The sequence below is a fragment of the Salvia hispanica genome, chromosome 5 (genome assembly GCF_023119035.1).
Source record: "Salvia hispanica cultivar TCC Black 2014 chromosome 5, UniMelb_Shisp_WGS_1.0, whole genome shotgun sequence".
In the NCBI taxonomy this organism is placed as follows: domain Eukaryota; kingdom Viridiplantae; phylum Streptophyta; class Magnoliopsida; order Lamiales; family Lamiaceae; genus Salvia; species Salvia hispanica.
The window spans coordinates 29051531-29121994 of NC_062969.1; the positions used below are offsets into that span (position 1 = coordinate 29051531).

The 70464-nt window shown below is 36.9% G+C and overlaps 8 protein-coding genes and 2 long non-coding RNA genes across 10 annotated transcripts; 5 read left to right on the top strand and 5 right to left on the bottom strand.

Moving 5' to 3' along the window:
- The first annotated feature begins 3483 nt into the window (after nt 1-3483).
- On the top strand, nt 3484-7226 carry LOC125186684 (poly(ADP-ribose) glycohydrolase 1-like). The gene is made up of 5 exons (XM_048083098.1): nt 3484-3834; nt 4329-4511; nt 5032-5135; nt 5702-5906; nt 6161-7226. Exons 1-5 carry the CDS (start codon nt 3520-3522, stop codon nt 7058-7060), a joined length of 1707 nt encoding a protein of 568 aa, XP_047939055.1. The 5' UTR covers nt 3484-3519; the 3' UTR covers nt 7061-7226.
- Nucleotides 7227-9033: 1807 nt separating this feature from the next.
- LOC125188791 (thioredoxin-like fold domain-containing protein MRL7L, chloroplastic) lies at nt 9034-11780 on the top strand. The gene is made up of 7 exons (XM_048085846.1): nt 9034-9159; nt 9496-9532; nt 9681-9883; nt 9979-10505; nt 10805-10886; nt 10978-11089; nt 11167-11780. Exons 3-7 carry the CDS (start codon nt 9689-9691, stop codon nt 11301-11303), a joined length of 1053 nt encoding a protein of 350 aa, XP_047941803.1. The 5' UTR covers nt 9034-9159; nt 9496-9532; nt 9681-9688; the 3' UTR covers nt 11304-11780.
- Nucleotides 11781-11857: 77 nt separating this feature from the next.
- On the bottom strand, nt 11858-12983 carry LOC125188790. The gene is made up of 2 exons (XM_048085845.1): nt 12435-12983; nt 11858-12264 (listed from the first exon to the last, which is right to left on the bottom strand). The coding sequence occupies exons 1-2, from the start codon at nt 12755-12757 to the stop codon at nt 11931-11933; spliced, it is 657 nt and encodes a 218-aa protein (XP_047941802.1). The 5' UTR covers nt 12758-12983; the 3' UTR covers nt 11858-11930.
- Nucleotides 12984-13100: 117 nt separating this feature from the next.
- LOC125188792 lies at nt 13101-13710 on the bottom strand. Its single transcript, XM_048085847.1, has one exon. It carries the CDS (start codon nt 13602-13604, stop codon nt 13257-13259), a length of 348 nt encoding a protein of 115 aa, XP_047941804.1. The 5' UTR covers nt 13605-13710; the 3' UTR covers nt 13101-13256.
- A 2294-nt stretch (nt 13711-16004) lies between these two features.
- Nucleotides 16005-18697, bottom strand: LOC125186886. Its single transcript, XM_048083370.1, has 2 exons — nt 16833-18697; nt 16005-16302 (listed from the first exon to the last, which is right to left on the bottom strand). Exon 1 carries the CDS (start codon nt 18678-18680, stop codon nt 16845-16847), a length of 1836 nt encoding a protein of 611 aa, XP_047939327.1. The 5' UTR covers nt 18681-18697; the 3' UTR covers nt 16005-16302; nt 16833-16844.
- Nucleotides 18698-24547: 5850 nt separating this feature from the next.
- LOC125189778 (bidirectional sugar transporter NEC1-like) lies at nt 24548-25981 on the top strand. The gene is made up of 6 exons (XM_048087013.1): nt 24548-24596; nt 24718-24754; nt 24879-25089; nt 25173-25334; nt 25480-25599; nt 25691-25981. Exons 1-6 carry the CDS (start codon nt 24548-24550, stop codon nt 25979-25981), a joined length of 870 nt encoding a protein of 289 aa, XP_047942970.1.
- Nucleotides 25982-40499: 14518 nt separating this feature from the next.
- Nucleotides 40500-41645, top strand: LOC125189779 (polygalacturonase-like). The gene is made up of 3 exons (XM_048087014.1): nt 40500-40862; nt 41036-41325; nt 41408-41645. Exons 1-3 carry the CDS (start codon nt 40500-40502, stop codon nt 41643-41645), a joined length of 891 nt encoding a protein of 296 aa, XP_047942971.1.
- A 10031-nt stretch (nt 41646-51676) lies between these two features.
- Nucleotides 51677-53154, bottom strand: LOC125186029 (bidirectional sugar transporter NEC1-like). Its single transcript, XM_048082333.1, has 6 exons — nt 53045-53154; nt 52918-52954; nt 52611-52821; nt 52346-52507; nt 52124-52243; nt 51677-52036 (listed from the first exon to the last, which is right to left on the bottom strand). Exons 1-6 carry the CDS (start codon nt 53091-53093, stop codon nt 51866-51868), a joined length of 750 nt encoding a protein of 249 aa, XP_047938290.1. The 5' UTR covers nt 53094-53154; the 3' UTR covers nt 51677-51865.
- Nucleotides 53155-66840: 13686 nt separating this feature from the next.
- Nucleotides 66841-67572, bottom strand: LOC125187075. The gene is made up of 2 exons (XR_007170559.1): nt 67522-67572; nt 66841-67064 (listed from the first exon to the last, which is right to left on the bottom strand). It is a non-coding gene; the product is annotated as an uncharacterized LOC125187075 (long non-coding RNA).
- A 482-nt stretch (nt 67573-68054) lies between these two features.
- On the top strand, nt 68055-69914 carry LOC125190945. Its single transcript, XR_007171002.1, has 2 exons — nt 68055-69560; nt 69670-69914. It is a non-coding gene; the product is annotated as an uncharacterized LOC125190945 (long non-coding RNA).
- Nucleotides 69915-70464: the final 550 nt, after the last annotated feature.

A 70464-nucleotide genomic window follows, 5' to 3' on the forward strand; every position in this document is an offset into this window, starting at 1 on the left:
AAGTCAATAAGTTTGAGTTGAACATTTTTGGCTATGTGTCCTTATCGGGATGATCTGTTAGGAATTCAATAATTTCATGTTAGGTTTAGGTTAGGTCGGGTTGTGTTCAGATAACCTATTAAAAATAATATTATTATTTTAATTATTACTCCCTCCGTCCACGAAAAATAGGACACTTTGTGAATGACACGAGTTTTAATGTAGAATTGGTAAAGTAGGAGAGAAGAGAAAAAAAATAAGAGAGAAGTAGTATTAGTGGAATGTGGGGTCCATATTATTAGTATAAGAGATAGGAAAAAAAGTAGTAAAAGAGAAGTTGAAATATTTCTTTTTTTAAATGTGTCCTATTTTTCGTGGACAACTGAAAATGATAAGTGTGCCTTATTTTTCGTGGACGAAGGGAGTATTACAATTGTCTTAAGTCACTTGCAATGTATTCTATTTTGAGTTGTCCCAAACTACTTGTTCTATTTTCTTTTTTTGGCAAAGTTAAATATGGAGTACTAGTGGAGTATAATTTTTTTATATTTTGTGTATGTGATATTAATAATCATATGACACTATTTATAATTAAAAGACAACCAACTCTGAAAAACTAAAGAGGAATCAAAAGAGGCCATAGGCAAAATTTCATTTTTGGAGAATGAGTGACTAGAGTCATAGAGAAACATTTAATATTAGAAGTAATATGAAAAAACAATGTGGTTCAATTTCTTCTTCAACATAGCTACGACAATGGGGTGCATGCTGCCATATAGAGTTCAAAAGGAGGTTGCATAGACTTATAGCATCAATAGGGGGACCACTTCTAGATGGTGGAAGACAGCAAGAGAGAAAATGTAGAGGGATGGACCTCTAGTGATGAAAGTAAAGATTGAAGCATATAAGCAAAAAGACAGAGTTAGAAAAGGAAAGAAAATCTAGGAGTCCAAGAATACTTGGAGCACAAAAATACATGGGATATAAGAATACTTGCAGCACAAATCCTTCATATAACTTACTGCGAGCTACTCCGCTATGCCGCCGCCGCCGCCCAATCCTTCCCTAGATAAGATATACGACTCTATGTTGGATATGAGTATTACGTTGCGGATGGATCAGCTGACGGAGTTGACATCGAGAGATACCTCGACAATGATCGAATACCTTCGCGCACAAATGAAGAAGAAGTAGTTTTTTTAAATTTTTAGGATTTGTAATTTTCTTTTTCTAGGATTTGTGATTTTCTATTTTTCGATTGAACAATAAATTCTACGTGAAATGTACAAAGTATTAAGATATTACCTGTAGCCAGATGACAAGAGCCATATAAGGTTTGCAAGTTTAAAAGATTCATCACAAAAATGATTGTTCATGTAAGTTGTGTGCAAACCCCAATTTGAGAATGATGGAAAAATCATATTTGATGGCAAATAAAAGTTCAAACAAAAAATCAAAAAGTACACTTGAGATAAATGCAATTCAAGCAACAATCACAAAAGTGTGTGATAAAAAACCGCATAATCCAACATGTATGAGATTAAAAGCATATCATAACTACAAATATGCAATGCACATGAGCAAATTATACCAATAATTAAACTCAAATGACATCACGTTGTATACTGTCGACACGAAATAAACTATGCATATGAGATTTACGTGCCACATTGTCATTTTGGTGTTCAAATATTTTTGTTGCCTTGTTGAACACAAATGCCAAGTTTCGATACTTTGCATTTGGTAGCAAATGTTGGGATAATAAATACTAACTCAGTAATTATTTTCATAGAGTGAAATGCACAAATGGTCAAAGTTGAGGGACTGAAAGGAAATATCTATACATTGTTGTCTCCCATTATTTAGCTTCGCGATTTAATTTTTTGTAACTAATTGAAGATCATTGTTAGTTTTCCAAATTGAATTTATAATTGCGATCCTTGTCAAATAGTAGTGCTGATTTCCGTTCAAATCCCGTCATTTTCGCCGTTAAACTCTAATAATTCGCAGTCTTTGCCCGCTGGCGGTGGCGGAAGCTCTCAAATCGCTTTACTGGAGACCCAGTCTTCATTGCTAAGGCACACAATTCTATTGTATTTAATTCTCTCCATTCCTTCGCCTGTCTCGGATTCTCCACCGTACAACGTCTTCAACGATGTAAGTCGATCAATTTACTGTTTTTTGTTTTGTTAATTTGTATCGCTCATACAATTATAGTAAAGTTTGATTCTCGAAGCTAAGCACGAGATATAGTTTTCCTTCACGAATTTGAAGTGCTTCTTCCCTGAATTTGAGATTTGGCGTGCCGTGTAGAGTAGTATTATTGACTAATTCGTAATAGGCAATTACTTAAAAAAAATGCTATGCAGCTACATTACACAAGGGTATAATAATAATTTCAGCTTCTAAAACATTAAATATAATAAGTTTAATTGTGAGTGCTGTAATGTTTTTACTAAATAGCCCTTATGCATAAAAATTTTGTATTCGGTAGTTTTATGCATTTATTAACCAATCTCTATTGAATTACTACAAGACTTTATTCATTTATTCCAGCTTAATTCTTGTCGGAGAATCAAACAAAACGGTTTCTCCACTATGTATTCTCACATATCCTTCCATGTACCAAAAATTTGTTAAATTCCCACCTTTTATTCCTTTTCTCCTTTCTGCTAAATTTTAGTTCATCAAATTCTAAATTATCTCAATCAAATAAAGTTAATATTTAATTCACTATACAGTCATAAGAGAAATTAAAAAATAATAACCCGATGAAAGGAATTAGTGGAACTCTATTTTAATGTTAATGTCTATAACCGGTTAGAAACTAGGAGTAGTAATTAGATGTATAATTTCTTTTGCGAGTATTTATTTTACAAATAATAATAATTAAATGGAAAATGATATGCTACAGACATGAACACTACCTTCATTCGATGCACTTTTAACATTATTTATTTTATTTTATATATATAGTACGATTCTGATACATTAAAAAATATTATTAACATTTTTTATTTTATAGTAGTAAAATTTATAAAAGTTATGTTTATATTAGGTCACATTAAATATATATTCGATACTTAAAGTTTAACTGAAACAACATTTTTATAGTAACATTTTTTTATATAAATTACTACAATTTGATAACTTCTTGTGAAGGGATCGACCCAGATCTGGAAGAATGCATATAGGTCTATAGGCTAAGCAATTTATTAGTAATATCAAAATATGTGAGCAGTAAATAAATGTCAGTAAAAAGAGAGAGAGTATGGAGTAATGGAGTACATTAAATAAGGATAAATTCGTCCTAGAAAAATTGTTGATCGCAAGGTGAACCCAATCTAATTGAACCGGACTATTTAAAAAAAAAAAACCATTTTATAACTGGCCATAATATGGCCATTTAGCATCACTCATAATTAAAATGTCAAAATTGACTAGGAAAATGCTATTGATAGAAATGTATGTAAAATATTGATAGCATTATATTTTTTTTTTTCAATTTCTCCATTCATATTCAATTCTCAATATTTTACAATGTACTCATCGCTAAGCAGGGTCGAATTTTTATACAACTTAACTAGGCTTAAGTTGCCTGCAGTGCGATCCATGGAGAATCGTGATGATTTCCTGTCAATTTTGCCGTTTTTGCCTTTAATCCGTCGATCAACCGCTGTCTTCTGGCCGCCAACGGTGGTGGAAGCTCTCAAATCCCTATCCAAGGGACCGAGTCATAGTAATGTCAACTCCGGCCATCTCTTTTCCATTGCTGTTTCTGACCTCCGCAGTTCACTCGGGGAGTATACTCTCTCCCCGTCCGCCTCTCTCGGCTTTTCTGTCTTCTTCGACGATGTAAGTCAGAGAATTTTACTGCCTCATATTTTTTTCTTTTAAGATTTTATTGTTTTTAATTGTATTTTGGTTCAGATGAACTAACTGATGTGAGTTTGGAAGGATGGATGTGTGTTGTAGGCGCATTTTGTTTTCATTCTGTGACCTTGCAAATTTTATGCTACTATGATTATGTTATTAGTTGTTAATTTGGAGAAAATGATGATTGAATGTTTATGTGACATACTCAGAGGTAATAATACATCTACATCTTTTTTGATGTATAGCTTCATTCAGGTTTCTTTATTTTTAGGTATCCGGGATTCACTAGAAATTTGTACTTGTATATACTTGCTATATGATGTGGATATTGGGTAATTAAGCTGATACTCTCTTTAACTGAACTAGTGGCAAAACATTTTTGTCCATTCATGCATCTGTTACTATATATTGGCTTAAAAACATCTCCAGAATTGTTACTTTTTTTCTAAAAATAATCTTTTTTGCTTCTATAGTTGATGAGTAAGGATGAGGCTGGGAAGTGGTTTAAGGAAGTGCTTCCGCGACTTGCTGATTTGCTATTAAGGTTGCCAGAGTTGTTGGAGACCCACTATGACAATGCAGCTGGCTTCTGTGGAATGGAAACAGGTCTTAGATTGTTGGGATCACAACAACCAGGCATTGTACTGCTTAGTCAGGTGACTGGCTGTGTGTGTGAGAGAGAGAGAGTGAGAGAGAGTGTACAAATGCTAGTAAACATCTACTTACCTTTTCAGTTTCACACAAGAAATTTTCATTTCTTTTGTAATCCAAATATTTTGCCAATTTCCTGACTAAGTATATATTATTAACCTGTTGACACAAAAATTGTTCCTACTAGTTTGAACTTGAACCGTTCCTGTTGTAGACCTAATTATCTGAGGCTGCACTGAACTTAATGATTTTTGCTGACCCATACTTATACATGCTGTTACGATTATAGATGTAGTTGTTATATGAATGACTGTTATAATCAAGTAATTGAATATAATCTATTGAATCAGATATGCAACATATCCCCCAGAAAGGAAAGGAGTGTTAGTTGCAATATATATAACCATGTTTTCTTTGTTGCACTAGGAATCTATCTTCTAAAGTAGTGAAATGAGCTTAACTTCTTTTTACTTTAGCAGTATGGCTGTATTAATCTGTGATTTCTGAGTTTATGTTTACTTTCAGGAATTGATTGCTGCTCTTCTGGTCTGTGCTCTTTTTTGCTTGTTTCCAACCACTAATAGAGGCGCCGAACGTCTTCCACCCATCAACTTTGATTCTTTATTTGTGTATGGTTTCGCCTGTCCTTTATATATATAGTCTTGTATGGTATTTTTATGGTTTGTATTTACATGATGTCATGATTGCACATGTGGCAAAGAAAGAAGAAAACCTATGGCCTGCCTCACCTCAACTCTATAGAGCCTTTAGTGGAAAAGCACAGCTAAAAGAAGACCAGTAAGCATAAAGACCTTGAGTTATACAACATGGATATCGACGGATCTATAGATATGCAAATAAAAAATAACTTTGAGTGGTGGATATACATGTACTGTATATGGTCTTAATTGCTGAAGCCTTTGAACTTCTCCATCTATCTAGACGCCCTTTCCTCATTGATGGATCTTGTGCTTGGTCCTGTCCTAGTTTTCCCCAGTGTTTGAATATATTTATAGGCTTACCTATTTTATATCAGTGAGTTTTCTGTTATGAGGCTAGTAATGTTGGTTTTTCTTGAGGCAAACTCTCAGCATCTTGTGTTTCTCCATTCTGAAGTTTCCATCATTTTCCTTTCAGTAATGTTGGTTTTTCTTGAGGCTGGAATGTTGATCAGTATTTTTTTTCGTATCTTTAGGTGTCTATATGAGTTCTACGATTTGAACCAGGAGCATAAAATAAAGTGTCTTGTTCACTATTTTGAGAAGATATGCATGGATATGCCTTCTGGTAATGTATCTTTTGAGCGAAAAGTTCTCCCTCTGAAGAACAGCCAATCTCACATTGCTTACCCAGAGCCTGTTTTCTGGAGCAAGTCAACTGTTTCTCTCTGCCAATTCAAGGTAATGATCTGCAACTACCTGGTATAAAACCAAGGTTAAGACAGACAAACTTTTATCCTTATCAGTCATGCTAGTTTATTGATATCAGATAATTCGCACTCAGTAGAGTATATCATGAAACAGAAATGCTGTTGTCTCTCTTTCTTATGACATAAATAGCAAATTTTATTGCTTGCAACGCTCTTTTTATTGGAATAGCTGATATCTCAATTTCTGCTATTTCCAGTGATATTGTTTATTCATATCAACTGTAGGTACTCAGTTCTGGTTTAATTGAAGATCAATCAGTTGAAGCTCTTGAGGTAGATTTTGCAAATAAATATATTGGAGGTGGTGCTCTAAGTCGTGGCTGTGTACAAGAAGAGATCCGCTTCATGATCAATCCAGAATTGATCGTCAGCATACTTTTCTTACCTTCAATGGCAGATAATGAAGCTATTGAGATCGTTGGTGCACAAAGATTCTCAAATTACAGCGGCTATGCTAAATCGTTCCGTTTTTGTGGTCACCACGAAGATAATAGCAGCGTTGATACCATGGGAAGGCGCAAGACGAGGATAATTGCAATTGATGCTCTCTGCAGTCCTGGAAAAAGGCAGTACAAACTTGACTGTCTCCTACGTGAAACAAATAAAGCATTTTGTGGCTTTCTCGATCAACGGAAACACCAGCTGCATCAAAACCTATTTGATGAATCCAAAAATGGCATTTCCACTAGAGAAGATCCATCAGCTTCTTCTCAAGAAGACGAAGAAAGCAGGCAGCATCATCTGGAAACACAGAACATCAAGAGCCAGTCAGATCAGTGCCCGAATCACGAAGAAAGAATTGGCGTCGCAACAGGAAATTGGGGCTGTGGTGCTTTTGGAGGAGACCCCGAAATAAAAGCTGTCATCCAATGGCTGGCAGTGTCTCAAGCTCTTAGACCGTTCATCTGGTACTACACATTCAATTTAGAGCCGTTGCAGAAGCTTGAGCACGTAGTCCAATGGATTCTTGCCCACGAATGGAGTGTCGGCGAGCTATGGAGCATTTTGGTCGAGTACTCGGCTCAGAGAGTGAGTGGAAAAACCAGAGTTGGCTTTTTCAAATGGCTTCTTCCATCATTACACGCTGACGATCCAATGGTTCCGGATGAACTTGGTACCATGTGAAAATAATTATGTACCTTTGTATCTATTAAACTTTTAAAGAGCTGCAGAATGTAGTCTAGCAGATTTTATAATCTTTGAACATATGAATTCAGAGTCTATGCAATAGTAGGTACTCCTATTTGATTCTATATCAAATGATATGTGTGATGTGGTTAACATTTTTTCCCGTGGACAAGGATTGCTAACTTTTTTTGTTCACTCAAATCTCCAATCTAAGGACTCGTTTGATAAAAAAGATGAGATATGAGAAGATAAGTAAAATAAGATAAAAAATACGTGCTTTATGTCAAGATATGCAAAGATATAATTTATTTTGGTTGATGTTTGATTGAAAAGAAATTATCTATTTTTGTAAAGTATATTATATAACATGGCTTAACTTGATAAATTGGTAGGTTACATAAACATGGGTAAAGTTATAATTTTGGTAAGATTGGTTAGGGCCCTTGTCTTATATTGGGCTTTGAGTTAAGCTTATCTATGATATCAAACCATTAGAAATGTCTATATACAATTCTTTATCTTGGTATTACTAACTTATCAAACACGCCGAGTTGAGGAAGAAATGTTGTAGTAATTGAACTACACTTCGTTATCTCGAATCTCCAGTAGTTAAAATTGGGGAAGAAACGATTCTACTAACTGAACTCCTGTAGTGAGTTTGTCAACCTCTATGAATTATGTTGGATTTTGAAAAATCCTTAGTTCCAACGTGAAATAAGATATAACTTGTACGTTACAAAGATAGACTCTCTCCGTCCACGAAAAATAGTCGCATCTTTTCTTTATATCTCGTGACATGAGACTATTTTTGATGGACGAAGGGAGTATATAAATATTACTACCTCCATCCACTAAAAATAGACTAAGTTGTCAATGACACATTTTTAATGCATAATTGGTAAATCAAGAGAAAAACGATAAAAGATGGTGAACGACTGAATGTAGTGTTAGTGGATTATAGGTCCATATTTAATTAATTTAAAATTTAAAATTTAAAATTGGTCTTGGTGGACGATTTTATATAAGAGTATTTTTTTTAGAAGGAGGTAGCAGTGCTACGGAGTAGTATTTTTTCTTAAGAAAGATGTAAAATCTTTCAAATAAATAAACATAAAAAAGACGAGGTGATTCAATAGGATGGTTACCATTGTTAATTGTTACTTATTTCATTTTAAAACTGGGCTAACTAAGAGCGTCCACAGTGGGAGGGCCGCGAGCTCTCGGCCAGGCCGAGGCTCTTGGGCACGCGGCTCGGCCCGCCACTGCAAGGGCCGAGAGCCGCGGCCGGGGCCATGGTTTAAATGTGTTTTTTTTTTTTTTTTCCAGTTTTTGTGTTAATTTTAGGGTTTTGGAGAAGATGAAGTGAAGAAGATGAAGTGGAGAGAGAGAGAGAGGAATGTGACGAAAATTAGATGGTAAGTTTCAAAAAATTTTGCATTAATTTGGGAAACAAATCAATCTCAATCACTAAATCCCTATTAAATTGGTCAACTTTTTAATTAATGATTGTGATTTCAATTCACACCTAATTATGAAAACAATTAAAATTCAAATTTTCAATAAATATATTTACTTGTAATTGTCAAATTTTTTAAAATTAATTTAGATTTTTTATAATTATTATAGTCCAATAATTTTTATTCTAGTTAAATTAAAATATAACAAAAAATATAAGAAAATAATTGTAATTGGTGGCACGGAGGGCCACCATTGTAGTGGCCAAGTTTTGAAGGCAAGAGCCAAGTTTGATGGGCATGCCCAAGCATTGCCCAAGAGAGCCACCACGGTGGACACCCTAAGAGGCCATAAAAATTATCGGTATGCGGCGCATTACTTGCTCAGCTACTTGGGCCAAGCCCAAAACTAGGGCCCTGCAGAAAAGAAAACAAAGAAACCAAACATTTGGAAATTGCAATTTTAGGAGTTACGATGTATCGGAAATTGTAATTTAGAGCAAATAGCGGTTATAAATTGAGGCTGAAATAAAGAAAAAATTCTGTAAAAAGAAACCTCACATTATCCATTTCCTGTGTAAGGGGGTTTTGGGGGTTTTACTGAATTCATCACCACATTTCAGAAGCTCAACTGGGAAGAAGGTATCTGAGCAACGCCCAACATAGATCTCATACTTCACTGAATTATTCTCAACTTGTACGTACTCGCAATTGTTTTCTGTATTTTGTTGCTAATATTTGCCATTTCAATTTCAAGTGGGATTAAGTTTAGTATTCTTTGATGCCACTTATTTTACTCGCCTTTGTGATAATTCTGCAATTTATCTCCGTCTTGTTTTCTTTTGTTGTTTATATCTTGCATTTTACCCATTTTTTAGGTAAACATTAATTTTTCACATCGTAAAGGACTATTGAAGCTAGGTATTTGACTACATATATGTTGAAGGACCACTTATTAGCTTATGTATTCTTTTGCAGAGGGTTGTCTGGTGTAATTACTGTATTGTATTGTCTGGTGAGTGGTGAAATTATATTATTGCTAGAAATGAACCAATTTTACGTTTGAAAGATTACTTGTTTGATGATATATTAAATTTTTTTTTATCATCTTTCTCGATTCAGTTGCAGATTTGTTGTCTGGTCTGATTAGTTGTGTTAGTCAGATTCTTCAATGGCTCTACATGCAATGGAGCCAATTCACCACTGCGCATGGCCGCTGCAAGTTCTGTGTTTGCCTGCTCATGAGAGATGTTTGATAAGGTTTCCTTCTTATTCTGTGACTTCTCTGACACGGAAAAGCATTCGTTGCTGCATGGGATCCTCCAATACAAGGCATGTAAAGAAATTCAATGGGCCACTGCGGATGGTACTTTTTTTCTAAGATGATAATATATAAAGTTCAATTATTTTCTTAATCCTGTCTGTGCATTTATGTGGCTTATATAGTTCTGAAATGCGAAGCAGGATATTAGCAACCGAGGCAGTCGAGTAAATGTTTCCAAAGTGGAGGAACTGCTACGGATGGGTGAGGGGGATGGAGACGACGACGAAGAAGGATCAGGGGGGAAGGATGAAGATAAGGATTCATTTGTAATGGATGAAGATGAGAGAAAGGAGTGGCGGCAGAAGATAAGAGAAGTCATGAGTAGGATTCCTGATGATGCCGATGAGGAGACTGATATGCTAGAGAAAAGGAAAAGGATGCAGAAGCTTCTAGCAGAATACCCTCTTGTCGTTGAGGAGGAGGATCCAGATTGGCCCGAGGATGCTGATGGCTGGGGTTTCAGCTTGGGTCAATTCTTCAACAAGATCAGCATAAAAAATGTCAAAAAGGAAGACGATGAGAATTATGACAGTGAAAATGAAATAGTGTGGAAGGATGATGATTATATTCGTCCGATCAAAGATATAACAACTGCAGAGTGGGAAGAGGCTATCTATAAGGACATCAGCCCTTTAGTCGTTCTTGTTCACAACCGTTACAAAAGGTACTTTTTGAGTTCCAATTGTTTATATGAACCAAACTCTTCACCAACAGTTATATATAGGTAACTAATAGCATTTGTGGTGCATTTGATATGAGAATCCTGAGAACCCTTGTACTTTTTTCATTTTTAAGTGCTTCAAATTAGTCATTCATAGATTGGACTTACATGTGCTTATGGATTTTGAGGTTAAATTAACTAAAATTTGAATATTGTAATTGTCTACTCTTTATCTTTAAAGCACATTTTTCCATTTAAATATTTTTGTGAGCCTCATAGAAAGTGTTTAAATATATATTCAGACCAAAGGAGAATGAAAAGATCCGGGAGGAAATAGATAAAGCTGTGCAGATCATATGGAACTGCAGGCTGCCATCACCAAGAGTAAGCAGGCTTAATTATTTTGGGCGCGTGTGTGTTTGTGCATGTATATTTTCATATTGAAGTTGATGCCGTGCTCATCTGTGGTTGACAGTGTGTTGCAATAGATGCTAACACAGAGTTTGATTTGGTCTCTGCGCTGAAAGTATCTGTATTCCCAGAGATCATTTTCACTAAAGCTGGGAAAATTTTATACCGTGAGAAAGGTGCAGTTACATACTATACTGTACTTGAGATACTCTACCTTGCTAAAAGCTAAACTTTTTTCATTATTCATTTCCAGCAATCCGAACAGCTGATGAGCTGTCTAAGATAATGGCTTTCTTTTACTTCGGAGCAGCCAAGCCCCCATGTTTAAGCGGGATTAAGAGCATGGAAGAAGCGATTCCCACCGTTGAAATCAGAAGTCAACATCTGTAGAACCTAGAATGTGTCATATAGAATATTCTTGCACTTTTGGGTGTAGCCGGCTCCATCTGGCCAGTCAATAGAAATCATACTGCCTTGAAATCTGCAAACTGGGGTTTGTGAAGATTATCGTAATGACAATTGGGAGCCCGAATGAGCTGTGATGCAGATTTGTTTATGTCTGCTAGTTCCTGTATGTAAAATATCATTAGTAGAACACTTTAACACCTGCATATGTCATAGCTCATAGATTATCTCGGGCATGAGTTTAATGCAGCATATGCCTAAATTGTAAATACAGGCTTGGTACTACTAAGGGTGCATCACCCCATTGTAACTAGGTCTATAGGGGTAGCTTACTTGAACATATTGCTTAGTTATTTCTTTGTTAGTATTCACAATCTTTGTTTCCCACCTAGAATTAGCGAATTGAAATGTGCTAATGTTTTACGAAACATGAAAAGGTGATGCTGTTAGAGTTGATCTTCATTCCTCTCTCAAATTTATTTTGTTGAAGTATTGAACAAACAACAAAGTAGTAAAATTTCATCATGACATATTTAGCAACCAGATCATTACAGATATCCACTGACTGCTCTAATTCTGTGCTTGAATGGCGATTGCCATTGCATGAATCTATCATTCATTGTACTTTCCGCAGCAGCAGAAAGCCTTATGATAATGGAAGCGGAAGGCAAACAGCTGAAACGGGTTAGAGCCATCAAATTCACAATCAGCAACTCCTAAGGTACGTTTCTTTGACTTCTCCTCAAAAACCGTAAGGCATTTTCCTGTACTATGAGAAACCCAGAATCTGAATGCACGGTGGTTCAGTTTCTTGGGTGGATTGATTGATTTCCAGTCTGCCTCTGATATATTACTCAGCTTCTTTAATGCTCGTAGTTTCACTCTACCGTGCCTGTCTACTGAAAGATAGCTCTCATCAGAGCATTTATCCATGTAGTTCCTGAATCTGATCTTCCATAAATTTAAAGTAAATTAGCTTAGGCTGTATAATCAATAGAATGCTATGCTGTGTACATGAATGCTGTTTATGAACCTTTTATATGAAAATTCGAACAAACTTAGCATTCGTTTATGTAGTGCATATGCAAACCCCATGGTTATGAAACTAGGCATTACCTATGATAGCCAGAAGCTGAACCAGAGGTAGATTCCCAGCCAAAATAGGAGTTGTTGTTAGTCGACACCCCACCTATAACATTAGGCACCGAGTAAACACCTCTATCTTCGTACTTGACATAGTCAGACTGCAATGCGCCAGCGATTAAGGAGTCATCAAAAGCAGTCATGTGAGGATATGCATCACTAGGAGGACACTTATCCGTGTCACATGCTTTACATTGGCTGCAAAGAAGATCACTCTTCATACGCACAGCATCAGCAACAATGGCTGCTTGAATGACAGCTAGGACTATAGCTAGAGAAACACAGTAGTTTCCCATAACCTCGTTTCTCTGAACCAGATTTCCATTTTGTTTCGTGTTCTGAGGTTATATATATACTTCATATCTGATTCTTGTTTGCATCAACCTATGGCCTGCCTTTGTCAAATGAGACAAACATTGCTGTTTGTAAATCGGCATGATAAGCATCCCGTGTCGAGATCAACTGCTCAGATTTGTAGTTGGCAGCCTGTTTTTATTCATTACATTGGAGGTAACTACATTTAAGAATAATCAAACATTGTTTTGTTGCATTCAAATATTTGTTTTATGCTTTGACCTTTTCTTCTTAAATTCTCCAGCCTTCTTGTATTGAGATCAAGCAATAAGTAAACAACATAAATTCTTGAAACTTGCTTTTGCAAGAACCCTTTTCACTCATTTCCAAGTAAAAGCTTCCTAATATTTACATGCACACAACAGCACACCAAAGACACCAAAAAAAACAAAAAAATCAAAAAGAAAGATGAAAAAACAAGAATAACTTTAAAAATAAAATTCATGCACCAGTTATGCATGACAGCATCCTGTGGCTTCTAAACCTCACAATTTGCTTCTTAGGGGGAGGATGAGCACTGCCATCTGATGCAAAACCACGGCCACCTTCGATCACCACAGAGCTGCAACGCCGGTGGTGGGCCCCACGGTGGCCCGACTGTGTATCTTGGGGACCGGGCGTGGCAGACCCTCTTCTGCCGATGTATTCTCGATCAAGGAGGTTGTCTGTCATGTAGAAGTCAGCGATGTTGTATGGCTGCTCTGCAGCACCGGAAGAGAGGCATTCGTATTTCCGGCGAGTCTGGCTCTTTTTCAGTGACTTGTATACAAATGGAATCAATCCTTCCATTTTCTGCTGCTGACTTTTTTTTTTGGCAGGTTTTCAATGCTTCCTGTTTGGTAGCTAGTTAGATTACTTGAAGAATTTTGTTGGTTTAAATTATGTGTTTGGTGGGAGTTTGATTATGATTGTCTTTTTTTCAATTTTCTCCAAACTTTATATATTATAAGAGTTGGAAGCACACCACACGTAATCGTTTGCTTGACTTGAATAAAAACACAACATATGTAGAAAAAACTTTAAGATTAGTTTTTTAATACAATTTGATAATTTGAAGAAACATACTACTATTACTTAGCATTTTCTTATTCAACACTTTCGTTCTTTACTTTTGTTATTTTGATATGTCAATTAAAATCCGTTTCTTCTATCTTTGGAAACATTTTCACCACATTATACTATGCGAGTTTATTATCTATTATCTATTAATATTATTTTTACTACTTTTTCTCTTTCTCTTTTTATATTTTATGATTTTTATATTAAAATTTATATAATTTTTAAAATCTTAATTTTTAGATAACGGAGGAACATATAGGAAGCAAAAACTTTTGATTAGTTGGGCTCTCCTTTGTCTGTACCCTCTTGTTCTACACCACTGCATATTGTTATTATTAACTCCTCATATGAAACTTATTTATAAAAAATAATAACTTCCTCATTATTCTTCTATTTGCATTAAAATAACTATAATTATATTAACCCCCCGGATTTAGTCAAACTAGTTTCTAGTGTTTATCATGCCAAAAAGGATTAGTTTGCCCAATTTATTTATTTATATTCCTGTTGTACATAAGTCTTCCCCGTCTTTGTCAATAAGTAAGTTTCTTCTTTCTCACCTTTTGATTAGTTTATGCAATGACATAGTATAATCTTAGCTATATGCTTAACTCTATCGATGCATTGCTAATATAAATTAGTCATATATACTTTCTATGTATAATAATGTGGAGTGTATGTATGGTATTTAAAATATACTCCCCCGTCCTTGAAATTTTGTCACATTTTTCTATTTCTATCTGTCCCACAAAATTTGTCACATTTAACTTTTTGCCATTTTTTGGCAGTAAACCTCACAATCCACTAACCTATCTCACTCACATTTTATTATAAAATTAAACTTTAAAAGTAGGACCTACATTCTACCAACTTTTTCAATTCACTTTACATAATATTTCTTAAAATCTGTGCCCGATTAAACTGTGATAATTAAGAGACGGAGTATATATATGTAATAACAAAAACTGGAAAAAGATTAAACCCGGGCTATGATATTCCTATTATATATAGGTTGCTTTTAATTCATGAAACTCCTCCCTTCATTTCATTTTCTCGTATATATAAGTAATAAATGAAGTGTAGATTTCTCGATTCCATTATCTTATGTTAATGTGCACGACTCTTGCTACCGCGATGAATCCATCCGACCTCAATAATTTATTGCTCGAGTTGAAAATTATCCATTATACTATTGTTTAAAGTTTAAAACAGAATGATTCTCGAATTCAATAAACAAGTACTATAATGTTCTGAAAAATCCGAAGCAAGTTGGAGGGGCAGCCGTCTCTTTGACCTAGTAAGATCATAATTTACACCCATTGAAGTTCTTATAAATAAAGTGACAATTAATATTATCACATAAAAAGTGACTATTGTTCCGAAAAAAGCGCAGTTAATATATATAATGTTCTTAAAAATAACAATTCTCACTTCTATTTGAGTAATAATGTGACAATTGTTTACCTCAGTTTGCTTTTAGAAAAGTGATTATTATTATTAGTACTATAACATAAAATGCTCAAAGAGAAAACACATGATTGACCATTTCGGATAGAACATTTTCTTATAAAAAATCAATTTGATCTTCTCCATTAATGGGATTTGTTCTGTGTGCTGAGTCACGATGGAAGAATAATCTTTTGTGATTGTCATTGTAAGTAGTTTACTAATTCAGACCATGGCTACCTGAGATGGAAACCCATAAGATTAGATAAAATTATAGTAGTAATACTTTGATAGCTATGTTTAACCTGTTGCTTGAATCATCTTGATATTATCTAAACACGTGAAATAATTTTTGATTTTCTTTTATTTGAGTGATAAAAAACACTTGTACATTTATTCAAAACTTGGAGATGTAGTACTACTTGAAGGCGAAAAAATCATACTTTTCTTTTACTAAATCTTTGAACTTTTTTTTTTTTCAGTTTAATAGTATGTTCTTGTCCTTTTATTATTAATTTAACTTTTTCAATGGTGGGGACTTTTTCAATATTTGTAAATGTATGATGGTTGCTCAAGCCGAATATGATTCGATTATCGATATACTATTAGTTGTCGTTTTAATTAGGGCTATTGTTCCTAATAAAGGGTTAAATTCAACAAGAACAACAGTAAAGTAGATTCAAGTTAAACAACAGATGCATTTGCATCTCAATGAAGAAATGAATTGCTTCAATATATCCTCTTCCTCAACGAGCTGGTTCAAATATTGTACATTGCTGCTAAAACTTGGATTTACAGTCCAAGAGACGAAAATAAGGTAAACAACGGTAAGAAAGAAGGCGATGATATGGTAAAGGTGCGTTTCTATGAACTGACATAGAGTTAGAGGGATCTATTAGCCACTTGCTGCTTAACGAGGACTGCACTTCACTTGCTTTCTTTTTTGCTCAGAGACGATGTCAAATCGCTTTTGGCCCATGTCCTGTTATAGAAACAACACACAACTTAATCAGGCAACAAATGAGTTCTCTTGTTAATACATAACCATTTACCCTTATAACTCACAAAAACTAAAATGCCAAAGATATTCAAAGATTAGACATGAAGGTTTTCTTCTGCACCAAATGCACCAACGAGTAGAACAGCATATCAATGTAGTTGATAATAGCGTAGACAAGTAATAACGTAGACATATGTAATAACGTAGACAAGTAATAACGTAGACATATGTATGTCATCTACATTTAGTTGGCATACAAATGTCTTTGTGTTGGCATACAAATGTTTTCGTGTTGTAGATTGTTGACATAGTTGTCAGTTATCAATTTAAGATAGTTATCAACTCATCATATCCCAGCACGTATATATCTATTTCATCGTATGAGTATCTCCTCACATTTCATTATAAACTTTGCAAAAACAGTTTCAGGCACAGAGGACATTAGCTGTAGTAAAAGTGAAATCAAGCTCTCTTGCAATGCTAAATCTGAGAAAAAGTATGAATCAACTTACTTGCAGTTGTGACTACTTGACCCGAGTGTCCTGGATATTTTCCCAATCCGAGTCACAAGAGACAGCCAAGCCACCCCCATTGGTGCATATTGACTCAGCACACGCGTCTATTCCATCCCTGGTTGCCTTATCCTTGCGTGCTGCACAAATGCAAGGTTCGTACTCAAGACGAATGGGTGATGCATCATTATCCATCCACAGATCTTTTTCTTTATATGAATGAGACATTCTGTATGGTTTGAGCTGCTGATAAGAACCCCCAATCTCTTCATCTGACACGCATGGGAAGCAATCAAACTCATCGCGCTCGTCAATGCTGCACTCTATCCCATCTCTCCAGGATATCCTGATCTCGTTCATTCTTAAGTTCGCTAATGTGGAACTCGAATCCGAAGAACAAACATTTTTCTCGAGCTGAATGGGGACAGCAGAACGAGAAGATGAATCAAATGCTGCGTATGGGAAACTCTCACATCTAGATGAGAAGCTCACTGCATCTAGAGATTCTGTTATCGAATCAAGCTCAAACTGGACAATACTCATCTGATTCGCCTCCACATTTGACCCTCGAATATACTCATACGAGCTACACTCAGAGTTCGGTGTCTGAATGAGATTTCCACTACTCAAACAACCTAAAGAGACTACTGAACTATTCCCCTCCCCTAAGCTGACATTGTTACCGTTAGAAATCGAATTGGGGGTAGCAACAAACAAAGCATCACTGATTTTATCGTCACGATCAGAATTTTGTTGACGAGAAAGCTTAAAAATTCCAGCTTTCGTTCGATTTGCTACATCATCTATACTACCACTACCTCTAAACTCACTGTCTTCACATCCTAACTCACATACATTTCCACATAATGTCGAAGGCGAGAGAGAGTAATTACCACAACACTCTTCAAGCTTATTCTTCGATTCACTTCCCTGATCCTCGCCCCCCTCGTTGCACGGAGACAACAGCCAGCGCACCGAAGCCTCACTAGGCAAAGGAATCAAAGGATCCTGCAAATCACCGACCACATCCTCATCATTCACCTCATTAAAGAGATTAACCTTCTCACAAGCTCCTCGCAAACTCCCTCTTCGCCGGCACTTCCTCTTATCAGTGACCCCAGATAGAAGGTGGCCTGTACCGTAGCAAACCGGAGTTGCAGCTGATTTCAAAACCATCATATTGGATTGGATTTCAGGAGACACTGAGATCTCCACGGGAGGCGTTTTCACGGAAGTAGCGCTGCCATTCCCACCATTTGCTGTTCTCGAATCCGACTCCTCTGCGGCATTTCGTCGAATACCTGAGCTCCCCACTGGATTTAAACTCATGAATGGCGGTTCACTCAATCCAATTTCTCGAGATCTCCTCAACTTCTTTTCCTCCAATTCTTCACAACCCTTCTTCACTGCATTCCCCCGACCACAAGAAATCTTCGACATTTGAGCAGTTTTAGAAATGGGATTTGTCTTAGATTTGCCATTTCCCCTCCCGACAAAGAGCTGCTGCTTCCGCTTGGGTTTATCGGAAACGGGTTTCCTGGGAAACTCATTCTCCTTCGATCTGAACGATTTCAGATGGAAATTGCTTCCTACTTTGGGCAAAGATCTGGGCTTTCTCACCAAAGAAGAAGAGGAAGGCAATGAAGCATCAGAAGATGAGTTTGAGGAAAGTAAAATTCTCAAAGACCCATTTCGAGGAGCAGCAGCAGAAGATTGGTTTGAGGTAATTTCAGTGTTGGATTTGGGAAAATGAATGGAGTTGAGATTTTGAAGGGGGCTTCTCTTCTTGAAACGTTGCTTGTCGCTCTTCTTCTGCTTCAAGCTCAACCCTGTTTTCTGAGCCTCCATTATCAGACATAGTAGAGTTTTTGATGGCTGCAAATTTTGATTCAAATTTCAAACAGTTACACTTTCTTTTATGGTCTTTTGCTTAGTGACCGTTGAGCTCACAACAGTACAAGAATATAGGTTGTTAAGAGCATCCGCAATGGTGCTTAGGCCAGCCATAGGCTAGCAATAGGCCAGCCATTCTCTTCCCTACCACATGCTAGAGAATACTCAAAAAATCCACCCGCCATGTGATTTAGCCAAACCATAGGGCAGCCGCAATAAAAATAATTCAAAATATACTACATTTTACGGGAATTAAAATTACGATTAAAATACGGAATTAAATTTACGACACATATACGGGAAAAATAATCCATTCCATTAAAAAAAAAAGTACAAAGATTTTAAAAAAAAAAGTACATGATTTTTTTTTTTTAAAAAAAAAGGGCTTCCACACACGAGCCCTTGCCACTTTCTACTCCTCATCGCCATCGCCATCGCCGTCGTCCTTCGCCGTCGCCGTCGCCGCCGCCACCGCCTGCCGCCACCCGGGGTGGTATCTCGAGCCCACGTCGGAACCCCCTAACCGTGCCCTCGCGATCTCCAAATAAACACGCATGCTCTCGAGCATCTCGTGAAGAAACATCTTCTCCGTGGGGTCTGTGTGGCGTTCTTCCAGCCTCTTGGAAGACCTTGTACATCTCAGTTCCCCCGCGTTTGGTTACGCGAATGGAGAGGAGTGTGCTCGAGTGGGGCGGGTGGGAGGGCTGAGACTTGACCCGGCGGCGATAGGGGATCTGCTCTTCATGCTCTAGCTGCGCCCTCAAGTCATCTACCCGGCGTGGGGCGACTAAGAATGGCGAGGGGATGGAAACTCGCATCCGGGGAGGTCGGATCCGCGCGTCGCGGGCCAGAGGGCCGCGTTTTATAGTTCGCCGCGCTTTCTTGCCACCTGGCCGCCGCACTCGTCCCCCGAATCTCAGTCCTTCAACAACAAGCACTCCTGTAAGGGCGAACTCCTTATACTTCCCCCTCCAAGGGGAACCGACTACGGCTATCCTCCCGGGAGACGTCCTCCTGCATTCTGCACCACTAGTGAGCCGGACGGAGGGCGCTCGGGCGTACAAATTTGGAAAACGGCCGACCGCGGCCCCGTGCGTCCCCCACCCCTTCCGAACCTCCCCGCTGTCGGTCCTTCCTGCGTGCGGGCAGCCGCCTCCTATAGGCAGCCTTCCGATCTTTCGACCACATGTTGACGGCCTCGCTGGTTGTTCCGCAACCAGCGGATTGCCGTGACACCTCCAACCACCCCCCTGGCCACCCCGGCGCACTCTCATCCTCCGTCCACTCGCCGGGCTCGGGGGGCGGTGGCCTGCGCGCATGACTCGCCGACCGCTCCCGCTCCCTTCCCCTTCCCCGTCGTCTTTTCTTTTCTGCGCGTCTGTCATTGAACGGGAGATTATCTTCCTCGAGATCGTATCCCCTATATCATGCAATGACAACGTAAGGTCATCACAGAGAACTGTTTCCACTCAGGCTCGACGTGCGAGACGAAGCTTAATCAAAAATCAAGCGAGGGCCGATATACCGCGTCCTCTCCCGGTGACCCCGACCCCTGCATCTCGGGACGCATACCGTGCCGCATCCCCCCGCATCCCGCCCCGCCACATCATCCCATCATTCCGTCTGCAAAGATTATCTCCCGTCGCTCGCATCTAGGGTATACCCTTCCCCACCCGGCGCTGATCTGCCCGCCGCTCTCCGCCGTCTGGGCGCCCGGCATCCCCCACGGCATACCCCCTGGTTCTCCCCATCGCCCCCCCGGCGCACCGGCCATCATCCCCATCATCTGATTCCAAGGGATGTTAAACCCCGGGCCCATCTCGCCCCATCCGCATCCCACAGGTACCGGGGAGTCTCGAGATCCACTCGTCGGGCCGGATTGGACTCGTTGCTGTGATCCATCGCTCGATGATGCTCTTATACAAAAGTTGAGAGAGAGAAAACTCGTTAAAACAAGTGGTGCAAATGAAAATGAAACGAAAATCGCGTTTATATAATGTGTTTTTTTTAAAAAATAAAAATAAAAAATCAAAAATCTAAGCTGGCCGATCGGGCCGCCACAATGGCGGCTAGCCGACCGGCCAGCGCTTCGGCCAGCGACAAGCGATCGGCCAGCCCACGCCGAACCGCTAGCCGATTTCTCTCTCGCCGACCATTGCGGATGAATAATATTGGAGTTCGTATGATGCCTTTTAAAGCATCCACAATGGTAAATAGGCCAGCCTATTTTCTCCTTCTGCCACATTATCCAATTCTAAAATTTCTCCTGCCAGACAAGCAACTGGACAAGCAATAGGCTAGCCACATCATCAACACTATTAAAAAAACAACTACATTTACGGAATTAAACACAAAATACGGAATTAAATTTACGACACATATACGGGAAAATTCGTTAATTTTATTTAAATAAAAAAAATTACATTAACTAAAAAAAAAATTATATAATAATAAAAAATTCTAGGCTTCCACATATGAGCCCCCGCTCCACTCTACTCCTCGTCGCCGTCGCCGCCATCCTCGCCGCCACCGGCTGCACCCCCGGCATCTGAGCCCGCGACTGATCCCACCAACTGTGCCGCGAAGGTATCCAAATCGACCCGCATACTCTCGAGCATTGAGTGAAGAAACCTCTTCTCCACGGGGTCAGTTGCCTCCCTCCATTCGGCCAAGATCTTGTGCATCTGTTTGTGCGATTGTTGACGCGCGTAGAAGGCGAGCTCGTCTGCCGACCTGGACCTCCTGGACCCCTGGGCGACTCCCCTCGCTGTCCGTTGCGCCCTCCTCTGACCAATCGGGCGAGTGCTGCGAGCGAAGGATGGAGGGGACGGCTCCTCCCGGAACATCCTCGGGGAGGTCGTGGGAACCGCCGCCGTAATCACCGGCATAGTTCGGCCTCCGCTTTCTTCAGCCAGCAACATCGACACCCGCCCGGAAATTCTCGGAATCCATCAGCACCAGATAGCAGTTCCAGTAGGTGAATTCCTTATATAGCCCCGGCACGGGGAAGACTTTCTCCGCTATCCTCCTGCAATCCTCGTTAGTATGGCCACTGGTCTTCATGCGGATGGCGTTGGTGTACAACCCCGCAAATCGGGAGACCGCAGCCCTGATTCGCTCCCACCCCTTCCGGCACTCCTCCCCGGTGTATGCCTTCCCATGCAGGCAGTTCCTCTTGTAGGATGCCTGCAATTTTAGCCCACATGTTGACGATCCTCTGATTGTTCAAAACGAGGGGATCATCACAAACAGACACCCAAGCCTTGGACAGCGCGACGTTGTCATCATCCGTCCACTTCCTCCGTACACTGTCGTCATCAGCCGGATGCGACGACTCGCCTATCACCTTTTTGCCCTTCTTCTTCTTCTTCTTCTTCTTCTTCGGTGCGCCCAGACCCTGCCCCCGCCCCTGACCTACTCTATCTGTCTGAATGGGAGTGTCTTCGTATCGAACGCCCGGTACCAACAACTCCTCTATGGAGAAAGTGTCATCTCCAGTGAACTGAGTCTCCATTGGGGTCAATGTGTGGGAAGATGCAGTCAAAAAATCAAGAGTGGGGTGATAGACATTGCCCCCCCCCCTCCCCCGGCGTCACGGGCTGCACCCCCGCCTGCCACCTCGACATGATCTGTGATATCATCTGCATCCCGGCTCCCCAATCGGGCATCATCTGCATACCGGGTTGCATGTCCGGTACCCCCTGCCCGCCGCCCTGCGGCATCATCTGCTGCCAAGGGTACATGCTGTAGTACCCGCCGCCCATCTGCCCCCATCCCGCTCCCGCAGGTACTGTGGGAGTTTGATTCCCACTCGTCGCTGGAGTAGACTCGTTGTTGTGATCCATTTCGCATTATTGCTCTTGTACAGAAATTAAGAGAGAGAGAAAACTCATTAAAACAAGTGGTGCAGATGAAAATGACGTGAAAATCGCGTATATAGTGTTTCGAAAATTTAATTAACAAAAAAAAATATTTCCGCTGGCCGATCGCTCGCCGATCGCCAGCCTACAATGGCGGCGAGCGGATCGGCCAGCGCCTGATAATCGGCGAGCGCTCGCCGAATTTCTCGCCGGTTGCAATGGTTCGGCGAGCGGACCGGCTAGTGCTGGGAATCAGCTAGCCGGTCGCTCGCCGATTATAGTGGATGCTCTTATGTGTCATCAAGGTAGAGATCCCCAAAGTTTACAGTTCGGGCAGTTAACCACGAAATCGTAATCCGAGGGTTACGATTCCGAATCGTAACTGTGAGATTTAAATGGAACTGAAACTATTACTTCTAGAATCGTGGTTCGGTTCAGGTTCTAAATCGGAACTAAAATCGTGTCCGAACCACAGATTCTGAGGAGAAAATTCAATAACTATTAAAGTTTGTGATATTATATCCAGTTTAAAGTTCTTAAGAAAAATTCGTGATATTAATGGTCTAATACCTTATTTTAAAATTCTGAATCGTAGTACTATTACTACTAGTTATAGTTATTTAATATTAATTATTTTTTCAATTAATAATTTATAAAGTGAATTTTAATGTAAAATTATGAATCGTCGTATATTATTAATATTATTTAATTTGAAAAAGTTACCTTAGTCATTAAGTATAATTAATAGTCATTGGAATTAAGCAAATTAATACTATTAAAGTTCAGAATTCTAATAATTTTTCTTTATAACATTAAACTCATAATAAAGAATTTATCATAAATCATACTACTATATATTGTAAAAATATGATAAATAATCTAATTCAAAATCATATTTCTAAAATTACGTTTAGATCTTTTATACGATCTTAGTATAATACTATTATACATGTTCCATATAATCTATTCTTACTCGAATCAAGATTTATTAAAAACCGATATTCACAATATTCACAACAAGCCCATTGAATAGTAGGCACAGGCCGGCTTCTGACTTTTGTATTATCATGTATGAATATGATGAGTTTGGATATGATATTGACTTTGCTGTAATTTCTTATAATATACTCCTAAAAATAATTAAGTTCGATTCGGAATCAATTTATAACGCACGTATGCAGTGTTGCGAAATTTTCCTCTAATTAACAAAAGAAAAAAAATACATTTGATTAATTAATTTAAAACAAACTAATTTTCACAAATAGCAAATTTCCTAGGCAAAATAAATGTCCAACAGAGATGATAAAAATTTATACTACTAATTAATAGTTAAGGGAAAGGGAAATTTATTATATTTTGTTAAAAGAGCTTAATCTACAAACACTTTTGCACCAAAATTATAATCATCACAAAAAAGGACATTAGTCTAGTTCAACATAATTACTTTTGGACTAATTTCCACAAACTGGAAATTTAGGGACTTTTAGCCATACTAATTAATCTTCGAGAGCAAAAACCTTCTAAAATAACTCATTATTAAAATGGTGAAGAAAAATGTATAAGATTATTTAAAAAGAACTGGAAGCATGGGAGAGTTGATAAAGAGGATAACAGTGACTTCCAGGTGAGATGGATTATTGGTAAGTTTATAAATCACAAAAAAGTATGCCAAATTTTGGTTATTAGGTATGAATTAATGACACAAAAGTTTAGGTTAATGTCAATAAAAATCATATGTTTGGGGGGAAATGAAATAATCGTATATAATTCCCCCCTTTTTGGTATATCAACAACGTAAAATGATTGTGATTAATTATAGGCCACGACTTATGCATGAATTGCCTCTACGCAAACACAATAGTCTCAACTATAAATAAGTTTGCATAATTTTGAGAAATTAATAATACATCGCATTTGTGTTTATAAATTAGTGCTCAGTACTTCAATAAAGAAGATAATAAAATGGCTTTTTTCAATGCTGACAGATTAGCCATCATATTTGGCCTCTTGGGTAAGAATTAATTTATTTAAGTTTTTCATGAACGTTTTGTGATAACGATTCAATTAAATCACATTTAATTGAATAATTATTATACTCCATAATTTATGAAATTTATTCTCTTGTTTTGCAGGCAATATAATATCTTTTCTCGTATTCTTGGCGCCACTGTAAGAAAGAGTTTATTTTATTGCATTACTATTTGTTTTTATTTTGTAATTAGTGTAGTGATAGTCATCTTCGTCTTATCTTTCTTCCTTACCAAACGAGCCCTGATGTAATGTTAATGCGCAGGCCAACGTTTTACAGAATTTGTAGGAAGAAATCGTCGGAAGGGTTTCAATCAATACCGTATTCGATCTCATTTTTCAGCGCATCGTTGTTGCTTTACTACGCTTACCTTAAAACAAATGCTTATATGATCGTTAGCATTAATGGTATTGGTTGTGTGATTGAAGCACTTTACATCTTCCTCTATATACTATATGCTCCAAAGAAGGTCAAGGTAAGATACTACTACTATTACAACTAGCTCTCTCTCTCCCTCTTTCGGTTTCTTGGTTGAAAATGATGATAATTTTTATTCAGCTATTCACAATGAGATGGATTCTCCTGTTCAATGGTGGAGGTTTGGCAGTGATCATGTTAGTTTCTCTACTTGTTGTACATGGCTCAAAGAGGGTTACTTTAGTAGGATGGGTTTGCGCCATTATCAACATTGCTGTATTTGCCGCTCCTTTAAGCGTTATGGTAAATTAATATTCTTTTACAAATTATTTTTCTTTTCAAAGATACTCGCATCAACTGCTCGTTGCTGCGAGCATCTCAACTTTGAAACTCTATTTTAATTATGAATAAGCATGAGTTCTTGTTAATTTTTTGTATGTCTTTATAGAGACAAGTTATTAGAACAAGAAGTGTAGAGTTCATGCCATTTGCACTATCATTTTTCCTCTCCCTTTGTGCTACAACTTGGTTTTTCCATGGATTCTTCATCAGGGACTACTACATTGCAGTGAGTGTAACAAATTAATTACTTTCGATATTTCTTTTACAAAAAATTAAATGTTGGTTTTAATTTTTGACTCGTGCTAATATTGTTGCAGTTGCCAAATATTTTGGGACTTCTATTAGGAGTTACTCAAATGATCTTGTACTTCATCTACAAAGACAAAAAGCAATCATGTGTACAAGCAAATTTTGAGGTGGAGAAGACTGCCTCAAATTCCGGAAATGATATTGAAATGAATATGAATTTTGATGCAAATGTAAAGAAAGGTGTCGACACAAATTTTGCGCTTGAGGAAAATGTTTCGGACTTAAAAAATGATGACGAAATGAAAATGGATTTTGACAAGGGCACCAAGATTATTTCAACAAGGGAACTGCTATTTTAAAGTAGTTGTCTTGGTATTTCATGTGGAGAGTATTTTAATGAATAATGAATCAATGTAATCAATTCTTTCATTCTATTTATCTTACTTTTACGACTATTTATTCGAGAATGACACGAATAATATTATATTCCCTCCGTCCCATTTAAGATGTTTTTTTTTTAGTTTGTCCCAACTAAGATTGCACAATTCATTTTTTGGAAACTTCCTCTTTCTAATTGATACACCAATCACTTTTCTCACTCCTACTAAAATATTCATCTTTCTTTCTCTATTTTAACTCTTACACCTACATTTTCTCTCTCCAATTAAACACATTAACTAATAATTTCTAAAATTCCATGGCGACCAAGAAATGTTTCATATAATCCTCCCCCAAGTGACATACTAAGATTGCATATTTCTAGCACCATAAATTTTAGAGTACGTGATAAATTAACAAACATTATATATACAAAATTGAATATTTTACATTTGCAATAAATGTATCATGATTGATTATTTTAATTTAGAGTAAGATAATTTGACAAAATTTGTATATACAAAATATCCCTAATTTTTAAATCGATTTTATTTAAACCGGTTTTCTTATTAGTTCATTTTTTTCTTACTAAATTGCCCTTTTTTATATTTGTAAATACTTTGATTATTTCCATTCATACTTCTATGAATTTATAGAAACCCCGAAACTGAAGTAAATTTAAATTGAAGTGTCTTTGTTTTAATATTTGGAAGATATCGCCAATTTTAAATTTTTGTTTCACAAATATATATAACATTAAACAATAACATCGATAAAGTTAAAATCATATTTTAATCTTTTTGACTTATTTCTTATTACACTCTAGTAACTCATCTATTTAGGACCCGTTTGATGTTTGATAAGTAAGTAATTCATAGATATAGATATTTATATGGGTATTTCTAAGTGTTTGGTATCATAGTTAATCTATCATGTAATCATGTGTTATCCTCTATAATTCATCCAAGCCCGCAATTTTTTCCTCAAAATACTAGAATATGTATCTCACAAATTTGGTCGGATAGCATTTCTGCCTCATTTGTTGTCTACCAAACAAAAATGAAAAAACCTTCTTACGAGCTTATCTTGACACGAAGCTCGCATTTCTTATCTTACTTTGCAAATATTCTTATATCACATCTTTCTTATCGAACGACCCTTAGAATTTACTCCCTCCATCATATAATAAGAGTCACACTTTGCCATTTTGGTACGTCTACAATAAGAGTCACACTTCATTTTTTACCATAAATGGTAAGTGGGTCTCACATTCCACTAAATCATTTCACTCATATTTAATATAATTTCAATATAAAAAAATGAGTCTTATATTCTACTAACTTTTTCACCTTATTATTTTATATATTTTTTAAAATTTATGCTAACATTATTATTTTATATATTTTTTAAAATTTATGCTCACAGTAAGAATGACTTACTAGAGGAAGTAGTTAAGGTTGTTACACATTCTAGGAATGTGTAACTAACACATGGTGTTTCTTCAGCTTTCTCCATACACTACATCTACTTCTATTCACTAACAGCATTTTTTCAAATATGTTATTAAATGATTTTTTTTATTTTACTTTTTATGGGTGGTAAAAAACAATTTTTAATCGTCCGAGGGAATATTTATTTAAGGGTGTTATGCTTATGCATTCTGGGAATGCATGTCAGCTTCCTCCATACGCTACAACTTATAAATTTAAATCATAATAGTTCAGAGTAGCAACAGTATAGCTAAAGGTTAGTACCGGATATCAAACACGGGGAAAACAAACACAAAATGTCTATCTTCTACTAAAACTCAATTACTATCTGGAGAACCGAAAGATTTTGAAAACTTTTGAAAACTGAAAGCAATAGAAAGAAAATAACAACTATTTGCAGATAAACCGTAGATAAAAAATAAGATGGGTTCCGGGGTGTGCGTTTACCTACAAAAATTCCAAATAAATATCCAGCCTTTTTTTGACAATCACCTACCTTAGCTCATGGATGCAAACGTTTATTACTAACATTGGGGTTTTCAATCCGTCAAAAATAACTTAGGGAATAAACAAAGTAAAAATAAAACGGATATTAAATAGAAAAAGGAATTGTATAACCAAAGTCGTTACTAACACATCCCAAGAATCCTATGAGTTTAGTTACACATAATGAAATAGTCTAAACACATAGATTGAAGGGAAAACAATTGGAACATAAAACTAAAGCAAATAAAACTCGTAGGTTAAATCCTTGTCGTTCTTGATGTTCTTGGATCCTTCTTCATCTCCTTGCACAATGAAGTACTCTAGCTTTTAATTTATGAGAATTATGTTGCAAAAAGAAGCTCTCTTTTGATGAAGCTTGATGTTTTATTTATAGGGGAAAGTCACTCCTCCTGAGTTGTAGGGGCGGGAGGGGTGTAAGTTGTCCCGATCACAATTCCAACAAATATTGTATTAACAAGGCAGACCAAACTTGACATTATCTGAATTCACTAGGAATATAACTTTCTTTGTTTAAAAGTAACATGATTTCAAACCCTACTACATGAAGTTTAAAACCTCTTCATCCACACATTTTATTTTAGTTGCTAAAATAATTTTCAAATTTTATACAACTCCCCAAAATTAGTTTTCAACAAATTAATCAAAAATATCTCAAGTAAAGTTATAAGCTTATATTATCCCCAAAAATCATATCTTTCTGTCGCTATCATACTTGTAATATCATACCTTGACTCCAATTGCATAAATATGAAACTAAAATTACACAAATTTATGACAAAATAAAATCCCCAATTCAAAGAGCCATAATTTTTGATTTGTCACAAACTTGAATTATAAGCTATTTTCATAATCAAAGCAGGCTAGAAATTTACTACATATTCATATTCCATCAATAAAACCAGTCAACTATTCAAAAGTAGAAGTGGCTCAAAAGGAATTAAATTTAAAAGGGAAAACCCGTTTCCCCCTGTGGGCTCTTCCTCCCCTGCAATTAAAAAACAAAAGAACCAAAACCCCAACACGGGTCAAAATCATGAGTGACGAAATTTCCCCGGGGAGTTTGGTGTTAAAAAATTTTTTTGGAAGTTTAAAAATTTTTTAATTTTTTGGATTTTCTTTTTTTTTAGAAAAAAATTGAACTATTTATACTAAAAATGAGTATTTTTTTTCCCTGGGTCGGGAAAAAATAAATTTTTTTTTTCCCCCTTTCCCGACCTGGGGAACCCAAAAAAGGATATCCCTTCTGACCATCTTAAGAAATAATAGGATCATGTAGTGGCGTGTCTTCCACCACATGATTTTAAAGTTATCTCTGTATTCTTCCGGCCCATTTTTCTAGGAAAGGCCGTTTTTGGGCCCTTAAACCCCACACCCTTTTGCTCAAGGCCAATGATGTGTATGGCCCACCCACTTGGTTTACTTCAGGCTTAAAGCTTAAAAGGGGATTAAAAAAGGAGTACTTTCTTTTCCAATTTCCCTGATTTGGAGATTCTTATCATCCCGAGCTTGGTTCTTTTTTTTATACCACATGGCCGAGTCAATGCCCCCGGGCCTTAGTTCCTCAAATTTCCCCTGTCTTTCCCTTTCCTTTCCCTTTCCAGCGGCCTTCATATTCATCTTTTCAACCCTTAAGCATTATTTTTCCACTTAACGGGTAAATGACACTTTTTCCCCAACACCAATCGTACGTGACACCCCGATTTTTGTTTTGTTTATTATCCCCCCAAAGAAAACTTTTCGGGGTTTTTACCCCCCACCTTTCCTTGTGGTGTTCACCGTCTTTTCCAATATTTTTCTTGTTTCCCTTTGAGATCTCCGTTTGACCATTCGGGGGATGAGAAGGGGAGATCCGATGATGTCACCATTTCCTCATCAAAGCTTCTATTGTGCGGTTAAAAAAGTGCGTACCTTGACCCAAAAATGATGGCCGGGCCCCCCTTTACCTATTGAAAATTTTTGGGGGGGGGAATTTAGCTACCTCCCTTGACTGGGGGGTGGGCGAAATTTTGCTTCTATCCTTTTGGATACATAATCCACCGCAACCAAAATGTATGTATTCCCTAGAAGAGGGGAAAAGGGGGCCAAATAAAGTCCATGCCCAAACACCAAAAATCTCAAAAACCATTATGGGGTTTTCCAGGGACCATCTCTTCAGAAATTCCCCGGTCGGTTGACATCTTTCCGAATTTGATAAAACTAAAAAGGCCCCTTTTTCCCGGTTTTGGGAAAAAAATCCAGGGGCCCAAAAACCTTTTCCGGGTTTTCCCTGGGGCCCCAAGATGCCCCCAAGGGGCTAAGGCATGGCAAGGGTTCAAGACATCTTTTTTCCCCAAATTCCGAGATGCATCGCCGGATAACCCCTTTTGAGCACATCTTCCGGAGGTGGGATCACCCGGGAAATAGTATTTGGCTTTTTTTCTTCATCTTCATTTTTTTCCCCCGGAAATTTCTTGGGCCCCGGTAGTTCTCTAGTGACTAAGAAATTGGCCAGCCCCCGAACCATGGCTCTGCATTCATGGGGCCCCCCCCTTTTGATTTTCCCCGGGTTTTCCCCGTGAACCCCGTTTCCCACCAAATGATCCCCCAACTTTGTTCCCCGTCCCTTTTTTTTATCTTTTACCCCCCAATCAAATTCTTCAAAAACATCCCCCATCTAACCCAACCCCCTTTTGGAAAATTTCCCCGGGCCGAAAATCTTAATCGAAAAGCTGCCCTTGTAGACTATTACTTTGCCCCTAGCGAATGGGGAAATTTTTTTGAATATTTTGCCGGATCTTTTTTTCCGTGGTATCTAGTTCTTGGGGCCTGGGGGGTCTTGAGGCAAAAAAAAAGACATAGTTTTTCCCCCGTCAATCCCTCGCCCTAGGCCCCTTTCCAAGCAAAACCCCTTTTCGTTCCCAACATTACCCAAGGGGGTAATTCCCCGGGGCGTGGATTATCGGGCGAAAAACCAAATCCCACTTTTGGGAACACCTTCTGATCCTTAGAAATCAAACTCCACATCATTGAAGAGACGCTTTTAGCGGTGGAAAATTTTGCAAAACCTTGATACACCTCCCTAAAAAAGCCCGTGCCCCAGAATCCTCTAACCTCTTTTTTGTTTCGGGGGTAGGGCCAAAACCATCCCCTTGGCTTTATCCACTTAATCCCTCTCTCGGGACTACAGGGCCCGGGGACTATTCCTTAGGTACCATGAAGTGGCATTTGCGAAGTTTAGGACAAAATTTTTTCCCGACACCTCCCCCAATTCAGCCCAATTTGGAACATGCATAAAGGGAATTCTCATACAGGGTTTGAAATCACCCAAAAAAATTTAAATTTTAAACCTCCAATGGCCCAGAAGATGCTCATCATACAAGCGGAATTTTCCCTGGTGCATTGCATAACCCAAACGACATTTTTTTGCTAAGTCCCCAAGGGGGAAAAGGTTGTTTCTCCTTATTTTCCCGGATCCACATATATCTGGAAGTATCCACTGTATCCGTCTAGGAAGCAAAAATATTGCTTTCCCCCCAACCTCCCCAACATTTTGGTCAATGAAGGGAAAAAGGAAAATGATCATTTTTAGGGGGCCCATTAAGCTTGGGAATCAATGCACATTCTCCACCCGGTCACCAATCTAGTAGGCACCAACTCATTCTTGTCGTTTTAAACCCCTTTTGTTTTCCCCGACTTCTTTGGCACCAGGGGAAAATTTTGTCCATTCCTTCGGGAATTTGGAGAAATAACCCCAAGGATAAAAACTTAAACCTTCCTTGAACCTTTCCCCAAAAATTTTTTGGGTTTCCCCATTTTTGGGTCTCTGGCGCCCCCCCTTCCCTTAAAAATCCGGATGTGGTGCATGCAAAGATCAAAAATTCCCCCCCAAGTCGGAGGTCCCACCCTGGCCTTTTTTTGTTCCCCCGGATCACTTCCGGTGAATCATTCTCATGTTCAATTCAAAGGGGCCTTTGATTATTCGGGGAACCCGTTTATCTTTCCAAGGTGGCCCCTTCCCTTTTAGTTTCTTCAACCCCTTTTGGGTGATGGTTTCCCGGGGCGGGGGGTTTTTTCCCCGACCTTGTTGCTATTTCATCCAAAGTGGTTCCCTCGCCGGGACCTTTTCCCCGGGGAAACCAATGCTCGAATAAAAGTGGTTGGTGGCAAAATGCCATGTTTCGCTTCATTGATGCTTTTTTGTGGGGTTGAGTTTGGGGTTTCACACCTTTCCCGACCTCCTTACCCACGTTTGCTCTTTCCCTTGTTAAACCTTCCCTTTCATTAATTACCTAAGATATTCCCGGAGGGGGGTTAATGACATTGAGGGAATGCAAATTCTCAACATCCAAGGGTTTTTTCATGGCTTCATCGATGTTAAATGTTTTTTTTTCCCCAAATTGATAATCCAAAATATTGTTCCATCAAACAAATCTATGATACCTGGGAAAAATGGCCTTTTCCCAAAAACACTTCGGGGTGAATCAATTCATTATCACTCATTTTTTCCACATGAAAATCAATTTTTGGAAAACCCCTGCACTTTTTCTATCACGTTCCCGGCCCCTTGTTTAAAGCTTTCCTTTTGGGGGAATTGAAAACCCTTTTTGTATACACCAGACTTCCCATCCCAAATTCTTATATATCGAAAGTGGTAACACATTTATCGAGGGTCCTAGATCACACATAGCATGCTCCAAAATTTTTTTGTCACCGAGAGAAATGGGCAAAATGAACATACCGGGGGCCTTTCATTTTGATGGCTCCTCCTTTTTTTTAGACACCCACATTTTCTCCAACTACTATTTTTCCGGCCCGGGCGGTTTTCCCCCTTTTTGAACTCCTTGATGAATTTTCAATGTGGCCCTTAAAACTTGCGGGGAAAAGGGGGGTTGATTTCCCTTTTCCGAAAATCTTCCTTTAAGTCTTCGGGTTTGCCCTTCTTTTTGGGTTCCCTGGGGGAAATGGCTTCAAGGGGCTTCCCCCGCCCCGTTTTTCCCCCGGGAAAGATGATTCACCTTTCCCTTTTCCCCTCAAACTCCCCCGGGGTCGGGGAAAAAAAAATGGTCCGCCATTTCCAGGAAGGGTTTTTCCGGATCCTTTTTTAAGACCGGGCTTCACTCGGGTATTCCTTATAAAAATCCTCCGGGTCGGGGGTCTTGCTTTCCTTGCCCCGTCAATAGGGGTGTATTTAAAAAACTTTTCATCCCCCGGGGCCCTTGCCGGCCCCGACCTCAAAATTATTTGGCTAATATTTCCAGGTTTGGGTGGTTTCCCGGCCGGTATCCTTCCCGTGTCCCCCCATCTCATTCCCCGAAGTGGCCCAAATTTTGACATTTGCTTGGAAAATATCCAAAAGGGTTTTTCTTTTTGTTGAGCATCTTGGATTTTGTGACCCCATCATTGTTTGCCTCCCTTTGTTGCATGTGTTGTTTTTGGCCCACTAGGTCATGTACCATCTCCCTGGAAATTTCCCCGGGGGCTTTTGTTCGATTGATTTTAACTTGACCCCCGATTTGGTCGGTCCGGGTCCCCCCTTTGGGCGAAATTACCCCCCTCCTTGAATTTTTCCGGGGAACCCGGCTCCCCGACCCCGTTTCCCGGTGTGTATGTTGGAAATTTATTGTTTCCCGGGGGCCTTCCCTTTTGGGGGTGGCACATAACTCCCTTGATTGCCCCGGGTTTTTTGTTCCAATTAACTTGGGCCCCCTTTTTTGGGGGTAACTCCGTTTTCGGTCCTTCCCGGTTTTTTACCAATTTAATTATCCTTGGGGGCCGTCCCCCACCCACGGGGAGGCCAAATTTTCCCTCTCTTCACGACCCCGGGTAGGCGAGGGTTTTCCGCCCCCCCCTTTCAAGGGTTTTTCCCCTCCATGGTGCCCCCTTTGATCTTCCCGATTCCCTTTATTCCTTCTTTATTCCAATTCCCCCCGCATTTACCCGCCTTTGGGAAATCCATCGGGCGGTGTACCATAATGGGGAGTTGATTTTCCTTGGGCCCCAAGGTTTCTTCTTTTTCCCGGGGTCGGGGGAAATTCTTTTTTTCAAACTCGGGTGCCTTCTCCCAAACCCCCTCCTTTTTCCCCAACTCCTTCTCCTTCTTGTTCCTTTATTCGTTGGCCGAACCTCTCCTCCCATGATACGTGGGTTGTCCCTATGCCTTTTTTGCGTCGTCCCCTTTTTTTAAATTTTCCCGGTTAACTTCGATTGTTCTTTAAAATTCCCCCGGGTCGAGGGAAATTTATTAGGTCCCCCCTTCCGGGGTTGGGTCCTTCCTGGAAAAAAGGGGAAAGGTCCCCCTCCATCATCTTGTGATTGGGACGGGGATCGATCGAAAAGGGGCCCTTAAAACCCGGGGACTGCCCCTCAAAAACCATCCCTAATCCTGCCAAATTCCCGACCCCCTTCTTTGGGGATTTTTTTTGGGGCGGGAAGAAAAAATCCGGAATTCCCTAAAATCTTTCCATGTGTTTATTAGTGGGGGAACTTGGCCCAAGTATTAGCCTCCCCCCTTGGCAAACGGGGCCCTTAAACTAGCCCCCCCGAGCCCCGTTTGGGGGCGCTTTTATCCCCACAACTTACTAAACTGGGTTTGGATTCGTAAGGACATTCATTCCTTCGTCCGAAAAATGTGAAAAAACCCCAAACATTTGTCTTTACAAAAGGCCTGCGGGTGGGTTGGAAAAGGGATGGGCGGGGTTTACCCTCCCAATGGGCGGTGATGAACCTTTTTCTCCCCGGGCGGGGTCCTTAAATGTGCCATATTTTACGTCTTTCCCCTTCCCCCGCCCGGGGTGCTCAATTTCGAAACGACTTGGGTCCTCCTTTCCCCGCCCAGTTCCATTTCCCTTCTCACTTTTGGTTTGAATGGAAGGATTTTATGTCGTAAACCCGATCCGGTGGTGATGGTGGATGTCGATTCTTTTTAAAACCTACCCCACGAGCGCCTTTGACCCAGAGAAATTACTCCGGGTTTCCCAAAAAGTAAGCCCCTCTAAACCGGCCAAAAAAAACAAATAAAAAATTAAAACTATATACACCAAATCCCCAAACACGAAAAAAACTCGCCCTCCCTCCCCCCAACGGCGCCATTTGAAGAGGGTTTTGAGTTTTTTTTTGTTTAGGTTTGAAGGTCAACAAAAAGTTTAAAAAAAATTTAAAAAGAAAAACCTCGGGTTTGGGAAAACCCTGAACCCCCGGGTTTTAATCCAAAAACCCCGAAAACACTTTTTGGGAAATCAACTCCCCTTTAAATCCCCCTTTAAAAAACCTCAACCCGCTTTTGCTAAGAAAATACTAGTACGGGTAGGGATCGAATCCAAGGGGTGAATCGTAAATAAACATGTTAAAGACTTTGGGGAAAAAATTTTTTTGCCCGCAAAATTTTTGGGGGAGCTTTAATTCCCTTTTACTTGGGAAAAAAAATATTTACCCCAAGCCCAGATCTAGGCCCCACATATAAAGCTCAATAATAGAATTAGAAGCAAAAATAACATGTTGGGAAGAAGATTCAAACCTTAAATTCCAAGAATATTTGAAATAGCTATATACGGAGCTTCAAGTTTATTTTTTTTGAAATTGGAGACAAGTTCATAAGATTTGGAAATTATGGTTAACGGCGTGGGCTACCAGTGGCATGGCGAAGTCACCGGCAAGTGCAAGGCGGCGATTTGGTGGTCAAAATGATAAAATGGAAGGTGACCGTGGAAGAGAGAAATATGGCGTGAGAAGAGGTGAGAGGTAAATACATAAATTATACAAAATGTTTCACCTTTGTTTCATATTAGTACAAAAAGTTTGAAGTATACATAAATCATACAAACAGTTTCATTCGTGTTTCAATTTAGTACATTCCGTCATTTGTGTTTAAATGACGTTAACTCTTTGTGTATGTGAAGTACAAAATGTTTCATCATTGTTCATATTGGTACAAAAAAATTTATGATTGTTTCGTATCGGTACAAAAAATTTCATCATTGTTTTATGGTTTGTGCGTCACATAAGTAAAAAGTTAACGCCGTTTAAACACATATACTGAAATGTTGTGGTTGGTGCAAGAACTCTTTGCTGGAAAATTTTACTCACTCACTGAACTCACTACACTCTTTATCGATTGCTGATTGAAATTTGCCTCTCTTCATTCACTCAAAGTTTCTTCTCGGGCTTGAGACAAGAAGTCCCGAGAAGAAACTTTGAAAATTTATTATTTTTTCTAAGTTCAAAAGTATTCATTTATGTAAGCTAAGAATTAGCTTTGCGGTGTAACTAGATCCTAATTTGAGACATGGACCTCATATCCTTTATGTACTATATTTCGTTTATCAAAGTAACAAACATGAAATCGTTTCTTTAAATTCGTTTGTCGTTCTCTTTTCCTTTGTAGTTCGCTTCTTAGTATTTAGTTAGGCATATCAGTCAAGGTTGACAACTAATTCAATCATCAACAAACGTCTAAAAGGTCCCATGCATTTTTAAACCGGACGTAAATTCTATAATCCAAGAAAAATTAAGAGGCGGGTAATACATTAGGGGAGCAATAGGGTGCGTCATTCTTTTAAAGTGATATCGTACTTCCAACCTTTTATTATCACGTGGCACGTAAAATGCAAAGAGTAAACTACAAAACTAATACTCAGAAAATGGGGTTTGCACCATTTTAGTATCCAACATTTATAAAATCATATTTTCAATAAAAAAGTTCCACAAAACCCAAATTCAGTCCCGATTTTTACTATTCTACTCTTGAAGGGTGTATTTGTCCATTTAACTTGATTTGAGGAGTGAGTTAGAGCACCAAATTTGTGAGTTTTGCATGTTTTGTACTCCCCCTGTCCAATTAAAATGGAACGTTTTTCTTTTTTTTATTTGTCACATTAAAAATGAAACGTTTCCTAAATAAAAAACAATACTCTCTACTTTTTCATCTCTCTTACTTTACTTTCTCTTCATTAACTAATAAAAAACACTACATAAAATCTCGTGCCGAAACTCAAATGTTTCATATTTATTTGGACAAAGGGAGTAAAAATCTTTGTGATATTATTAAGTCTTTGTATAGTATCTCAAAACAAATTATTTAAATCTTTGTAGTGTTATCTAAAAATGCATTATTTAAATCTTTAAAATATTATTTAAATTATTGCATTACTATCGGGAAATTAATATGTATTTTTAGTACTCACTCCGTCTGCCATTAAATGTTTCATTTTTTCCATTTTCGTCCGTCCGCCAATAAATGTCTCATTTCATTTTTATTATATTTGGTAAGTGGACCATACATTTCACTAACTCATTTCACTTAAATTTTATTATAAAACAAATACTATGTAAAAGTAGGTCTCACGTCCTACTAACTTTTTCTACCCACTTTATTTTATAAAGTCAAACAATTTTTTAAAAATCGCGTTGGTTAGATATGTGTACACTCAGTACACCTATCTAAGCTAAAGTCACTGCAAGTGGTTACATACGATTGGTAGCTTAGAGATAGGTTAGAGTAATTTGGTTACAAGAAAATTGGGCCTAAGGTTTAGAAGAAATAAATTAAATGGGCTTGCTTCAGATGAGGGAATAAATCAGGCCCAATTATCATGTAATAACTTTGATCAAACCAAATGAAGCATGATTTGATCAATTTTGTAGTCCAAACGATCCCAACAATTCTACCTTAAATCTAAATTCTACATTCCAACAAAGATCCTCAATAATGAATGAGGTGTTTCTAAATGCATAGAACTTCCCCAAAAAAAAAATATACTTTGGTTCTAAGTTGACAAAATTTTCTTACTATATGGAGTAGTATTTAAAATACTACATTTTCCGGAGTGTTACAGTATTATTCAGATAATATTGAATAATTTATTTTTAAAGCAATCGTAGTTTAATGCTTAATTACAACAATAATTGATTAAGTAATGGGTTAACACCGGCCGGCAATGACGGACCCAGGTGGAGTCGGGTGGGGTCTGTCGTCCGACAAGCACCGCCGGAAAGTTCATTCATAGACCTCCGACCCCATGCAGCTTTGTCTTAACCTCACGTAGTAGAGTTTGCTGGAAAATAAGAGTGAGGGAGAATCATTTGGAAGATTTTAGGAGGGGATGAAGAGGGGAAGCCGAGAAGAAGAACTGAATTCAGATTCTCACTAAGGAAGAAACGTTTCTACCTCTTTGCTTATTAATGATATGGGCCATAAGTATGTGGGCTCCTCTGTTAAGTAGATTTGATTATAAATTAATTAAGGATAGTTATGTTTATAATTTCATGTTTAAACAATAGTTTCAATCTCTTTTACTTTATTCTAATTTATGAAAGTCATCAAATGTTTATTTAAAAATATTTAAAATGTCTTATAAATACATGTTTAAGTTAAAAGATAAACAACTAAAATTCTGCAATCTCCATCCGAAAATAAAAAATTATTTTATCATTGATGTACGTCTGCTAATAGAAATCTCATTTTACTATCATTAAAAATTAAAAATAATAAATAGACGTCATATTCTATTGCTTTATAAAAACTCATATTTTATTTATTAATACTCTATTATTTTAAAATGGGAATTAGATTCTATTATTTTTTTCAACTTACGTATCACAAAATTGGAGCTGAGGAAAAAGATGTCAAATCAAGAGTCAAAACAGTCATATTTTTTAAATAATAAATCAAATATTATATATATACATTATATTAATTATATATATTCGAGTTTTAAACACCGTCTGGCGAGCTAAATTGATTCACGTAAATCACGATAAATCTCTTTGCTCTAAAAAAACATAGCTATTAAACGGACCTTTTGTGTATCAAATATGGGGTTTGGTTTTTTAGACATTACTTTTTGTATATGAATACAATTAATCTGGTTTTGTTATATATTAGAATAATTTTGACTTAATAATTATGGTGTATAGAGTTTTAGGCATTAATTTTTGTAATTAAATGATTATAGTAGTAAGAATTTGTTATGGTACGATAATTTTGACTTGATTGATTAATTATAAATATTGAATTTGATAGTGGCAATGTGTTGGGCACTGAATGGATCGACAGATTTTTTGTATTGCGAAAGTTGACTATCGTTTGATATATACTACTTTTAATTAGTCGTTTTAAATTGACCAACCTTTGAAAAATAAACATAACACAAAGAAATTTTATTTTCCATATAAGACAAAAACTGCACAAGAACTCAAAAGATGATACGTTCTAAACAATATTTATGATTCGACCATTTGAGGAAGAAAGGATAAATTTATATAGGCATAGTACCCTTTAATTTAGTTTTATTTTTAGGATATAATTTCATATAACTTTTGGATATTTTTTAACACTGCTATTTTAGGAAAGAAATTATTGCTCTAGATTTTTGAATTAATCATAGTAATATTAATTAACAGAGTACATAATTAAAAAAAATACTATATTTAATTTTAAAATAAATTATAACTTAATATAGTGCTATAAATTTTGCAAAAAAATTAATATTTAATCAATTATAAATTTAATATCTAGTTTTTTCTTTGTTATTTGTATTACTCTCATAACTTATTTATTTTTCCATTAAATTTTTAAAACAAATTATCATGAAGTATAAATCTTCAATAGAGTGTTAAATGGAAAAGTTTATCTAAATAAATGATTTTTTAGGGTTTTTGAATTAATCATAGTAATATTAATTAACACACTACATAATTAAAAAAAATACTATATTTAATTTTAAAATAATTTTATAACTTAATATAGTACTATAAATTTTTCAAACAAATTAATATTTAATCAATTATAAATTTAATATCTAGTTTTTTCTTTGTTATTTGTATTACTCTCATAACTTATTTCTTTTTCCATTAAATTTTTAAAACAAATTATCATGAAGTATAAATCTTCAATAGAGTGTTAAATGGAAAATTTTATCTAAATAAAATTGATTTTTTTTATAAAATAATTAATCATTTTCCTTATTGAAATGTGAATTAAATACTAAAATAAAATAGCCATATTGATTAAGCATATTTCTTTTGCATTTTCTTTTTATTTTTATGTTATTTTCCTTTTGTATTATTTTTTTGTAAACTTATTTCTTTTTTCATTAAATATTTTAAATAGGTAAATAATTTTTTATTTTAATTTACTTTTAGAGATGAATATTTTTTTATTAAAATTTTCTATAATTAACATGGTGGGTGCTGATTAAGTAAGTTAAAAAATTCAGTTAAAATAGATAAATTCCATTACTTAAGGAAATCATAAAAATGACATAATTATCCCAATTATGTACATACAATTATATAAATTTATCACACCCTTGAAATATAATATTCGAGTTGACTGAAAAATATTACTACTAAATCTAGACATACGCGCACCCTATATAAATTCAGCAGCACCACCCTATTTGTTACATATCAAAATCTAATATTCTCTTTACTTCTTGAACATCTAATCATGCCTAAATTAGCCGTATTTTCCCAGACATTTTTTCTTGTCTTGAATATTGCAACATTGTTGCAAATATGCATTGCAATGTCATTCAACGTTGTTGATTTCGGGGCAAGGGCCGATGGCAAGACCGACTCATCATCGGCCTTATTAAAGGCGTGGGTGGCTGCCTGCAGCTCGGGCTCTGAATCAACGGTTCTCATTCCACAAGGAACGTTCCTGGTGAATTCGGTATCGTTGTATGGAGCATGCAAGAAGAAAATGCAGTTCCAACTATTAGGAAATATTGTTGCTCCTAGTTACGAATCACTGAGCAACCATCAATCATGGATATCATTCAAAAATGTTGATGGGTTGTCATTTATTGGTGGTGGCACTATTGATGCCAAGGGGTCAAGTTATTGGTCATGTAAGAAGCAACAAAGGGGTTGCCCCTATGGAGCAAGGGTAAGTTCTAATTTCTAACAATTGAATTAAGCATAAAGATGTGAATTCTCATTATGTAAATCGAAGATACAAATTTAGGTTAAGTGAAATTATACTAAATCACCTATATTTGCACACTATTATCAAATTAACAATGCAATCTCACATATTCTTTGAAACTATTGTAATTGCAGTCATTCTCTCTTCAAGGCTGCAACAATGTACTGGTTAACGGCTTGAAATCGTTCGACAGCGAGGGTGTCCACATTTCTATCAATGGATGCAACAACATCACCATGCAAAATTTGATATTAATTGCCCCAGATGATAGCCCTAACACCGATGGCATTCACATTGGGAATTCGAACTTCGTTAGTGTCCTCCACAGCAAGATTGGCACTGGAGACGACTGCATATCAATCGGCCCAGGTACTAGGAACATGTGGATGGACCATATTGTGTGCGGCCCCGGGCATGGCATTAGGTACGTTTGATATATTTGCCTAAATTCGACAACATTGTAATCATAATACCAATTTTCTTTAATAAATTTTCGTTAATTGCAGCATTGGAAGCATTGGTGGAGAGCCACGCGAAGAAGGAATCGAAAACATTGAAGTGCAAAATTCAGTGTTTAGAAACACAGACAACGGTGTTCGGATTAAAACATGGGCGAGACCTAGCAATGCGACCATTACGAATGTCAAGTTCACTAACTTGGTCATGAACAATGTTACAAACCCTATAATTATCGATCAACAATATTGCCCTCAGAGAAATTGCCCAAAAGGCATACGTACTTGATATTACTCTAGTATTGTGAAACTGTGGATGAACGAACGAGTACTAATGTTATATAGTTTGCAGAGCTCCGGGGTGAAAATTAGCAACGTCAAAATCAGCAGCGTAAGTGGAACTTCAAGAAATCTGCAAGCTCTAGTATTGGATTGTAGTCCTACAAATCCGTGTCAAAATATCAAATTGCAGGATATAAATCTAGTTTATTCAGACAAGATGAAGAAAACGCAACGTGCAACCTCACTCTTTAAACATGCTTATGTTAACTAAGGCTGGTTGACAAGTATAAAGAGCTCGAAGACGTACAAGTGCAGGGGAACTTAACCATAGCGCGAGACAAGCCCAGTCGTCAAGTTGTGCGGCCGCGCTATTATTATATCTAAAGTGTTGTTTAGTTTTACTTTTCTTTACTTAAATATAATGTAATTGAGTCGAGCGCAATTATGAGTTCCGTTTTAGGTTTTCTTTGTCCGTTCTTTCTCAGAACGAAGAAAATAAGATTTCAATTAGATAATTATAAATAGAGTCATTGTAATATTTCTTCACACAAGAAATGCAATATTAGAATTGATATTTCTCCATCTCTTCCAACTAGGGTTTTTGAGAATCCTAGTAACCCCAACTTCCATCATTTTTGTTCTCTTTTGCAAAAGATCAAGATGAAGCTCTACCTCTTCTGATACGATTTCTGTTTGTTATTCCAAGTTGCTAGGAAACTTCGTATACATACATATATGGACTTAATTATCTACTTTTTCGGGGTTCCTACATACTCCAGTTATCTAATATTCTGAATAACAATATTCTCTTAATAAGCCCATTTTGTTCGAGTAATTATACTGCAATTTTAATCCAGATGCTAACCTCCCAACGACCGAGTCCTTCTCAACTTAAATCACTGACTGAGCCTTCGCATGGGCTAACGAGCTAAATACTTCATTCATCTTATGAGATTTAGTAAACGAGCTCCATAAATTTTTATCAACCAAAATTTTTACCCCTTCTGTAACGCCCCGCTTTTTCGAACCCTAATTTTCGGGTTATAAAATTTTTGCATTTAATGCCTTTAGTGCTATGGTATGTGGAATTATTGATGAGTGAATTAATTGCACGATTGCTTTGTGACCTAGTTGCGTTGTGGAATTGAGATTGATTTGAATAGTCAAATATATGACGCGGCGTTGAAAAGTCAAAGATGTGGAAAATATGACGTGACCGTGGAATGGTCAAAGTCGTTGGAAAATGTGAAGTGGAGGTGAAATTCGAATATGTGAATATTTTGATGTGGGTGAAATAATATTGTGGTGAATTATTTTCCTAAGGAATGATTGAAAATTAAATAGGAACATTATTTATTTATTTGGAAATTTCGACCCATACCAATATTGGAGAAGAAATCATATTTTCTTGGATTTAATTATTTACTTGAGATAATTATCCGAGTTAAATCCAAAGTCCGATTATTCCTAATTTATTTCACAAATTTTCGGCCCCCGTGATTGTGTCAAGGAGATTTTCGAAAATCTCCTATTATTGGGAAAAAGAGATTATTTTATTATATTATTTGATCTCTTGTTTATTCTCTTCCATAAATAAATTCAAATATCCTAGCATATCTTGCCAAATCTAAGAAGATCTTGCCATATCTTCTTTTAAATAATATTTGAAATTAAATCCCTTGTGGGAGGAGCCAAAATCACGCCACTTCCTTTATTATTTGGGAGGATTTATTATTTTTATTCTGCTCCGTGATATTTTATTTTACTCCGTAAAATATCCAAATAAAATCATAGGCTAATAAATAGCCTAGAATTCGAAAATCCCCTTATTTCTCAACCATTTTAATGCCAATCTCTCCCATATCTCTACCAAATCTTTGATTTATTTAATTAAAGATATTATATCCTGCACTCTATAAATAAGAGAGATCCTAACCCTAAAAATCAAAATACACGCCCCCTCTCTCTTGAAGAAAAACGCCTCCCACTCCTTCCACTACTTCTTCAACTTGTTTTCTACTTTATTCAAGATCTCTTCAATCTTTACCAAGAATTGAAGTTGAAATTCAAGAATCTTTGAAGAGTCAAGATTCTACGTTGTTTCTACCGATTGTTTTTATCAAGAAGAGGTAATTTGATCTATCTTTTCTCATCTAACTGATTAATCGGTGTTTTTGAGTCCACATGCATTTAGATTGAGTGAAGGGGAGATCAATTGATGAATTTGGGATGAATAGGTTTGTGTGTGTGAAACTGTGTGTGTGTGTGTGCATGCCTCGGTATGTGTGTTGTGTGTGCGTGTGTTGTGTGAAAAACACTCATGCGTGACACGATTTGATGATAAATCTGGAGTTGTTGTGCGAATAAAAGCGATATGATAATCGTATTTTTGTTTTTGAACGGTGATATTAAAACAAATTAGTGGGAAAAGGGAAACGTGGGAACATGCATGATTTTTGAATCAATGTTCGAAACTGATTTGTGAGACGCCTAATTTAAAGATGATAATTCGCGCTCTCAGCGTGATAAACAAGGAGAAGAGATTACTTTCGAGCTAAGCCGACGAGGTGGGCTTTTCTTTTAAAATAAGGACATCGTCCTAAATCTTTATTGATGAGAATGAGATCTGTGTTATCATGCCTTGATTTGTTTTTTCGTGCCTATCCCTTGTGGCTATGCCACTATTGATTTAATCGAATTCGGATCCTCGTAGAGCCGCAAACTCTACTTGGATTAGTGTACACCAATGTTAGACCGGGTGCTGGCGTACGGGTCGGCCGATCTAGTGACCTGGATTGCCGCCGCATTCCTTGTCATGTAGAATGAGGATATGGTAAACGCCGATGTGAAAAATGGTTGCGCGACCGTGATATTTGATAAAGAATATATTTTGGTGCCTCGGGCCTTTTTAAAGATAAAACCCCGATGGACACTTGAAAATGGCATGATAATTACTATTGTTTATAAATCTGCTTTCGGCATAAGTCCACTGAGTATGTTTATAGTACTCAGCCCTGCATGTGTTTTCCCTATGTGCAGGTTGAGCAGTGACGAGCGGTTGGCGGTGTTGAGCGGAATAATTGAATAAAATGATTGTTGTGGTACTTCGTGTGTAGTTGTGTCTTCATACATAGCTTCACCTTCTCTTGGTTGTTTCCGCTGAAAAATATGAAACTTACTATCGTTCATTTGAAGTTTGAACTATTTTATTTCGTTGGAATATTGAGACATGATACAGTTGGGGTTATTTTGACGCCTTGTCATTTTGAGAGCGCTAATTGTGATAGCCCTTATTCTTTGAATCTCATTGCTAAGGCATTATTTCTTCTCTTATTGATTAGTTGCTCATTAAATACTTAGGGAAAATTCCTTTAAATGAAACCCTAACCTATGATCTTGTTGCATTTAAGTCCACCTAGTTAACGATCGCCGCATTTAATATACCCTAGATGGGCGGGTCGTTACAGCCCCTTCCGTCACAAAAAAATTATCTCATCACAAAAAATAGTCTCATCCAAAAATAGAAAGTTTTTCTCTCATACTTTATGCACTTTCTCTTTCTATCTCATACTTTACCTATTTTTTCTCATTTTTTTCTCTTACTTTACCATTTTGTTATTGAAATCGTATCGTCCACCCATGTGACTATTTTTGGTGGTTAGACAGAGTAATAAGTAAATGTCAGGAAATCATTTCTCTATTCATTTTTGTAAAACAATAAATAGTATTCTCTCCGGCCCATTACATGTGAAACATTTATTTTGAGCACAAGGTTTTAGGAGTGTAAATAGAGAAAAAAAAATAGGAGAAATGATAAAGTAAGAGGTAGATAAAGTGTTAATCTTTGCCTTATAAAAAATGTCTCACTTATAATGAGATGGACTAAAAAGAAACACTTATAATAGAAGAGAGGTAGTACTCCCTTTGTGCTATGGTAGTTAAGACATTTTGCTTAAACATGAGATTTTAAGATATTGAGATTTGATGCCATGACCACGCACACACATACGGATGTTAAGGTTGATTTAAAAATCAGGTGCCCAGTTATAACATTCACACAATCAAAGTTAAAAATTAGCTAATTTTAAAAAAATATTTTATTATTGGCAGAATATGTATCAAAATAGTCTATAAAGAGTTATTAATTAAGGAACTTAGTACTTTGCGATTTGCGCACATTTTTTTATATGAACTGAAGATGCATCGAATTTAAACAGGATTAATACGTTGACAAATTTTGGTGGTAATAGATTGGCATCTCCTATGAGGCTATGATTCTTTTTATTTAATATACGTGTCACGTAAGAATAATATGCACGAAAAGAATTGCAACAAAGCAGAAGATTATTGTTATTATGTTATGTTCCATTTTCATGCTTAAATAATTTATGTTCCAAAGGTGATAATGTGTCTATATGGCCTAGTCACCAGAATCATTCCATATTTTCGAAATTCGTAATTATTCATAGCGAGCTTGACTATACATATCTTAATTACACACACAATATTACAAAAAGCAGGTGGAAATATCTTCAATTATTTGAATTAATTTCATAAAAGTAATATCTAATTTAGAATTGCCAACTAACAGGTGGTTGATCTGTTTAAAATTAAAGATCTTAATTAAGCATGTTCCTAGCTATTAATTATCCTACGCGGTTCTGCTACTCACGTCACTCAGTCTGTTGAATTCAACCTCAAATTCTTCTATCCAATTATCATTAGTCAAGAGTTTAATTATTATGTAGAAAAATAATCTTATCAAACTCTAAATCTAGGAAAAGAGAAAAATTACGACTTGAGAAATTCAAAATCCTCTAATGTCATGTAATGGGAATTTTGATCTCCACCTAATGGATAAAAAATCCTCTCCTATCCAAAAATAAATTTATGCCATTAATTAATTATATATATTCTTGGTGCATATTTAACACTCTATTCGTCCTATACGAATATGGACTCATTCTCTTTTAATCTGTCTAACATAGAGATGTTTACGGTTCCGAAACCTGCGGTTCCGATTTTGGAAATTGCCGAACCAGAACCGAACCACAAGGGTGTTTAGTGGTTACGGTTCTAGTTCCAAAACCGTCGATTTCGGTTTCGAACCAATGATTTTTCGGTGGTTTTTTACGATTCTGAACCGCCGGGTTCCGGGGATTTTTGCAATTCCGTCTCGGTTTCACGGTTTTCCAGTTGTTTTTCGCAGTTCCGACATGGTTGTGGTTTCGGAATTTTGGAACCTGAACCGGCCCACAGTTCCAAAAGTGACGGTTTCGGTTCCATTTGAATCTCACGGTTATGATATTGCTGCTAACCATCCGAATCATAAACCTTGGGTATCTCTAGCCCGATAAGAATATGCACTTTCTAAATTTAAAAATTCTTTTCTTTCTACTGAGATGAGACCCATTTTCTACTAACAAATATTACTATTTTAATTACGTTTTCTTTCTACTTCTCTCTTACTTTATCAACTGCGTTTTAAAATTCGTGTCCAACCAAAAATGCATATTATTGTGGGACGAATGGAGTAGTATGCGGACTATTATTTTGTGATTTTATTCTTCTTCAATTTTCAAATAGTAGCATTCCATATTAATGAGTACTCGCTCCGGCCACTAATAAGTGTTTCATTTTGTCATTTTCGTTCGTTTACCAATACAAGTCTCATTTACTTTTTATCATTTTTGGTAATAGACCTCACCTTCCACTAACTTTATCCTACTCACATTTCATTATAAAATTAATAGTAGTATACAAAAATATGATCCACCTTCCATTAACCTTTTCTGACCCATTTTATATTACATTTCTAAAATTTCATGCCCGATCAAAGATCTCGTAATACTGGACGGATGGAGTGTATTTGCTAGGACCCAAAGAGATTCAGATATGTCTATACAGTTTATAAGGAATATTAATCTGTCATTATCATGATTAAGTTATTAATTTATCATCTGAATTCAGATTACATAATTCGACCTCCCTTTTAATTTAATACATTTCCTTTGTACAAGATATTCTATAGCCATTATTTAATTACTATAAATCCACACATGATTAACTTCATATATTGCAGTTTAATTTAGAGATAACTGTGTAGATTTACAATAAAAAAGATAATCGTTTCCTAAGTATTCAAGATTCAGTTTGAAAATTTTAATCTTTCTTAAATCATTGACAATATAATATATTAATTTATTTTATATTAATAAATATTCATAAGATAATTTCAAATGTAAAATATCTAAAAAGACCCATTATGAACGTAGAATTTATGTGCATACGTATATACAATGCTCATGAGATAAACACGAGAATTAAGACAACCACAGTTGACCCATATCATAATTTGATGTTTGTATATATATTCAACCCTGTCATATATTACCATCATAGTTTTAATTTCACATTTTAGTTTGTTTTGTATATGTTGTCCCCTACGTGTCGAAAAATTGCGCAATTTTTGGTTAAATATATACTCTATAAACGAAGCACTCGAAAACCTAGTGAATGTCCATGGTGTTGGCATTTGATTGCTCGAAATCTTTTGCGAAGTGACACATCTTCCATACATACAATAGTTTTTTTTTTTTTTTTGGTTTGGGAATTAATTTGTATTTGACGAATAGTATTTTCAACCTTGATTTGACGAATCATATATTTAATTTTAGCGGATTAACTTTTTTTTAACAAGCACTATACAAGGATATATTAAGTAGCAATATAAATTGGTAGATAATTAAGGAGTACTGCATGTTAATAAGTTTAATTAGTTGTAATTTCAAGATTATAATATTTAATAAACCATTCTATTTGATGCTTTTAATAAACCTAAAAAAACACAAAAAATAGTGTGGACCTACTTGGGTCGAAAAACTACTAATTAGCAGGGGTGCGTTATATTGCTAACTATTTAAGTTGCTGACTCTGTTAACTAATCAATACAGTGTATTAAAAATGTTAACACGGTGACGTCAAAATGTCAACACATATAATATCAACACATTATATTGAAATTCAATAAAATTATGTGTTGACATTTTAATGTCATCGTGTTCACATTTTTAATACACTGCATTGATAAGTTAGCAAGTTAGCAACTTAAGAAAGTTAGCAATTGATCACACCCCAATTAATTAAAATAATGATTAATTATTATCGTAGTTAAACATTTGTATATTATATAGATAATCTGATCCGTAGACCGCAAGGACAGTTTATTGGCAGTGTTTTAAAAACCGGTTTGGACCGGCCGGTTCGGCCGCGAACCGGTGACCTTTCAGGTCCGATTCGCCATATAAAACCGGTGGAGGGTTGAGCCGTTTTGGACTAGGTGAACCGGCCGGTTGGACCGAAAACTGGTTAGACCGGTTTTTTCAATTGTGAGGCGCTTTTTTAAAAAAATTGATCTCCAAGGGACTCGAACCCTTTACCTCAGGGCTGCAAATCCATCCCTTTTACCACTGTACCACTCCACTTGTTATGACAAAATAATAACCTTAATTTTACTTAATAAGTAAACTTCCATTTATCTAATATTGAATTATATTATTTAAGTAATCTCATTAGTAATACTATTCTTTATTAGTATTTTTTAAAACCAACTAACTTATTCTACTATTCTATGTATAAATTATTTATTAAACTTAATACTACTAATATTTTATCATTCACTAAATCTTAATATTGACGTGTATATATATATAGAGGTGCGTTAAAATGACAACACTCTTAAAATGACACTGTGACACCACGCTAGACTGCAATATTATATATGCTACACTACAATAGTATAAGCGCTAGACAATAATCTACAACAATCTATAGATTGCAGTCTATCGTATTGGATATTGCAGTCTAGCGTATTGGATATTGCAGGCCGTGTCACCTTGCAGTCAAGAGTATTGGATATTGCAGTCAAGAGTATTGGATGTTGCAGTCCGCGTAAATTTAACCTTGCGAATTTTTTATGATTGCCATATGGCAGCTGATTATTCGTCCACGTGTACAAATGATTGGCTATAAATGGTGGTAAGATGTGTTAAAATAACAACCCATCTTAAAATAACACCATACCACCATTCCTAGCCAATCATTTGTACATGTGGACGAATAATCAGCTGCCACGTGGCAATCATAAAAAATTCGCAAGGGTAAATTTACGCGACTGCAACATCCAATACTCTAGACTGCAATATCCAATACTCTTGACTGCAAGGTGATGCGGCCTGCAATATCCAATACGCTAGACTGCAATATCCAATACGCTAGACTGCAATATCCAATACGATAGACTGCAATCTAAAGATTGTTGTAGATTGTTGTCTAGCGTTTATACTATTAGTCTAGCATATATAATATTGCAGTCTAGCGTGGTGTCACAGTGTCATTTTAAGAGTGTTGTCATTTTAACGCACCCCTATATATATATATATAGGGATGTACTAGTATAACAACTAATTTTAAAGTTACAACGTACATCTAATCTGGTGCTGCCATGTGGCACAAAAAATGCAATATTGTAAACACTAAAATGCAATATATATTTGTAGAAGTTATAAATGAAAGATTGCATTTTTGTTATATGCAGATTGCATTTTTTATTGTTGAGTTTTGCATTTTCACATAAATTGCATTTTATATAAAGACGGGTTGCATTGATATATGTGAAAAATGCAAAACTTAACAATATAAAATGCAATTTATGTGAAAATGCAAAACTCAACACTATAAAATGCAATTTACCTACAACTAAAATGCAATCTGCGGAAATGCATATACAACTAGGTTGCATTTTTGTGTTTAAAATATTGCATGTTTTGTGCCACATGGCAGCACCAGATTGGATGTACGTTGTAACTCTAAATAAGGTGGCGCCCTAGTGCTCCCCTATAATTATATACTATAAGTTTCAATATTTTAAATATATATTAATAACTTATTAAAACTTCATTATGGTTATTATCATCTAAGTTTAATACTAACATTTTGTAAATCACTAAATTTTAATGTTATAAATATAAATTTTGATTAAAATTCAACCATATCTTGTTATAAATTTGTATATATTTATATAATATATATTTAATTATATATAATACATTAAAACGGTCGGACCAGTGGTTGAACCGATCCGACCAGTTGAACCGTGAACTAGTAGCTTCGTCGGTTCGCTTATCGATCCGGTTTTTAAAACATTGGTTATTGAGAATTAATTATTTAATTTTCTTTAAGGAAGAGATGAAATAGAATTCAATTCCTATTAATATCTTAGTGAAACACTGAATAATTTTTTTTTTAGCTTATGTCTACTTTTCATGATAAAATACCAATTGAAATAAAGAATTTCATTAAACAACAAAGGATTTAATAATTCATCTTAGGGTTTAGGGTTGGTATTTGTCCAATTTATCTCTATCAACTTGGATGCCGTGAAGGGATCTTGGAAAGTTTTAATATAAGTAGAAGGAATTTGCAAATATTTCAGATGTAGAGCTTTAAATCCAATAACATTTACAACAATGTGTTGTTATTACTTCAACAAGTCTATGCGGGAGATATTCAACATTCAATATTCGTACAACAATGTCATAATGAAAACTGGAATAGATATAAGTTCACGGTATCTGCCCCAGTCCCATGTCACACAGTGCCACGACACCTGATACTGGACATGAGGTGGCGGTGGAGGCGCTAATATAGGCTTCATAGTCTGTCACTTTTGCACCCAGTGACAAACTTTAATCCACTATTTTCTCACTCAATGGTAATAGATTTAAAAAAAATGAATATAACATAATCATCTACTACTCAAAAATAAATCGATTCTATACCATTTAATCTCACAAAATTAAAACTTTGTCTCATGTACAACGCGGTCAAATAGCATTCACCGGACATGATTCCAACACTAGGAAGCTTCCATATACTTTTAATTACTCATTAATCAAATTTATTCTTTCTTATTAAATGATTAAATTATTTCTTTATTGTTTTCTGAAAGTTATTAGTAGTATTTAATAGTATCCGATATTTAATCCAAATTTACATAGTGTAAATTTTCCTAAGTAGTATGAAATAGCTAAGAGAAAATCCTAAAAAGGATATTCACAATGGAATTTATTTAGCATGTGCAGTAACAATATCATGCTGGATAATTTCTAAATATTTAGTATAGATCGATAGCTATTGTAGAAATATCCTGACCCCTCCATCTTCAAATCATTTAGACATCATTTCAACATCTTTGGCTTCCTCAAGGCTCAAATTCTTCTCCACATCCTTGGTGGGATCGACCTCGAGATTTAGTGTATCATCCTTCTTAGCATTTTTGTAGACGAAGTACAAGATCATTTGAGCAATCCCGAACAAAAATCCCAAAATATTTGGAAACTGAATCGAAGATTAGAATTATTAAAAAATACTAAGGTAGAGATATAATGAATATGTTGTTAAATTTATCCAACCCTAGATACTTACTGCAATATAGTAGTCATTTATGAAGAATCCATAGAAAAACCACATTGTAGCACAAAGGGTTAGGAACAAGGACAAAGTGAATGGCATATACTCTACACTTTTGGTCTTGATCACGCGCCGCTGCCCAATTGAACACGAAGATACAACATATATAAATTCTCATATCAAGTAAAAATGATAGTAGAATTTTTTTTAAAATAATTAAGAACTAAAATAAGTTACCATGATGCTGAAAGGGGCAGCAAATACAGCTAGGTTTATAATACAACATATCCATCCCACCAAAGAAACCCTATTGGCACCATGGAAAGCTAGTAAAGAAACCGTCATCACCAACCCTAAGCCGCCAACGTTGAATATGAGAATGAAACCCATCGTGAACAACTGAGACGGGTGAAATGAGTAATCGTCATGAACTCGGTACGAGAATAATGTTCTTGCAACTAGAAATTAAGAAACAATTGGTTAAGGTATGTACACTACGTACCTTGGACTTCTTAGGTGCATATACTACGTATATCAATAGGTAAACGGTCTCGATGAAGCATCCAATGCCATTTATAGTAATGATCATATAGGCACCGGTTTTAAGGAAAGCATAGTATAACAACAAGGAAGCACTGAAAAATGCAACTGAATATGGTAATGCTTGAAACCCTTCAGATGATTTCCTCTTCCAAATTGTGTAGAAAGTTGGCCTGTGCATATGTGTGTATTCTAATATTAACAAACTAATTAACATACAAATATTTGTATTTATTAACATTGAAAAAGATAGGAATTTAGGTTCTTACATAGGTGCCAAGAATACTAAGAATGATATAATGTTCCCTGCAAATTTTTGCAAGAAAAATAATGATCAATGTAGTTAACTAAATCATCTAATTGCTACAAAGTAGGAAAGCTTATTATTAGTATTACCTAGAAGGCCAAATATGAAAGCCAAGTGTTCCACACTAAATAGAGCCATTCTTCTCTAATCTTTGTTTCCAAATATTTTTGGTGAAGCTCTTTGAATACTTGGAACAAATATTACAATGAAACTGAAATTTAATGTGGGAATTGATGTCTTATTTATAGCAGAGAACTAGGTAGTTTCGTGTAGTGGAAAATGTGTATGAGTAGTCACAAAGTCATAGAGATGAAGTCTATCATGTATATGAAATGATGGTACTTGCTAACCCTAGTTAATAGTAGTATCAAATAAATATTACCGAAATTTATCTAACTGATTTTCACTTTTTTCGTATGTCAACGAGCCAAAGACCCAATTGACAAAATCTCTCTCACACTATTTTGTCTTATTATACATTGGTTGATTAAATTTTTTTGGTACGATTATATTAACTAATCTGAAAGAAATGAACACTATTGTCAATCTTCTAGTATATTTTAGACATGATGTGCAACTTATATGGAGTATGTGTTCTGTATAATCGAAAATTTCCTATATTTTACATTGAAAATCTATTTATAAATATGAGTTAATTTAAAATAAATTACATGCTAATTATTTCATAATAGTTTATAAAATTATTAAAATTTTAAATTAAATACCAACAAAGTTAAGAAAAATGTATTATTTTTGTAACATCCAAAAAACGGACTTAGAAGAAATGTACTATTCTGATGAAAGAAATAAAGTTTAATGATTTATTTTATTACCATCAATGATATAACTCTTTTAACTAAATTTTCATGGAATTTAAAAAAATTGAATTAGATTAAACAATTTGAATTATTGTGATTAGGGAGTAGGGATGAGAATGACCATGTGTCGGTTTATTTTGTTTAGTCTTGGAAAGATTTTAGTAGTCCTCAACTCCATGAAGTGGGTGGAATTCTCTAGAAATTAATTTAACCAACTTATAATTAGTTAAACAAATAGAGAAAAATAGAAGAGAGAAAGAAAAGGGATGAGTCTGAGTGTTAGGGTTGGTACACTATAAAGCATGTTTCGAGTAAGTTTCGTGCAAATAGAATCTTGCTTCTATACGTAAAACTTTACAATCCATTTTTAACCTGATTCAATATTATTTGAGCAAGTCTCGCACGAATAGAATCACTATTATTATTACATTGTGTTTGCTTTTGCATTTATAAGATGTTTTACAAACATTTAAATGCATAACAAGTAAACAAAGCCTAAGTCTTTTTCTTAGTAGACCGGTTGTGGGTGACGTCCACTTTAAGGTAACACGGTTAGTTCTATGCAATGCTTTGCAAAAGAGAAAGAAGAATTTCACAACCTAGATAGGCTTTGGATAACTATCGTGAAAGGTTGCAATGTCAGTCCGATTATTTCTAAGCCTTACCGAAATAAGATGACATTGGTGTGGTATAGCACACTGAACGGATCAGCAAGACGTGTCTTTATGCTATCTACTGAAAGACTAGGTCTTGATAAAATACTATTTCTTAATCTACATATGTTAGTATTGAGCATACGGTATTGATTATGCACTACTTTGACTTATCAAATTGTGCGGGTTTTTCGCAACCCAATAATCCTAATATATTGGGTAGTGGTGATTAATATCTAGCGGTGCTAGGATTGCTATTATGTTGAAACTTGCGCGAGGTGAGTCTCGTTTGATAATGTCCTCAAGAGGAGCTCGAACAAGGTTTTATTATTCAAAAACTCGGCCAGTTGGAGTTTTATCGCTCTATGAATAATAAATAAGTGTTCTTGCTAAGTCCACTCTTGGAATTAATAAGATTTTAATTAATTAAGTCCATAGCGAGACATTAATTAATTAATGAACATTTATATCTTAAGCGGGAAATAAATAATAAATAAAGTGGAAATCCGGATTACTTGTAATTTCGAATTTGGATGGGGAGAGTTCAATATTACTTCTGTAGTGGCTACTCGTAATATTCCAATTAAAGCTTGTATTAAATTGTGGGTTCAATTTAATTAGTAAAAAGCAAATTGGGGGAGCCCATATCCAAAACCTTCCATAGATCCCTGTCTGGGCCCAAATAAGAACTTAATATAAATAGGAGAATAAATGAGACATAAATCACTTTTCTACATGAAATTTTCGTCCCTCTCATTATTGAAGGAGACGGTTTTTTCTTTTATTTCTCCTCTGTGAGGAATTTTCTGTCTTTTTTATTCGAGTCCTAGTATTTTGATAAGATCAGCCCACCCTGATATCGAGATACAGTTTGGGAACCAGAGAGAAGATCCGTGGTCTAGTATTGAAGATCATCACGTGGAGAAGGTGCGAGCAATCGACGATTCTTTGGAGAATCAAAATCGGTAACCCTAAACCGTAGAAATCACGTTTAGGATTTATATTTTTCTAAGCATGAATTATTTGCGTTCTAACATGCAATTATCTGTTTAACATGTAAATTGATTAATCGGTTAATCGGTCAAACAGATCTATATCTGATTTATTTGTTTTGTACAAGTCTTCCGCTGTGCAAGGGGCACCAAACCCCATCATCGAGAATTCACTAGAGGAAGCTAAGAGTATTCTTTTTAAAAAAATGTACTCATCTTGGGAAGGGGAGGAGGAATGAGTTGAACCCCTCATCTTTCTCCTTACTCTCTCTCTCGGTCTCCCTCTCTCAAAAAAAAAAAGAAGAAAATTTGCATATAATCCATAGGACATATTTCAAGGAGAATTCGCTATAAGAATTGTGTGTTTGGGAGCAATCGAGATTTTCTATGAGTTCGTGTAATTGAGGTAATTTTCATCTCTAATGTTTATTTTATGTAGTATGGACATATATGAATTTTTGAGTTTATGAATTATGGAGGCTAGGATCAAAGAATTATAAGAACATTATGCAATGTCAATTACTTCTTGAAAAATAGATATATACATATGTGTGAGACTTAATGGACCATATCTGAATAATGGTGTCTTGGGCTTGGATGTGTTCAGCCCAATGACTTATTAATTTCTGGGCCCAAAGACTTGAGGCCCGGTTGGTCGATGCCTTACACTCGAGAGTGGCTGGATTGCTGCCACGTTGCAACTCCACGCGGATCGCCCCTCCTAGCCGTTGGATATTGAGTGTGTTTGTTTTGTGAGTAATATCTGATGAGTCTCTTCGACTCTCTCATTCAATTATTCGAGACTACACTCTCTCTCTCTCTTCAACTCTCTCTCTCTCTGGCGATTTTCTAGGGTTTCCTTTCTTCGTCCAAGATCTTCTCTTCGAGTGTTTCTTTGAGTCTTTCAGAGTGTTTCAACCGGTGAAATCACTAGCAGAGGTTACCTCTTCGGTGGCCTTGCGAAGTCCAACGCTAGATCTAACTTGTTTGTTGGATCTGCTAAGTTGGAGGCGATTTCATTGGGTTCTTGTGAGGATCTGTGAGTTCGTGAGTATTAGAGAGGTTCTCTTGGTGTAGAGGGGGTTGTGCGTGTTGAGACGGCAACGTTGGTAGCATCAGTGAGGTCTTGGTAGATCTCTGATTCAGACGGTTTCACTACGCTCCTTTGGATGAATCAGTGTGATTGAGGAGGTCCTTGGCCCAGAGCATAGTCACATTGTGACCTGAGCCATATCCGCATATCTCTGATTTCTTGTCTCTTTTCTGATTTGATCTAGACTCCTTGAGTCTTGCGTTTGTTAACTGATCTATCTACTTGAGCGTGCAGGTACTAATTGGGCAAGAACGTGGATTCAAGATTGGTTGAAATCTTGGAAGTGTTAGGGCCTCAATTAGGGTTTGATACCTGTAATTGTTAGATATCTCAGTGGGTTAGATTACTTGTAATCTTGTATCACCATTTGTACTTGGCTTGTAATTTCTGAGATTAGCCATCTCAGAAAGAGGTCCCGGTAATTAGCGAATCCCGAGTGATATGATCCCTACAGTGGTATCAGAGCCACGGGGGGATCACTTGGGCGCGCCGGGTCGCAAATTTAAAGGAGGTGGGCTCGTCAGAGTAAGGCTCAGCCTCCGGTACAGGCTCTGAGGTAAGACGGATTCTCCTTAACGAAGGGTTTCCGCTCTGGTAAATTGGCTTGATCTCAAAAACTTTTACAGCTTTCTAGTTTTAGGGGTGGGCAGTTGTTGCTGGTAGTTGCCACTGGCCGTGGCTTAGGCTCTCTGTTCTCCTACTTGTTTTGCATGTTCTAGTTGCTCTTTACAGCTTTCTTGCTTCCGTTGCTATTTTTCTTTGAGTGTCTCTTTAATCTCAAAGTGTGTATCTCAGAGCTTGACTCTGTGTCGTTGAGTAAATTGCCTATCCACCCTGTGCCTTAACCGCCTTGAGTGACCCCCTGCGCCCCCATACATTGGGTGATTGTGAACTGGGAAATCCTCTTGCCGGGGTACACGTGACAGATAGGGAGGAAATCCTTCTGGACTTGAATCTTGAGTCCGAGATCACTTTGAGGTGACTCCTGTGCGTGTGCGCCTTTGCTGTATAAGTGCTTCTGTGTTTCTTGCATGAGAAACCCCTGCATATCTGTTCTAAGTGGTCTCTTTGACTGTTGTGTGTTTAAGACCACTCTCTGTGAAAGCAGGGTTGCTTGCTGTGCTCTCTGGGTTACTGGTACTTTTGTGTGTGTTAAAATCTTTCTCAAAATGTCCCAGCCAGTTGGCATTGTCCCTTTTAATGGGAAAAATGATTTTGTGATTTGGAAACAGAAAATGAAGTGTGTTTTAATTCAGCAAAAAGTTTTCAAATCTGTTGAGGGCTCTGTCCCTGACACTGAATCTGCTGATAAGATTGCAGAAATGAATGAATTAGCTAGGTCTATTATCATACTCAACCTCTCTGACTCTGTGATTAGAAAGGTTGGTACCATTGAGTCTGCCTCTGAGCTGTGGGAAAAACTAGATACTCTGTATACTGAAACCTCAATGTCATCAAGAATGTATTTGCTGGAAAAACTCTTTAAGTTCAAACTTGATCTTTCAAAGGACATTGAGGATAATATTGACATTTTTCAAAAACTTGTTCAAGACATTAAAAGGTCTGGTGACAAAACCATTGATGAGTATACTAGCATTGCCCTAATGAATGCTATCCCTGATTCTTACAATGATGTTAAAGCTGCCATTAAGTATGGTAGGGATTCTGCCCCCCTTGATTTAATCATTAGTTCTTTAAAATCCAAAGAAATTGAGCTTAAGGAAAATCAAGCTTTTAAAACTGCTCAGTCAAAGGCTTTAAATGTTAGGGGCAGATCTAAAAATAGAGGGGGTAATGAGGACAGTAACTCTAATGGGAATGGTAAAAAGAAGGGCAAGAGTAGGTCCAGGTCTAAGAGCAGGAATCCTAAGGCTAATAGAAAATGTTTTAACTGTGGTGAGGTTGGTCACTATAAAAAGGAGTGCCCTAATCCTAAAAAGCAGAAAAATAATAATAATCAACTGGATTCCATGGCTAACCTGGCTAAGGATAGTGATTCTGAAGGTGTTGCTTCATGACTCATGATATTCTTTCTGTTAACTCTACTCTTGGCTGTTCTTTTTCCATTAATGACTGGCTAATTGATTCTGGATGCACCTATCATATCTCTCCTTTCAAAAATGTGTTTTCTGATTTCAAACCTATGGTAAATACCTTTGTTTCTATGGCAAATGACAAAAAGTGTCAGATTCTTGGCATTGGTACAGTGTGTTTGAAATTCAGTAATGGCTATGTGCTTAATTTGAAGAATGTGAGATATGTGCCTGATTTGTGTTACAACCTGCTCTCCTGTACATGTTTAGAACAAGAAGGTTTTGAGGGTAAGTGGGGGCAGGGTGTTATGAAAATCTGTAAGGGTGCTATGTGTTTGTTTAAAGCTGAGAAGAAGTGTAATCTCTATGTGTGTTCTGCTCAATCTGTGGCCTGTGTGAGTAATCTTGCTAATGTGGTTAGGGTTGATAAGGCCATGTTGTGGCATAATAGACTTGGTCATATGAGTGAAAAGGGTCTTAATATTTTGAAGAAAAATGAGTTGTTATCTGAAAATGATTTTCAAAATAGTCTCCCCTTTTGTGACACTTGTGTGTTGGGCAAACAACACAGAGTTACCTTCCCCACTCCTATGACTGACAATGTCAGTCAGAGTGTTATTGAGTATCTCCACATGGATGTGTGGGGACCAGCCTCTGTTTCTTCTCATTCAGGGTCTGTGTATTTTCTGTCCATAATTGATGATTTCTCCAGGAAAGTTTGGTGTTTTTTAATGAAAAATAAGTCTGAAGTCTTTGAAAAATTTTTGACTTGGAAAAATCTTGTTGAAAATCAAACTGGAAAAACCATTAAAGTCATTAGGACAGATAATGGCCTTGAGTTTTGTAATTCCCAAATGGATGCTTTGTGCTCCAAGTTTGGAATTAAAAGACACAAGACCACTCCTTATACCCCTCAGCAAAATGGAGTTGCTGAAAGGATGAACAGAACCCTTTTGGAAAAAGTTAGGTGTCTTTTGTCTAAAAGTGGTCTTTCTAAAAAATTTTGGGGTGAAGCCCTTCTGACTTCAGCATACCTGGTGAATAGGTCTCCCTCAGTCCCTTTAAAGGGTAAATGTCCTGAGTCTATATTCACTGGGAGGAAAATCTCTTTATCCCATTTAAAAGTTTTTGGATGTAGTGCTTTCATTCACTCTAAAACTGATAAGCTGGATCCCAGATCCAAGAAAGGGGTATTTCTTGGATATCCAGAAGGTGTTAAGGGTTATAGGATTTGGAATAGAAGTGAACCAGGTTTTAGGGTCATAATAAGTAGGGATGTGGTCTTTAATGAGGATGAATTCCCCTGTCTTAAGCCTGACCCTGATACCTCTCCTATAAGTGCTGACAATGAGCCTCTTAGTGAGGTGGAGTCCACTGACACTCTCACTGAGGTGGAGCCATCTAATGATGCTCCAAGTGAGGTGGAGCACTTCTGGAATACAAACCCTATAGCCCCTGACCCTGAACCAGAACCTGAGCTTGAGCCTCAGCTTGAGCCTGAACCCCAAAATGTGACTCTTCATGATGACCAAGTTGTTGAGCCTGAACATGTTCCTAACCCTGGTCCAGATTTGAAGGATTACCTCCTGTCTAGAGATAGAGTCAGAAGGAATCCTAATCCCCCTGTTAGGTATTTAGGCCTTGTTAACTTGGTTAATCTTGCTTTTAATGTTTTTGAGTCTGATGGAAATGAGCCCCAATCTTATAAGCAGGCTCAAAAGTCCAAGTTTTGGGACATGTGGTTCAAAGCTATGACAGAAGAAATCCACTCTTTGTATGTTAATAAAACCTGGATTCTTGTGCCTCTGCCCCCTGGTGCCTCTGTGGTTGACTGCAGGTGGTTGTTTAAGCTGAAAGATGAGATTGAGGGGTTGAGGTACAAGGCTAGGTTGGTTGCAAAGGGTTTTACACAGCAAGAGGGGGTAGACTATACAGAAATTTTTGCTCCTGTGGTTAAGTTTACTACTGTGAGAGTGATGCTTGCCTTATGTGCTCATTTTAATTGGGAATTAAAGCAAATGGATGTCAAAACTGCTTTTCTTCATGGTGACTTGGATAAACCCATTTACATGAAACAACCAGAGGGTTTTGTGGATCCAAACTTTCCCAATCATGTGTGTTTACTTAAGAAAGCTTTGTATGGTCTTAAACAATCTCCAAGGCAGTGGAATATTAAGTTCAATACTTGCATGCAGAAGTTAGGCTTTGTTAGGAGCTCCTTTGATGCTTGTTTGTATGTGAAAGATCTTGATAAAGTGCCTGTGTTCTTGCTGCTGTATGTGGATGATATGCTTATTATGGGTCCTTGCATGAAGTCTGTTAAACATGTGCAATCTGCTCTCTGTGATAATTTTGACATGAAAGACCTTGGTGATGCCAAAAAGATTTTGGGGATCAATATCCTAAGGGATAGGAAGTCCTCATCTCTGATTCTTCATCAGGAACCTTATGTGCAAAAAATTCTTGAAAAGTTTAATATGCTTGGTGCTAAAACTGCTTCTGTTCCTCTAGCTGCTCATTTCTTGCTAAGTAAGGACTTGTGTCCTAAGTCTGAGTCTGATGTGAAAGCTATGAAGAAGGTCCCTTATTCTAATGCTATAGGTTCTGTTATGTATCTCATGGTTAGTACTAGGCCTGATATTGCCTATGCTGTTTCTTGCTTAAGTAGATACATGTCTAATCCTGGACCTGTGCATTGGGAGGCTCTTAAATGGTTGCTTAGGTATCTGAAACATACTTCCAAGTATGGTCTGTGTTTTTCTAAGTGTGATGATGGTGTTGAGCTATGTGGTTTTGTTGATTCTAACTATGCTAATGACAAGGACAAGAGAAAGTCCACTACTTCTTATAATCAATAAAGAGGTCCCGGTAATTAGCGAATCCCGAGTGATCTGATCCCTACAATATGTGATCGAACGAGGTTGTATAGTGGAGTATATTTTAGGAGTTATATATTTTAACAAAAATTACATAAGAAAGAAAGATTAGGGATTATATAATGATAGTGGATCTATAAGTATGGGTTAATTCTCACATATTTTAGATAAATATAGGTCACCTGATATAAAGATACCTAATGAAGAAGAATGAAATTTGTATGAACTCTAATTAATTAAAGCCAAACTATTTTGAGATTCACATGAGCTATGGATTTTTATGAAAATGTTGAGAACTTATGAGAGTGTCTAAATTATATTTATACAGAAATGATGAGATTAACGCCTAAAGCAAATGATTATACGAAATGGATCAATCAAGAACATAAGATTAGCTTGATGTTAAAACATAGGTATTAATTAGTGTTGCAGCATAATAAAAAGGGAAATTAAGTTTATTTAGCTAATGAATTAATTTATTTGCGGTTCTTGGAAAAATGGAAATAGCTCCCGGGTTTGATTGGTCACGTGTTGTGTTCTATAGAATTTACTTAGTGAGAAAAAGTGAAATTGGAAATTTAATTAGAATATTAAAGTTGAAAGGAAAAATTAAATTAATATAGCTGATGGTTTTATGTATATGTTGATCCTAAAAGTATAATGTTGAATAAGAATAGGTGTTCATGGAAACTACTGGGATTTTTAAATAAAGTAAGATTAGCAGTTATTAAATATTAATTGCAAAAATATTTAATTCTAGTGAATGATCTGATTCTCTATCTGCACCCTCATGGGTGATCTGATTCTCTGTCTGCACCTTGAGCGGTGATTTGATTCTATGTCTGCACCCTAAATGGGTGGTCTGGTCCGCGTACCCTAGTCTTTCACTAAACACTTAATGCTAATGATTTAAATATGTGGATTTGAATTCGGAAAATGAAATTTTTAAATTGTCATACTTGATACTGGAACTGTGACATCACCTACTCAGCAGACGGACGATCGGCTGGGAGGTGTTACAATTTTAATTAAATATTACACTTCTTTTGCTCCATTATATGTGATACATTTCTTTTGGACATAAAATTTTAAATTGCAATGTTTAATAGTCAAGGATCAAGGAATAATCAAAACTGAAGGTGGAACAACTTTTAATTTTGCTCCATTATATGTGATACATTTCTTTTGGACATAAAATTTTAAATTGCAATGTTTAATAGTCAAGGATCAAGGAATAATCAAAACTGAAGGTGGAACAACTTTTAAGGACTTTGAGATCACAGTATACTGACTACTGAGCAAGGAGCAAAAAGAAGCCATTTGCTTGTGAAACTGAATGTTAACGCCATAATTGAGCATATTAGTTTCTAGTGAACTGCTCATTAATCCCTAATATTTGGGCCGGTGACGCTACAAATCCCTAATAAAAAAAAATAACTCCAAATAACCCTAATGTTTTATATAATCACAAATGATGTTTTTTCGGACAAAAACACCTCCATGCTTTATAAGCGCATTTTTGTCATTTCATTATATTACTGACATATGATTTCTGTCATAATTCTATCAGTAACTTCTTATGCAATTTTCTAATAAGCTTTGATACTTCATAGAATAAAAATTTTGTCATTAATTTTATTATGAAAATATCCTATTTTTGCGGCATTAATTTATAAATTTACGTCCTCTTAATTTCAAATACTATTATTAATAAAAAAAATTCTTCATGGACTAAATAGTTAATATCATATGCTTGAATAATTTCAAAATATCTTATATTCAATTTTATCGTAAAAAACAAGAACCAATTTTATACCTAAAGATTGAATATTCATATGATGTTAAAAATTTCAGTTTGAGCTAAGTTAAAATTCTCAATAAAATATCAATCATAAAAATCGTCTTATAATTAGACTTAGAGTAACAAATTAGCTCGATGGTATATAATGAAATATATTTTAAATGTCAATGTTTTCAAGAAAATAATTACTGTATCATTTAATTAAATGTGAAATACAGTATTTTTTATTTTGTGTATTATTGATTCATATTTTATTGCATAAATAACTTCACTTTTTCGTATTTTTTTTATTTCTCAGTGAATTCCCTACATGATATAACCAGTATATTTTTACCACTAACTAGAAATAAATGGATATGAGAAGTTTTTCTCTTTGCAAATAATAAAAAAACGTTAATCACGTACGAAGTACCAGAACTTATTAGTAAATCACATAAGAGCATCCGCAGCGGTCAAGAGGACGCTGCTCGTCCGTCCGTGCCGCTGAGCACGGTGCCGTCCGTCCGCCGCTGGAGCTTGTCCGTCCGTGCCAGCGGCACGGCGCTGCTCTTAGCTAAGAGCACGTCCGTGCCGCTGAGCACAATTACATGGCAGCTTCTAATTGGCCAACGGCATAGCCGTTGGCAATTTCGTTTTTTTTATTTTATTTTTAAAAAAATTCGAAATTTATTTTAAAAAATGTTTTTAAATAAAAAAAAATATTTTCCCACTTCCCAAAAAAATATATCCGTTTTCTACCCACTTTTAATTTATTTTTCAATTTTTTTTCCCCAAAATTCACATTTTCATCTATAAATACCCCCACTCCAACATAAAAAAAATCACATTCTCATCTATTATCTATACTATCATCATCTACATTCTCTCATCTTTTTTCCTCCCACTCTATCATCTAACTTCCCACCACACTACACAATGTCCGGCTCCGGCGATCACCCCTCCGGCAATCGCGGTTGGAACCACGATTGGTTCGACTCCGAGGCCGGATATAGTCCGGAAACCCAATTTACGGCCCCTCCTCAAACACAAGGTTCGCAAGCTCCGGGTGGCTACCGTCCTTACCCGGTGCACGACCTAAACCCCCGGGTTCGGGTGGGCACCCGAACCCGGATCGGGAGGAGAGCAGCACTACTCCTACTTCTCCTACTCCTACTTCCGGGTGAGATGATGGCTCCTACTTGGCAGTCTCCTCCCTCGGCACGAACCAAACCGGGGAAACTTATTGGTCGTGGCACCCGCACCCCGTACACTCCGGTGAGATGATGGCGATGTTCAAAGCCTACTTGGCAGTCTCCGAAGATCCGGACGTCGGCACGAACCAAACCGGGGAAACTTATTGGTGGCGCATCACTCGCCTCTACAATGAAACCCGGCCGGAGGGAACCATATATCGCAATGATAGTATGGTTCGCAATTGCATCTACAGATGCAACGAGGCAATCGGGAAGTTCCAGGGGATTTACCTCCAGGAAGAGCGGTCGGCGGGGAGCGGCACGAACGAGCTCGACATCATCACTGCCGCCTTGGCGGCATACCAACGGGAGGAGTACAAACCGTTCAAGTACCTCGATTGTTGGCAGGAGGGCGCCAACATCCGAAGTATAGGGGCGGCATAGCAGCATCCTCCTCCAGCTCCTCCAGCAAACGGTCGAGGTCGGTAGCTCTATCCTCCTCCGATGATGTGGCTACCCAACTTGCCGGAACTAACTTGGGTAGCCCCGACGCTGGCCCGAGCGGTTCCCGCCGGCCGGTCGGAAGGAAGAAGGCGACGACCACCCGCCGCCGCGCCCCGACTCCATCCGCCGCCGCCCCCGCTCCCTTTGTGCCTCCTCCACCCCCGACCAACTCGTTGTGGGCCATCTTGAGTCAACTCCATATGACCGATACGTCTCACATGACTCCGGAACAACTTGCAACACATGAGCAATTGATCCGGGGTCTCAAGAGGCAATTGGGGTTGGAGGAATAGTCTTCCACGTTTGTAATTTTTAATTTGTAGGATTTTAATTATGTATTTTTTATTTTAATTATGTATTTTTATTTTTAGTATTTTAATTATGTAATTTGTATTTTTTAGGATTTTAATTATGTAATTTTTATTTTATAATGTATTTTTATAATGTAGAAATGTTTTTAAAAATTGGAGTATTTAAATTGAATAATAGAATGGTGGGACCCTTGAGCTTGTCCTTAGCTAAGAGCACGGATGTGGGTGTTGTGCTCTTAGCTAAGGACAAGGAATAAAAGTGGGTCCGGGCCCACCTCCGTGCTCTTAGCTAAGAGCACGGATGGGGATGCTCTAAGAAGTTGCTGACAGAATTCATGTCAGTGACTTTAGGGATTGTCAAAAATGCTCTTCAAATCATTTGGGCATTTTCGTCCGAAAAGTGGCTAAAAACACTGCATTCGTTATTATATTAAACGTTAGGGTCATCTGAGGTTCTTTTTGTTGTTTCGGGTCTGTGGTGTCACAAGCACAAACGTTAGAGACTTATGAGGCAGTTAACTCATTAGCTTTATACTCCATCCGTCCCTAAAAATTTGTCACTTATTTCCATTTTCGTCTGTCCCTAAAAATTTGTCACTTTTCACTTTTACCATTTTTTTTAGTGGACCCCACATTCCACTAACTCATTCTCACTCACGTTTTATTACTCCATAAAATTAATAATATAAAAATAGGAACTATGTCACTAACTTTTTCAACCCACTTTCTTAAAACCCGTGCGGGTCAAATGATGGCAAATTATAAGGGACAAAGAGAGTAATATGAAATATAATTATCGGTTTTCAACATAAAAATTAGTTATGTGTTACGTCGGTATCAGTTCATATGCATTTGAAAGATTCTTAAAAATATATGAACATGATTAAAAATAGAGTAAAGGTCAATTTTGGTTCTAAACATATGGTCGAAATACGAATTTGGTCAAAAACATTTACTTTTTGAAAAATGGGTCTAGAACAAATGAAATTCGTGTCGATTAGGTCCATTTTTTACGGTTCCGTCAATTTTTAACGGTCAACCATCGATTAGCAAAATGTAAATCGGCTTAATCTCGAAATTAGTCATCTAATTATTGTAAAATGTTCAGAACCTATTTGAGCTTGATTATGAATATCATGGACTAGTTTGACATTTATTAAGTTGTATGTTTTCTAATTTAGATTCACGATAAAAATTCCATCCAGAATTTCTAATCGAAATTTAAAAATCCATCTCATAATGGTATGTAGCAGATTCAAAATCCATCCATCCATATTCAAAATCAAATTCAGATTCAGATTCAAAATTAATCCAAAATTCAAAATTCACCATTCAAAATTAGGGTTTTGCATTCAAATCCATCAAATTTCTTGAATACACAAACAATTGTTACAACAACAACAAACCATAGCCAATACGACATAACATTCATCAATTTCTCAATTTTTTGCTTGGTTGGTGACAATTCGAAGCTACGCTACCTTCTTGCAATTGCAAAAAACGTAGCTAAATCGAAAGTCTTGAGCGTCGCTGCCATCTCCGGAACTGTCACGACCACAACTCCCTAGTGCTAGTGAGCGTAGCTATTTCGCGACTAAACAATTCTCAATAATCAAGGGACAACAATAAAAGGATGAAATCACTTAAATCAATAGTATCAAAGGCATATGGGTACATAGTCAAAACGTGTTCAGAGTATCAAGACTAAGTTCATAGCTTTCTAGCACATACTTCTAGATTTGCAGCGGAAGAGTCCAAGACAAAATAGCACGTATGAAGACATGCTACTTTGGGCTACCTAACTACTTATTTAAAAAGCTTGTCCCAACACCTTCGCCTGCTCGTCCACGTTCAACCTGCACATTTGAAAATAACATGCAGGGCTGAGTATTTGATATACTCAGTGGGCACATTGCCAAAAATGGTTCTATCTTTAATTGTCAATGCCACAGTTGAGTGATCACGGGGTTTTACTTAAAAGACCCGAGTCACTAAAATACTTTTCCTTGAGTAAAGATTTGATTGCGCAATCACATAACATAGATATACCATATCTGAAACTGATGTGAACCGGGAATGTGGCCACATTCCACGACGGTCACTGGACCGGCCAACTCCTTTGTTAGCTCACGGTCCCCTCATGTGTACACTAGTCCGAGTAGGGTTTGCGGCCCTACTGGGACCCGAATTCGATTTAACTAAATTGGCATAGCCAAGCAGATAGGTAATCATAAAACAAAACATGGCATGACAATATACTTGAGCAAAGATTCACATTTTCATACTGAAATCACGTTTTGAAAGAATGCCCACCTCAAAGCAAAATCTCTATCCGTAAGTTCTTTAACTTGGTCTTAGACGACGTGTGAAGACGTCCCTTTAGGAAATAAAATAATACTTGATTAGATTTTGAGATATCCATTAAGTTTAAACATGAATGCATCCTAAGTGCGTGTTCTTTTATTCTTTTTCTTATTTTTCTAGAAAAAGTTTCTAGAAATTCTTGAACATTAATTAAATCAGTAGTTTTAATTCATTGTGGAGGTTTAAGAAATAATTCCATTAACTTAGGAAGTATTACTTCCGTATATCTCGTCGAAATTTATTTATCCTCTCGGGATTTAGTTAACAAACCATTACTTAGTATTAATTATTTGATGGAGTAACTTAGAGGAGCCCATGATTTAATTAGGCACTGCAGGCCCAACTTGATAAAAATATAGTCCAAAGCTACTTTAATAGATCATGGCCCCAAATACTTTATTTTATCACTGGCCCAACATCAATTTAAAAGTAGCCCAACTAAAAAAAATGTCAGCCCAACCTTCTGCTCCCAACTCCACCGATCTCTTCCTCTCCTTCATTTCTAAATTTACTTCTCAAAATCCCCAAATTGAAAGTAGATATCCCTAAATTCTTCTCCCTCCTTCTTCGGCTACATCGCCGCTCCACCTGGGTCGCCGGAGCACCGCTGACTCCAGCTCCTCGGCGTCACGGAGTCGCCGGCGGCTCGTGCCATCACCCTCCGTCTCCGTCCAGTTCTCTCTCTCTTTCCCGGACAGAACAACACCTCGTCCACCTCTCGTCTTCTCCGGCGAATTCTCGCTCGGAGTGAGCCCTTTCGCGGTCGACCAACGCTGTTCGTTGCTCGGCCGGACCGCCCCTTCAGCTGCTCAAACCTCCGCCACTCTTTCTCTCTCTGCAACTCGCCGTGAATACTCTTCCGTCTCCTTTGATTAGGAGGGTAGCGGCGTTACCAACGGGAGAGAAGGCGTCGCCTTTCTCCCTTCATTTCCTTTTCTGTTTTTCTCCGTAGAGACTCTTTCTCCGGAGATCGCAGTGCCACCGCCGAGCAAGCGTCGGGGAGTTCCTAGCGCTGCGCGTCCTCTCTCCGGCCCTCCTTCTCCGTTGTGCGTGGAAGCTCCGGGGTTGCCGTCGCCGGACAGCCCACTTCCTAAGCTAAGTCCCTTTCCCTTTAGCCCCTTTACTTACTCCGTTAATTCTGAGTTTGTGATTGACGATTCAATTGGAAACTTGTAAATAAAGTGATTTATGTTCTTAATCTAAGGGCTTCTCTATTGTGTCTTGTTTATTTTAGTGGAGTGAGTTTCCAGCATGTGTGTCTATGTTGCAGGAGTAAAATGAAAAGAATTTCCCTTATCCTAAATATGAAAATTTGAGAGAGGCAGAGGGTTGTATGCAACATTAATGTTTCTTTTTCTCCCTTTACTTTTATCATGTGGTGTTCTAAGCATGCTTTAGGTTTGATTACTACATGATGACATGAAATTCTGGTTGGGAGGAAGGTGGAGGTGAAATTACCTCTTGGAGAAATTACTAACTTGGTGTTTGTTGTTAGAAAACAAAGCTTGCCCTCCTCCTTTAGAGTTCCTAGTTGCAGTGACAAAGAAAGGGGGTGAAACTGAGTTCTCTTTTTTTGAATGAAGAGAGATTCTTGGAGATGAGGAAGGAGGAAGACATGTTACCTAAAGGATGCAGGGCTGCTGTAAGAAAGCCTGCAGAATCCTACTCCAAGCTCTCTATCTAACTCTTAATTTGCTGAAATTTCAAGTGTATTGAAGGGAGTCTAACGGTGGGGTTGAGGGGGTTTTATAGGTTGATTTTGTACCTTAGGAGAATTAATTGAAAGCTGATTTCCCACTTGTCCTCATGTTGAAACCTATCTCACTTTTGTGATTTAGTAGTACTCTACACTAAATGCAATTTGGTCTTTAGTTGGAGATTACAAGTCCCCTCAAAACTGATTTTGGTTGATTGTGTGACTAGGAAAGCTGGTGCACAGGGGCTGTTTTGGAGGAGCAAAAATGGCAGCTTTGACTTGCCTCTTTTGGGTAAGTCTTTGGTCCTCCATAGCAAAAGAAAGATTGTTTCTTCCCTTCTAATAGTAGTCCCTTAATTACTCTTGTTCCTTAGCCATTAAAACTTGTTTTTATCTTGCAGGTGAGAGAGGAATCTTAGCTCCCACCTAGCTGCACTTCGAGCGGGCCTGGATTTGAATGTCTGGGCCGACGGGCTGCCCAAAACGGGCCCTAAATTGGGCCTGGAGAAAAGGCCCGAAATGCACTCCACAATTTATATTTTCCTTTCCTTGTTTTCTTTCTTTAAGGACTTTGATCCATGTAACCTATTCCATTAGTTGTTCATTTTGTTGCCTATGTAATGCCATTCGAAACATTTTATTTTTCCGAAGTGTGTCTTTAGTCTGTTTTAACTTGCTCACTTACTTCTTTAGTTTTTACTTCGCAACTAAAAAGATTAAGTTTCATTAAAGGCTCGAGATCCACTAAAACTTCACGAAAAGAGAGGACGTTACATTTCTAGTTCCACATTAATATATCGAAAGCAAACTAATGGTGCGGGTATTACAGGAACCCTTGCTGCACCTCGAGTCGGCCATGTCCGATGGGTCGGTCGGATGGTGTATGGTGGTGTTACTGAGAAAGATGAAAGTAGGGTTCTTGGAGAAGAAAGAGAGGGAGAAATGAAAGTTTTAAAGTGAATCCCATATATTTTGCATTTTAATATCAGAAACTTGTTTTTAATTTTATATTTTTCATTTTACATTTTTAATTTTGCATTTTCAAATTTTGCATTTTTAATTTTTTCAAAAAAAAACGTATATATATGCTACAGTAATCAAAATTGTGTAATTGGGTCAACATTTAGCCAATCGGCAGTTCACCGTAAAAAATTGATGGAACTGTCAAAAATGGACCTAATTAACACGGATTTCAT

Excerpts from the sequence above, each read along its gene's own strand:
- LOC125186684 (XM_048083098.1), top strand. The coding sequence starts at position 3,520 with ATGTACTCATCGCTAAGCAGGGTCGAATTTTTATACAACTTAACTAGG. Across the intron at positions 3,835-4,328 it reads TTTCTGTCTTCTTCGACGAT|TTGATGAGTAAGGATGAGGC; the intron begins GTAAGTCAGAGA and ends TTGCTTCTATAG. Across the intron at positions 4,512-5,031 it reads GCATTGTACTGCTTAGTCAG|GAATTGATTGCTGCTCTTCT; the intron begins GTGACTGGCTGT and ends GTTTACTTTCAG.
- LOC125188791 (XM_048085846.1), top strand. The coding sequence starts at position 9,689 with ATGGCTCTACATGCAATGGAGCCAATTCACCACTGCGCATGGCCGCTG. Across the intron at positions 10,506-10,804 it reads GTTCACAACCGTTACAAAAG|ACCAAAGGAGAATGAAAAGA; the intron begins GTACTTTTTGAG and ends ATATATATTCAG. Across the intron at positions 10,887-10,977 it reads GCAGGCTGCCATCACCAAGA|TGTGTTGCAATAGATGCTAA; the intron begins GTAAGCAGGCTT and ends TGTGGTTGACAG.
- LOC125188790 (XM_048085845.1), bottom strand. The coding sequence starts at position 12,757 with ATGGGAAACTACTGTGTTTCTCTAGCTATAGTCCTAGCTGTCATTCAA. Across the intron at positions 12,265-12,434 it reads TCAGCTTCTGGCTATCATAG|ATTCAGGAACTACATGGATA; the intron begins GTAATGCCTAGT and ends ATGGAAGATCAG.
- LOC125188792 (XM_048085847.1), bottom strand. The coding sequence starts at position 13,604 with ATGGAAGGATTGATTCCATTTGTATACAAGTCACTGAAAAAGAGCCAG.
- LOC125186886 (XM_048083370.1), bottom strand. The coding sequence starts at position 18,680 with ATGGAGGCTCAGAAAACAGGGTTGAGCTTGAAGCAGAAGAAGAGCGAC.
- LOC125189778 (XM_048087013.1), top strand. The coding sequence starts at position 24,548 with ATGGCTTTTTTCAATGCTGACAGATTAGCCATCATATTTGGCCTCTTG. Across the intron at positions 25,090-25,172 it reads ATGCTCCAAAGAAGGTCAAG|CTATTCACAATGAGATGGAT; the intron begins GTAAGATACTAC and ends ATTTTTATTCAG. Across the intron at positions 25,600-25,690 it reads TCAGGGACTACTACATTGCA|TTGCCAAATATTTTGGGACT; the intron begins GTGAGTGTAACA and ends ATATTGTTGCAG.
- LOC125189779 (XM_048087014.1), top strand. The coding sequence starts at position 40,500 with ATGTCATTCAACGTTGTTGATTTCGGGGCAAGGGCCGATGGCAAGACC. Across the intron at positions 40,863-41,035 it reads GTTGCCCCTATGGAGCAAGG|TCATTCTCTCTTCAAGGCTG; the intron begins GTAAGTTCTAAT and ends TTGTAATTGCAG. Across the intron at positions 41,326-41,407 it reads GGCCCCGGGCATGGCATTAG|CATTGGAAGCATTGGTGGAG; the intron begins GTACGTTTGATA and ends CGTTAATTGCAG.
- LOC125186029 (XM_048082333.1), bottom strand. The coding sequence starts at position 53,093 with ATGGCTCTATTTAGTGTGGAACACTTGGCTTTCATATTTGGCCTTCTA. Across the intron at positions 52,244-52,345 it reads CTGCCCCTTTCAGCATCATG|CGGCGCGTGATCAAGACCAA; the intron begins GTAACTTATTTT and ends TCAATTGGGCAG. Across the intron at positions 52,037-52,123 it reads TAAATGACTACTATATTGCA|TTTCCAAATATTTTGGGATT; the intron begins GTAAGTATCTAG and ends TCTTCGATTCAG.